General features: G+C 34.9%; 4 protein-coding genes, 1 long non-coding RNA gene and 1 pseudogene across 6 annotated transcripts; 3 read left to right on the top strand and 3 right to left on the bottom strand.

Moving 5' to 3' along the window:
• The first annotated feature begins 14,623 nt into the window (after positions 1-14,623).
• Positions 14,624-17,705, top strand: LOC145074339 (guanylate kinase 2-like). Its single transcript, XM_079020736.1, has 11 exons — positions 14,624-14,858; positions 15,315-15,346; positions 15,440-15,547; positions 15,750-15,820; positions 15,915-16,044; positions 16,133-16,495; positions 16,645-16,766; positions 16,845-16,980; positions 17,049-17,094; positions 17,186-17,273; positions 17,364-17,705. The coding sequence occupies exons 2-11, from the start codon at positions 15,344-15,346 to the stop codon at positions 17,443-17,445; spliced, it is 1,149 nt and encodes a 382-aa protein (XP_078876862.1). The 5' UTR covers positions 14,624-14,858; positions 15,315-15,343; the 3' UTR covers positions 17,446-17,705.
• Positions 17,706-24,722: 7,017 nt separating this feature from the next.
• LOC145075517 (guanylate kinase 1-like) lies at positions 24,723-26,075 on the top strand. The gene is made up of 7 exons (XM_079021736.1): positions 24,723-24,726; positions 24,837-24,865; positions 25,015-25,136; positions 25,215-25,350; positions 25,419-25,464; positions 25,556-25,643; positions 25,734-26,075. Exons 1-7 carry the CDS (start codon positions 24,723-24,725, stop codon positions 25,813-25,815), a joined length of 507 nt encoding a protein of 168 aa, XP_078877862.1. The 3' UTR covers positions 25,816-26,075.
• Positions 26,076-31,615: 5,540 nt separating this feature from the next.
• On the bottom strand, positions 31,616-32,464 carry LOC145072046 (uncharacterized). The gene is made up of 2 exons (XR_013690905.1): positions 32,128-32,464; positions 31,616-31,818 (listed from the first exon to the last, which is right to left on the bottom strand). It is a non-coding gene; the product is annotated as an uncharacterized LOC145072046 (long non-coding RNA).
• Positions 32,465-33,748: 1,284 nt separating this feature from the next.
• Positions 33,749-50,109, top strand: LOC145075515 (protein DETOXIFICATION 42-like; annotated as a pseudogene). The gene is made up of 16 exons (XR_013692451.1): positions 33,749-33,856; positions 33,983-34,051; positions 34,168-34,195; positions 46,867-46,942; positions 47,104-47,225; positions 47,385-47,570; positions 47,707-47,858; positions 48,140-48,275; positions 48,438-48,534; positions 48,620-48,720; positions 48,805-48,963; positions 49,093-49,169; positions 49,264-49,352; positions 49,510-49,605; positions 49,702-49,823; positions 49,921-50,109. The product of XR_013692451.1 is annotated as a protein DETOXIFICATION 42-like (transcript).
• A 2,994-nt stretch (positions 50,110-53,103) lies between these two features.
• On the bottom strand, positions 53,104-55,926 carry LOC145073114 (zinc finger CCCH domain-containing protein 30-like). The gene is made up of 2 exons (XM_079019675.1): positions 55,748-55,926; positions 53,104-55,059 (listed from the first exon to the last, which is right to left on the bottom strand). Exons 1-2 carry the CDS (start codon positions 55,767-55,769, stop codon positions 53,324-53,326), a joined length of 1,758 nt encoding a protein of 585 aa, XP_078875801.1. The 5' UTR covers positions 55,770-55,926; the 3' UTR covers positions 53,104-53,323.
• Positions 55,927-70,151: 14,225 nt separating this feature from the next.
• On the bottom strand, positions 70,152-72,050 carry MEF1 (mitochondrial RNAediting factor 1). The gene has a single exon (XM_079022704.1). The coding sequence runs from the start codon at positions 71,978-71,980 to the stop codon at positions 70,196-70,198; it is 1,785 nt and encodes a 594-aa protein (XP_078878830.1). The 5' UTR covers positions 71,981-72,050; the 3' UTR covers positions 70,152-70,195.
• Positions 72,051-72,089: the final 39 nt, after the last annotated feature.

Genomic DNA, 72,089 nt, shown 5'->3' with positions numbered 1-72,089 from the left:
AAACCCTAATTCTCGGGGTTGAGCCCTATATAAAGAACATAACATCCATTCCCCCAGCCTCCTTACTCATCCTCAAGTCCAGAAACCCTAACCCTCGTGTGTGAGTGGATCAAGTGCATTTGGAAGCTTGGAGAAGCAATTGTTGAGGAAATCTTGAAGGGTAAGAGGCTTGGAGCAAGGGGCTTTGCTTGGATTCGAGTTTCATTGCAGTTGGGGCGTTCCTTTGAGGTAATATCTCGTTTTTTAGTTGCTATTTCTTAGATGCATCATTTTCGGGGTGTTAGAGATCATATCTTGGGATGTATTGGAGTTTAGGGGTTAGATCTGAGGTTGCTACCTCAGATCTGGAAGGGAGAAGGTCTAGAGTGCATGAAAGTCCCTGTTTGTGAGTGGTTGATGGAGCCATCTTGTCCCAAACCTAAACCCTAGAGTGAAAACGCATAGATCTCTTTGGATTCACGTAAAGTTTGCCACTTTACGTGACGGATGGGTTGTAGGAGGCTAGATCTATGTTTTGGATCAATTGCATGGCCTGGAGTGCTTCTGAATGGATTCAGACCGGTGGTACTCGGCGAGTCACATGGGTGGACTCGACGAGTTGCTTGAAGATGAGCTACGACTCGACGAGTTGGAAGAACAACTCGGCGAGTTGGATGAAGATGGCCTGGAACTCGGCGAGTTGTATGAACAACTCGGCGAGTAGGTTGAAGATAGCCTTAGACTCGGCGAGTCTGTTCTTGTACTCGGCGAGTCTTGCCGAAGGGTCCCAATATTTTCTGGTTGAGTCGAGAATCGGCGAGTCAAAGGATGACTCGGTGAGTTGTGTGCGAGTGGACTCAGAGTTGTGGGACTCGGCGAGTTGAGTCGCGGATTGGGGAAGTTCTGAGCATGGGGCCTCGACGAGTCGACGGGTTGACTCGGCGAGCAGGGTCAACCAAGAGGGTTGACTTTGATTGAGGACTTTGACCTTGACCAAGAGTTGACCGTTGACTTTTAGGGTTTGGTCAGCGATGTGGCCTTTGGGCCAAGTGAGGGGTAAAATAGTCTTTTACCCTTAAGAGGGTGCCATGAGAGGGTTGATTCTAGTCTCGAGAGTTATATTCATGAGAGTATTTGCCTTACGTGTTAGGCGGTGGCGAGTTCGAGATTCAAGTGTGGAGATATCTGCTTTCTGCTTGCCAGGTGAGTCTTCTCACTATACTTTACCTTGAGTAGGTAACCAGAGTTATGTGACAAAGTATTTGTATGCTATGTATGTTATGTGTTGTACTGCATTATTTCTATGTGATTTATGATGTGCATGTTTACAGAGTTGGAACTGGAGGGTTCCCAGAGTTAGAACCGGAAGGTTCACAGAGTTAGAACCAGAGGGTTCACAGAGCAGGGTCCACGGACCCACAGAGTTATAGCCTCGAGTGGCTAATATGTGTTATGTGTGGTATTTTGGGGAACTCACTAAGCTTCGTGCTCACAGTGTTTTGTGTTATATTTGTTTTTCAGGTTTCTTTCAGTAGCACGGGACGGCACCGGCTTGATTGTACACACCTGAGAAAGAGTCATGTTTTTGGAGGATCCTGGTTTACTATGCAAGTGAAAATGGAGTTATGTTTTGTAATTCGATTATGAATGAGATTTTAAACAAGTGTTTCTAAGAATCAAACGATTATTTTAAATGAAAAATTGTTTTGAAATTTACGGTGTTACACAAGTTGGGGAAATAACTCGGTGAGTCGGGGAGAGTTAGGGGGACTGGAGTTCAAGGCGGAACTCGCCGAGTTGTTATTGAGACTCGGCGAGTTGAGTCGGGGTGGCCCCGCGATTCATGCCAGGTGTGACTCGTCGAGTAAGGGGAAGGACTCGACGTGCCAAGAGAGGGACTAAGAGAGTCAGTGGACACATGTAGACTCGCCGAGTCGCCCAAGTGCACTCGACGAGTCGGGTCAAAGTTTGACCGTTGACTTTTGTTGACTTTTAGGGTTTGGTCAACAGTGAGGCCTTTAAGCCATGAGAGGGGTAAAAATGGTCTTTTACCCTTCTGAGGGTCTTAAGAAAGGCTTGAGTATAGTTATATTTATGAGAGTATTTACTTTATGTGATTAGGCAGAGGCTAGATCACATTTCTACCGAGTCAAAGACTTACCGAGACACCTGAGGTGAGTCTTCTCACTATACGTTACCATGAGTGGTATTATGTGTTGACCAGAGGGTCTTATGTGTTATGTATAAGATTATGTGCTATGTGATATATGTATGTTGTATGATGTTATAGACCGGACCGGAGGGTCCAACGAGCTATGACCGGACCAGAGGGTCCAACGAGCTACGGGATTGGAGGGTCCCACTGAGACACATCGACCAGAGGGTCGTATAATAGCCTCGAGTGTCGTATGTGTTGTATGCGGTATTTTGGGGAACTCACTAAGCATTTATGCTTACAGTTGTTGTGTTATGTGTTTCAGGTACTAGCGAAGGCCGTGGGAAGGCGCCGGCGTGACTCGTACACACTAGAGAGAGAGTTTGATTTTATGATCTTGGGATATGTTATGTTTCAAAAACTAATATTGGAAATATTTGACAATGTTTTTATATGAACTTGGTTGATGAAAAATGAAAAATTTGTTTTGAAATTTACGTTGTTACACACTCTCTCTTTCTCCTTCCCCACTCTCTCTTCAAATCAGTTGAAGAATGGAAGCCTAGAACCTTACCGAAAATTTGGACCATTAAGACCACAACCCTTTCCAATGGTGAAACACCATCTTAAAACTCCGGCCACCTGTCATTCACCTTTTTGAGTGAACCACCATCAATGATGCTACTGAGAAAGAAAATACCATCACCACCTGCACATCACCATCTTTGCACCATCTCCATAATCTCCATCTACACAACGTCGTCTCTGCAGTCCCCCTCTAAAATCTATGAATGGTCGTTTCCACCGATCAAACATTGTTTATTATTCACACCTCCGTCAGATTTGTTACCCTTTCATATTCTCTAGTTTTTCTCTACCATAAATATACACCATTTTGTTTTTGTTCCGTGAATTAGTAGACATAATGTATTAATTAGGTTGTTATGGTAACCTTTTCATGGATGAAACATGTTGGGTTACGTTTAAATTTCTAGAGCTATTCCTCAAATTTCTACTTTAGTTTCGTTCTTAATTTGACTGTAATTTCAACTAGAAAATACCCCTTTTGTATCAATTTGTGCAAATTGAATAAGTTTTTGTCAAAATTTCAAGGTTCTTTTTGTAGGATTTGGGTTTGATTTGAGGTTAGGGTTTTATTGCATCCTTCTCTTTTATTTTAGAGGCAAATGGTGGTGTTTTTAAAGGTGACTGGTGGATGGAGGTGACTAGTGGCAAGAACCAATTTCATGTTTCTTTTCTATTTTGGTTTGGTAAGTGGTTAGAGTTGTAACCAACTCTAGGTTTTTTTTTGTAGCACCTGGTTCCTGGTACGTAAAACTTATTTGAGTATTCTCTTTCTTTTTGCCTTGGACTCGGCGAGTCATAGGTCAGACTCGTCGAGTCAGGACGGGACCCGGGACATGTTTAAGTTGGCGACTCGGCGAGTCCATATTCTGGACTCGGCGAGTCACCGCTGTTGGATGAAACCCTAAGTTTCAGGGGTTTGCACCCTATTTAAGCAGCCTATCCGCCCCAGGACAGCCCCCATTCACCCCCAAAGCTCCCAACCCTCGTTCTAAGCTTGTTCCTTGAGAGTTTGAGGCTATTGTGTGTGTTCTTGAAGGCTTTGAGGCAAGAAGGGGAAGTAGATCAAGAGGAAGGAAAGCCATCCAAGCATCATTGTGTTCTTTCAGCAGTTTCATTGAGGTATACCCCATTTTCCCCTTGTTTCTATGCTTAAGGTTTCATTTAAGACATTCTTGAGCCATTCCCCAAGCTAATATGTGCATAATGTTTCGTAATAGGTTGATTGGCCTCTAGATCTAGGCAAGATTGAGCTCCAGGAGCTCAGATCTGTTAGCTTTATGGACCCATGTGGCTTGTTCACCCTAGATCTACCCTTTTGGGGCATTTTGAACCCTAAAATCCATATTGGTGAATATCTACACGTAAAGTTGGAAACTTTACGTGTGATTCGTGTCCTAGAAGCCCAGATCTGTGAATGGCATGGACTGGAACCGAGCAAATCGGTGTATTTAGTGGGTGCATGGCAACGACTCGGCGAGTCGTTCATGTGACTCGGCGAGTCTGTTCGCGAGTCTCCGAGTTTGTCCCCTTTTCGTAGTGTCGAGTGAGCAGTGAGTCACGGGGTGTGACTCAGTAGGTCAGAAGCTGAACTCATCTATGGAGGAACTCGGCGAGTCAATGCCCTGACTCGGCGACTTCAAGGCAATCTCCTTAGATCAAGAACAGACTCGGCGAGCTGTTCATACGACTCGGCGAGTCTTAGCATAAGTGTTCATCAGATGAAGATGAACTCGATGAGTTGTTCATACAACTCGGCAAGTAGGATGAAGGACTTGAATATTAGGTTAGAAGGAGAACTCGTCGAGTCATCGCCTAACTCGACGAGTAGAATCGGAATTCAGGGCAACTATTTGGGTAGGGACTCGGCGAGTTGGAAAGCCAACTCGGCAAGTCGGGTCAACTGAAAGTTGACTCTGACTTTGACTTAGGGCATGATCAGGGGTAAAATGGTCATTTTACCCAAAGGACAGTTGACAGTGTTTGATTGTGTATGTTGTGGGAATTGCAGCCGGAGGATTTCCGGAGCAGCAGCAGCAGTAGACAGTCAATTCCCGATCAGATCAGCAGCTACTTCGAGGTGAGTTACCTTCCAGTAGCGGTGGGTCTACGGCCACAATGCCGGCCCATCAATAGGAGTTGTATGTAGATGATTGTCTCTGTGATATTCATCTAGGGATTACTACTACCTGTGTTGTGTTTATGTGCTAGTATGATATGATGCTATGTGCTAGTGACAGTAGGGGGAGATAGTCCCCGAGATATCCGGTCGGTATGGCTGAAGGGGTAGCCATACCCAGCCGTGTTAGATAGATACTGATATTGCGATGCATGTTATGTAGTAGTGGTGGAGGGGAGAAGTAGTTCTCCAGTATCCGGTCGAGATGACCGAAGGGGAGGCCAACACCCAGATATGCTAGGCAGTATCCGGTCGAGAGGACCGAAGGGGAGGCCAGCACCCAGATATGCTAGGCAATGTCCGGTCGACAGGGCCGAAGGGGTAGGTCGGGCACCCAGATATGCCTGACAATATGTGTATGTTATGTGATTATATGGTATGTGGTACAGTGGGGGAACTCACTAAGCTTCGTGCTTACGGTTTTCAGTTTTGGTTTCAGGTACCTCCTCAGTTAGGGGAAAGGAGCCGGCGCGGTAGCAGCAAGTCACACACACACTCTCTTGTTTCCGCAGTTACGAGTTTGTTTTGGGAATTGATACTCTGATATTTGATTGATCGAATGTTGTGATTTTCAACTTGGTTTTCGATGTGAAATGGTTTAATCAAATAATGTTTTAACTATTACTGCTTTTATGTAATGTTTATAACGAAATTTTTGGACGTGAAAATTGGGTCGTTTCACTTTGGTTTTTGGTTTAGTTTGGCCTGTACTATTACAGGTGTTCGCCAAAAGTAGAGGATGGTGGTTGTTGGAGATGTTTCCTACATGTTGGAGTGATGGGTGGTGGTGGTGGTGCCGAAAAATGTGTACAGTGAATAAAGGGTGGCCGGAAAATAAGAGGGGAATATATGAGGTGGTGGGACCCACCAAAAAAATCATATAATTCAATTTTTTTAATTTCTAAATAATAAACCAATATTAAAAAAATAAAACAGAAAAGATAAAGGGCAATGTAGTCATTTCAGGTCTATCAGGGACTAATTGTGCACCATTTAAATTATAACGGACGGTCCGAATTAATTTTTGAAAATAATGACTAAATGCATAATTTAACACTCATAGTGACAGTAATAGATCATGTAATTTATTCTAATTAATTTTTTCATAAGTTATTCTCTTCTAACTTATTATATTATAAACTAATAAGCAATACAATACTCCTATTAAAAACCCAGTTGATTTCAAATCCAAAATTTCACCAAAGTTTCAAATACAATATACCAAAAGCCACAATTTTAAGAAATCTAACATTTTCGAACACCACTGCTAAAAAATACATCGGTTTACGATACGGATAACACAACTATCCTTTAAAGTCAAGTTGACAATTTGACATCACAACCTCAACTTGTACGATTTGCTAAAAATTGTAAATACAATAATATTAGTTTATTTTACCCTCTTTTGATAAGATTTTTTCACTATTCCAAATTAAATTCTTACTATAAAGTGCCAATATTTTGTATGCCGATTTTTTTTACTATTAAAATATAGTGTTATTAAAGAAACTAAGTTGTAAAGTCAATCATAAAACAAGTTGGAAGATACGTGTAAAATGAGAACAACAAAAGAGAAATTGGATATCGTATTAGAATCACTTTCCCAAATAAATAAACTAAGTTATAAAATCAACCATATAAGTCTTCATTACATAAATTTTCATTTGGAAAATTAAAAATAACAGTCAAAGTTTTGGCAAACACCGAGTGAGTCACCAAGATGCTCTGTCTTTTTTCTTTAAGCGAGACCAAAACATTAATAATTTTTACCAAAACACTTATTTTCATCAGAAATTATTAATGTTTTTTCGCCAAAAAAAAATAAAAGACAAAATGGTGGTTGATTGTAGTTTGTCATCAAAGATGACAAAAGGGTTCAAGCATCCTATATCCTATAAAGGGTGCATATGTAGTCGTCATCACTCCAAATCTCCCAATAACATATTAATATTAAGGTGTTCTTTGTTATTTTGAAGCCAAAATGTCGGCAGTCTACGAATCACATCTGCAAGCTTTTACGGCAAAAGAGGTGGACCAAATGTTTGCAGTCTGCAATAAAGAGACTGTTTGTTTTTAACGTCTGCGGTTGTTGTAATAAATTGATTTTTCAAACTTAATTTCATGTTAAACATTAAAAATGCATTTTCAGCAAAAGAAGGAAATAAAGAAAAACTGCACGGTGGTCCATTTTTTTTTTGGTTTAGGTTAAAATGAGGTCTGAAGACCTTTGAAGACAGGGGCTCATGTCTGCGCCAGATATACCTTGCGTGGACGTTTTTTGATCTGCGCATTTCCAAAAAACAAACACTCTACGATGACATATGTATGTGCGTTGTCTGCGCAACACAAACAAAAGTGGTTGCACATATCTTCATAAAAAAACAAACAAACAAACAAACAAACAAATAGCCCATATTAAGTATTAACAATGCAACACATATTAAGTATTAACAATGTACAATGTGATATGTATATTTTAGAAAATATTATCGATCAATGTAAACTGAACCTAAATAATACAACACAAAACATTGCAGACATAACATAATTATACGATTAGAATCTAAGTCATATGTTGAGAGCATGTGGACTGAGGCTCGTGTAACACAAGTTTTTCTTAAAATATTTCAATATACTATTGGACAAGGGTATGAAGGCCTTGAAGTTAGAGATACCATGAGATGTTTGAGAGAAGAATATGAGGACGAGGAGTGGCATTGTCAACGATGAAGGTCGTGATGGAGAGAATTCAACGACATACGGGGAGGTGCAAATGGGAAGAAGGCACGAGTTTCTTTTAAAAATACTTTGGTTTTAGGAGAGAAGCTTTAATAACAAAAAAATGTATTTTCCCCATAATCAATGTATTCTCATTAAGTCGGGTTAAATACAAGATTACAAGAGAATAAATTTGTTATACAAAATATACATGCATGACCATACATCATTTTTTTTATACACTAACACCTTCCGCAATATCAAAATCTAAATCTCGCACTCAACTACTAATCATTTGATTTTGGAACTACCAAACTATCAAAACATGTTGTCTATTGAACATTTATAGATACCAAAACTTTTTGTTGCTAAACACTTATGATTACCAATCAACCACAGCCATCAAGTGAACTTTCAAATTATTCTAAACTAACCAACATAAACATGATAAGCAAAGATATATGCATATGATAAGTTATGTTTTCTTGTCGTTATAATTCAGGATTGTGAAGGAATATAATAGATGATTATAAGTCAGAGTTGTGAAGAAATCAATAAAGAATTTGAATACATAATTGTTATTGTTATAAATTCAGACTATTATAACACCCAATTTCCCAGTATGTATTTTATCCGCTTAAGTATTTGATTTTTGGATAATTGGGTTTTTGTGTTAGGGCACGGCGAGACATTGTTGAGCGTAGAGCGCTTGCCACGTCTCAAGCGATGTGCGCCTTAAGAAATATGTGTGGTGTGCCCTCCGTAAACATAAAACCCTAGGTCTTAAACCTTGAGTGCTATATAATAGCTCTAACTTCTAGGGTTTTTCCCTTTATCAGCCTCCACCCACTATAAGAGAAACCCCTAACTGTTTGTGTGTATTCTTGGTGCTTTCTTGAGTTCTAAGTGACTTTTAGTGAAGAGATGAGCCTTTGATGCATTTTGGAGTTCATCCCAAGGAAGATCTAGCCTTCTTCATCATTTTTGAACCATTGTAAGTCAGAAATACCTCTCATTTAGGTGTTTATTTCTTAGTTCTAGGTTTTGGGTGGAATTTTGGTCTCATTTGGTCCCTTTTCATGGTGTTATTGGAATTTGGAGAACTCCATAACCATATGAATGACTTGTGGTCTTGTTGAAGGTAGAAAATGGGTGTGCATGCATTGTCTTTGAGCCATGCATGAGCTTTTGATCAATTTTTAGCTTCTTGTGAGTTAGGGTTTGAGTTTTAGCTTGAGTGAGTCATCGAAATAGATTAATTTGGAAACTTTATCCATTAAGTCACTTAGAAGCTCGATATATGAGGTTATGAGTTTCTGACTTAAGAGATTAAGTGCTTAACAGGGAGGTTGTTAAGCCATAGAGCATGATACACCTTATAAAGATATGTCTAAATTAATTTGTCATGTGGTGGGGCGCAGAGTGCCTGGTCATGACCACGGTGCTCCTGTCATTGACTGTTGACTTTTTACCAGTTTGACTTTAGGTCAAACTTTGAGGAATTAAATTGTAGACCGAGGTTGGATCTCTGATTTTTTAGGTGGTTTGTAAGACCGTTTTTCACGATTATGCGAGTGTGTCTGCGATTCTTGAGCTTTTCAATTTCAGGTGAGTTTTCTTATTATACTTTGTATGATAATGGATATCCTTGCATGATATAATGTAGAAATTTTTAGTGTATACTTATACTTGTATACTAGATTAGTCTTTTGTATGTTTGTTGTTTACTTGATTATATGGTGCTTTTATTTATCATGTTTGAGGGTTAATGGCCGAAACGACGCTAGGCTGTGAATTAAATATACACAAAGTCGTTAACGAAATAACATTAGGTTGCGAGTCAACGGTCATGTCATCTCTGACGGTTAATGACAGAATGACACAAGGATGCGAGTCAAAGATACCCTGAGTTATTGACGAAACAACGCTAGGCTACACGTCAATTGTTAATGGAATAATGATGCTAGGTTGTGAGTCATTTGTTTGTATTCATTGTATGTATATTATTGTATGTGGTATTTTGGAGAACTCATTAAGCTTAATCTTATAATTGCAATTTAAATTTTTTTCAAGTAGTTCCCTTGATCGTGGGACGGGCCCAACTTGACTGTACCGCACACACATCGCTAATGATCTATGTTTTTCACTTTTGGTGTTTTTATGAAAATTTAAAAATTGGTTTGAACCAACTGGTTGGACTGGAAATCAGGGACGAATGCGGTTCAATAATGGTCGATTTCATGTCAATATGTAACCGAATCAAACCAGAAGGTTTCTTCAAAAACCGGGTTGAACCGATGTGATAGAAGTGGTAACAAACCGTTTGAACCGATTTATTGAATTTGTATAATTGGATTTCATTTAATCCACTAAAAAACAATGCATTTCCAAAAGAAATTGAATATTTTCGAAGTGTACACAACCTGAAGTCGACACGCGCCACCGCCATATGTTGGAAAATTCTTGATTGAATCAACGATAAAAGTAGTTAAACTTGGGTTAACCGGTTACTTGACCGGTTCAACTAAAAAAATAGGTTTTACATTATTGATAGTTATAACGCTTCTGATACACTTTTTATGATATGGTTTTATGATCGATGAAACAATTTAATATTTTTCATATTTTATTCAACACTTCTAATATACAACATTGAAGAGATGAATATACACGATTAAAAGCTTTTTGAACATTGGTTAAAAACACTTATAGTGTCTTTAAATAGCAAAATGCAATTATCGAGTTTTGTTAATCTATTATATTGAATATGAAATGACAAAGAATAATAATGTGAATAAGGAGATCGAATATGAAAGAGATTTCAAACAACTATTTTAGTAATTTTGTTATAATCTAATTTAAAGATACAATTTATATTTTTAAAAAATATTAAATATGATTAAATTAAGTATTTGAGTGTGTATATATATATATATATATATATATATATATATATATATATATATATATATGTGTGTGTGTGTGTGTGTGTAATTTTATAGGTTTTATAAGGATATATATACAATTTGACATTTTACAAGGATATATTTAAAAATTATAAATGTTTAGAAATGAAATTATCACTTTTAAATATACATCACAAAATTTAAAATATTTTTCATAGATGAGAAGAAACATTTTTCATATTTCTAAACGTTGTTATAATTTCAAATTATTATAAAAATTAATTCCTAAATCCATAAAATCCAACATTTTTACTTGTTATCAAAGAGGTAAAATTTTATTCATAGTCAACTTGTCGCTTTATATACATTAGGTATGAGCCTCGTGTATTACACGGGCTGATTTAAAAAAATATTAAACATTGAAGTGTAAACAAAAAATATTTTTTAATGTAAAACTTTAAAATAAGAAAGAAAGAAACGTATTTATTGTAATTTAATATCATATATATGATATTTAATACTTTACATATATAAATATATGATTTTAATTTTAAAAATTGAAACAAACCAAATTAACAAGTGGATAATATTTATTTCAAAAACACCACAAAATGACAAATATCAAAACTCATAAGAGATTATTAAGAAGGATTATCGTCATTTCATATTATACAATCAACAAACTAAAAAATAAGAAAAAAAACTTGACAGTCATTTAAAACATTAATATATATAATTAAATAGTAACATGTAACATTAAATGTGCGCAGAGTTGTTCTAAATATTCTAAATATATTTATAAAAAGAAATAATCGTCACATTTATGATGTATAAAAAATAAGTTCAGTTAAAATAAATTATTCATATTAATAAACGGTATATTTTAAAATCCAAAAATAAGTTAATAAACTTGTTGAAATATCAGTTAAAAAGTTAGTTTTAAGTTATTTTTAGTTTACTGTATATTAGTGTGTAAACTTTCCAAAAATAATATGACATGTTAAAAAAAATCATTAAACTGAAATAAATAAAAGAAATTAAATAATCTCTTATCTTTTCTTCTAATTTATCTTCTTACTTATGTAAAATAGTAATAATATGTAAAATAGTAATAAGTATTATATTTTAATAAAATTAATTATATTTTAGGACATTGTGATTATTTCAAATAGATAAAAAGATATTTAAGAAGAAAAATAAGATGATATTTAATTTCTAAATAAATAATATGACATCAAAAATAACTTTAAATGATAATTAAATTACATTGAACTCTATAAATAAAGAATATGACATATGATCCATAAATACTACTTGGGGTAGGTATTATGGTTTGGATTCTAAAGCCTTGTGGTATACATGCAACGAATGGACTCGTGGTCTAGTTGGCCACAAGAATGCATCGTGCACACCACCCCGACGTTCCGTGGTCGGGCGTGGTCGTGCTCCTTCGTGCTCCCGATGACGAAATCAAACAAAGAAGGTGATTGGTGGTTGGTTTTTTTGGCCGTTGAACAGCTATTTTGCCCGTTTCTTTTTTTTTTCTTTTCAAACTCAATTCACTTATAAATAAACCTTTTATTTTCATCAAAACTTACATCTCATTCTATTCTCTAAAACCACAAAACACATATACATGGATTTCACAAAACATATGGAATTTTTAAAAACTTTTGACTTGGATGACGACGTAGAATTCGTCAAGACATTCTTCAACGTTGTGCAACACATTCACGACGAAGAAAGTTCAAATGCACCTCGTACAAGGGCGGTCGTCAATCGTGATCGCCAAGCCGCACACGACTTATTGGTACGTGATTACTTTGCCGATAATTGTTTTTATAATGACGACTCGTTCGAACGTCGTTTCCGTCTGAATAAGGCCATATTTTTGCATATTAGTAGTGCTTTAGAATCTCGTTATGATTTTTTTAAACAAAAGTCCGACGCTAGAGGAAGAATGAGTTTTAGTAGTATACAAAAATGTGCGGTTGCTCTTAGGTATTTAGGATACGGTATAGCATTTGAAAGTATCCGAGAGGACCGCAGTTGAATGTGTAGATTGGTTTTCTGCATGTGTTTATGAGGTGTTTCACGAAGAATATTTGCGCAGACCTACTCAACATGATATTGAGATATTATATTCGGCTCATGAAGAGTGACATGGATTTTCGGTTATGCTTGGCAGTCTAGATTGTACGCATGTGGCTTGGGAAAAATGTCCAAATGCATGGCGTGGTCAGTTCACCATAGGAGATATAGGTGAACCAACTATCATCCTAGAAGCTGTTGCATCTCAAGCTTTGTGGATATGACATACCTTTTTTGGAGTAACGGGGTCTAACAACGACCTTAATGTTCTCGGCCAGTCTCCACTTTTCAACTATATTTGGACTGGCAAAACACCTGATATGACGTTCACGGTGAACAGGCACGCGTACAAATACGGTTACTACCTTAGTGATGAGATATACCTGGATTATTCTACATTGATGAAGGCATACTCGGTTCCTCAAAGTGAAAAAGGCAAAGTTGTTTACAAAAAAACAGGAATCGGCAAGAAAGGATATCGAGAGGGCATTTGGAGTCCTTAAGCAGACATGACATGTAGTGAAATATGCTACATGACTCTGGGATAAAGAAAGAATTAAACGAATGGTTCTAACATGTATTATAATGCATAATATGATTACTGAAGATGAAGGTCGAGCGATTTGCACGTATGATCCGAACGACGTTGTCGTTCCAATTGAGGAGTTCGTACCCGGAACGAACGCGTTTTTAGAGCGAGTTGTTGAAATTTATAACAGTTAAACGTGTTTCATCTTCAAGAAGATGTCGCGGAACATTTGTACCAACGTAGCATGAACGATGATTAGATTTTTTATATGTATGTTTGTTTTTTTAATTAGTGTAATGTTTTTTTTTTTCTAGATTAACTAAGTAATGTAGTTTGAAGTTGTAATTTTATTTTATAATTAATGAAAAACTAGTTTAAAAAAAATAAATGCTTTTTAATTATAAAAAATGTAATTTTATTGTATTTTTGAATTAAAAAAATAAAAATAATGATGTGAGTGGTGTGTTAATGGTAGTTATCTCATGTTAGTGGTAGGAGAATATGGTGGTGATGTAACACCCACCACATATGTGGTATGTGGTGGGTATAACGGATGACCTAAGAAAACCAAAAACCAAGTCAAATAGAACCCATTTCGAACCAATCCAATTTTAAAATTTAGTTTACGGTTTGGTTTCACACCAAACAAAATCATAAATTTGGTTTACCGTTTGAGTTAAGGTCCAGTGGAATTCGGACACAAACAAACCAAATCACCAAAAATTGTGTTTGGTTTGAAACTTCATATTTTATGTTTGAAACTTTGGTTTTTTATTTTGAAAGTTTAATTTTAGATTTTATTTTTAACTTTAAAACTTTTTTTCCTAGATTTGTAAACCAAATTTAATCGGTTTTTGTTTTGATCCGGACGGCCTTGAATTTGGTATTAAATTTACAAAACTATAAGTCGAACCGATTCTTATTTGAACTTACCCTAAATAACAAACTGCATCTAAAATAAGAGAAAATTAATGAAATGACCAAATTATAATTGATTCAAGAAAGATAATGATACTCAAAATCTTTAAAAAAAATAACAAAAAAATAACAAAAAACAAAAAAAAAACCAATTTTTTTATAAAAACGCAACAAGCTGTAACAACAATCTGTCTTCGATCGTTCGATGGTTCGTGTTTTGGCCTTCATTCCGCAGCAATGTCCCCCCAAATGGCCTAAATCGTTCGCACTTCCGCAGCCAAGCAAGTAGGAACCATATTTTTTTTTTGTGATTTTATAATATTACCCTTGTCACCTCAATTCCTCGATAATATCATTCTTGAGAAGTTTAAGGCTTCTGTAGAGATCCAAGTTGTGATCAAAACATAATTTTTCATGGTTAAAATCTTCAAACACCCCCTCTCATACGATCATTTCATAAATTTTATACTAAAATAAATCAAGAATGAATAACAAAACAAAAAACAAAGTAAATAGAAAAAGAGAAAAGAATAAAGAGGGGGGACTGCAAACGACCCAAGAGGCCAAGATCCGCCTCCTTCCCAATCCTCTCTCTCTCTCTCTCTCTCTCTCTCTCTCTCTCTCCATAAATATGGCGGTCTACGTTTCTTCTTTCATCATCTTTTTCCTCAACCATCTTGACTTTTCCAATCCCAAGTTACTTCCGCGTTCATATTTAACCTCCACAAGTGATCTCGCATTCTCAAATTCATCCCCACATTCTTTTTCCAGATTATATCAAATTTTGCCCTTTCTCAGGTAATTCTTCTTCAAATGAATCAAATCTGTGGTATGATCCTTTAATTCAAAACATTGGTGGGTATTTTAGCAAAAAAGTATTTTTTTAGTTGATTTTTTTTTTCAGATTTCAAACGAAAGCAGAGCAATTGTTCTTCGCTTGTTTCAGCACTGTCGTAAAATAACCTGTTCAATGGTCATTTATGATGATTTATTTTATTGGTTAATCGGATTTTTAGGGTCTAATATTGTTTGGGTTTTGGGGTTTTAATGGTGATATTATTATTTTTATTCTTCAGTTTCTAGTTTTGCTATTCAATTCAATAATAGTGGCTTTTGTCTGTTATATGGATTTAGTATCTTTCCAATTTCCACCGCCTGGAAATTTGTCTTTTTGTTTACTTTTTGTAAGATCTTGAAACCGAGATAAGTTTCATTTGCTTTAATAATTGATTTTTGATAATTCTCTTTGCTCAGGTCTTAAATCTGTTGAAAACCTTGCTCTAATGGTGAGCAAAACCTCCAATTATTAACGCATTGATAAGATGCAGTAGGAATTTTGATCAATCCTTTTAACCTTTTCCTTTTCTTTTGGTAATTAGGGTGAAGCTCCAGCTTTCATTGCCGATGATCTGCATACCAGTTTTTCAAACGGGCTTCATTTGAAACTAAATGAGTTTGAAACAGCTACTGTTATTGGGAATAAGACAGTATGTAGTTGAACTAATTCTATTTCATTTGATATATAAATATTTCAATTTTCAAGCTTGGTGTAGGCTTCTTTCAATACAAAGTAAAAAAATTTCATTTTTTGCTATCTCTCCTCTATGCAAAAAGACGTGATTGCCCTTCTCATCTCATCATCACTTGTCCATTCCCTTTTTCTGAATCATATCTTTTCGTTTTAATCAGTATGTCATTGGTGGGATTAATGATCCGACATCAACTGGAGTTCGTATTTTCAATAAATCAACTGGTAACTGGTGAGTTTTAATCTTTTCCCTTGTAAATTTTTTACTTAGATTTTTTGTTTTTGACAGTTTTGATTTATTAAAGATTCATTTTTGGTATGTAAAGGGTGATTCCAACCATTCTAGGAACAAAACCAAAGGCATTCAAGGGCCATTCTACAATACTCTTGAATAAAGATAGAATCTTGATTATCAAAACCAATTCCAAATCCAACGACAGTATTTGGTTTCTTGAGGTTGGTATTCCAAAAAATTCCACAAGTTATATGAAAATATGGTAATGATCTTCACTGATCTTTAAGTAATTTCATGATCCCATTCTAGGTGGACACTCAGTTTGTTGAAGATCAGAAGAAGAAATTTGAAACCGAAGTAGTTGCTTGGAGTAAGGGAGTTATAGGTGATGCTGAAAGACCAATAGTAATTAGTGGGCCTTCTGGAGTGGGTAAGGGCACACTAATCAATATGCTAATGAAAGAGTTTCCTTCAATGTTTGGGTTCTCTGTTAGTCACACTACGCGGGCCCCACGGGAGAAAGAGGAGAATGGTGTTCATTATCATTTTACAAACCGAAGTGTCATGGAGGAAGAGATTAAAGCGGGAAAGTTTCTTGAATTTGCTGCAGTTCATGGAAATCTTTATGGGACTAGTGTAGAAGCTGTTGAGGTTGTTGCTGATGCTGGAAAGGTATTACTTTTATCTTTATAGGAAACTGTTGTTTGTCCATTAAGTCAAAAAGAAAGTTATAATTATCTTGCATAAAAGATTATTTACTAGAATGAGGTTGTGAAGTAGTTAAGAATTAAGATATAGTGAGTGGTGATTTGATTATGTAGAGATGCATCCTTGACATTGATGTTCAAGGAGCAAGGTCTGTTCGGGCTAGTTCTCTTGAGGCTATTTTCGTCTTTATTTGCCCTCCCTCATTTGAGGAGCTTGAGAAGCGCCTTCGTGAAAGGTTTGAGTTTTTTGTTTGTTTGTGTTGTTGTTGTTATTCTTTAAGTTGACCAAATAAGTCATCAATTTGGTCAAACAGAGGGACAGAGACTGAAGAACAGATCCAGAAAAGGCTTAGAAATGCCAAGGCTGAGCTTGAACAAGGAAAATCTTCCGGCCTTTTTGATCATGTTTTGGTGAATGATGATCTTGAGGCTTGTTATGAACGGCTTAAGGTGAAATTACTTTTTTGGCCATTGTTAGATCCGAGTTTTTGGTTAAACCTGATTTATTTTGTTTGTAGAAAATCTTGGGTCTTGATGGAAGCTCTGATGCTACCCTAAAAACGCGTACGTTTGTCAACTTTTTTTGAGCTTTTAATTTTATGTAATTTAATCTCTTAGAAAAGTTCTCATGGAGCTTTTGAATTGTTGAATACAGAAACTGAGGTGTTTGATTTGCCAATGGATTTCTCATTATCCAAAATCAACGAAAAGATCCTGATAAACAGTGGGATTGATGAGCGAAGGTATATATGAAACTCAAATTCCGACATTTTTTTTTAATTGAAGTTAAAATTAAAATTAAAATTGTAGACTTATTGTGAAATTGTTTGCAGGATTGTGCTGGACTTATCTTCCATGAAAGGTGGGGCCCCTGGGAGGACAAGAGGGCTATGTATGTACACAACTGGCAACTGATGGTGTCAGCCTTTTTCGATACTAACTTTAGTAATGAATTTCTATTTGATTTATAATTTTAAGGAAAACCCAAAAGGATTAACTTCAGGAAAGGAGAATAGTGATAGTTTTTTGATAATTATTTTCCTAGATTTCGGTCATATTGATGATTTAGAAGTAGAAAAATGAAGTAGCTTTTGCCATATTGCATTGTATTTGACCAAAACTGATTTGATTCTTTAAACATATGGAAACAGAAAAGGAATTTTACTCTTGTACAATGTTTAGAAAGGAACTGGAATTTGTCAAATGAAATTCAATTTTTGAAGGAGTTAGAATATAAAAGAGTTTGAGTTTTGTCACTGTGTTTGGTTGACAAAAAAAATGAAACAAAGTTTTTGTATCACTACTCATATAGGTCTGTATAGAGGGCGGGACCACACAAGCTATTAGTTTAGCTATATATAGGGTTGTTTTCAATAATTCTGGTGAACATCTTTTTCTATAAAAATTATTGGAAAAAAAAATCAAAGGATAAGTGATTAAAGGAGATTGGAATGGAGAAATAATGAATTGGAAATAGTTCAAAAAGAAAATATATAGTTAATAAATAGGAAAACTTTATAAAAACCCAACATATTTTCATCAAAGTTTTAAAAAAACCACTATATTATTTATTTGTACGTTAAAACCCTTATATTTTTCAAAATGTATCATTTAAAGCATCGAACTCGGTATATCTTAGATAGCCGAAAATGCTAGGTAATTGAATCTCAACATTTTGATTGTTACAATTCATTAGATAAAAAAAATTTAAAATATAAGGGTTTAAATATATTAGGTTTTTCTGAAGTCATAAAACCTTAATGGTTTTTTTAATCCTCTCATGAAAATATATTAGGTTTTTCTGACGTCATAAAATCTTAAATAAGAATTTCTAAAAATGTAAGGGTTTTAGCACACTAAAAAATAATATAGTGGTTTTTTTAATCATTTGATGAAAATACGTTGAGTTTTTTTTTTTCTAACGTTTTCCTAATAAATAAGAATAGTAGATGAACTTTATAAGAAAGATATGTTTTAAGAGCATCTACGGCAGCATTACAGATGATGAGTTGAGTTTTTTTTTTTTCTAACGTTTTCCTAATAAATAAGAATAGTAGATGAACTTTATAAGAAAGATATGTTTTAAGAGCATCTACGGCAGCATTGCAGATGATGGGTTAGTTTTTTTTTTCCTACCGTTTTCCTAATAAATAAGAATAGTAGATGAACTTTATAAGAAAGATATGTTTTAAGAGCATCTACGACAGCATTGCAGATGATGAAGTTGCGAACCTATATAAGGGTGACATGAGAAATCCAACTAAATCCAACCCAAAAAGTTCTTGCAGATATACAAAGGCTTTCAAATGCTACAAAGGCTTTCAAATGCTGCAGTAGGTCTCTCCTTTCATCAACTTGCTATATAAAATTATATTATAATGTTATTCGATTAATTAATTAAATTAATTTAAGTACCATCATGATTTTAATTTACTAATTTACTAATTAATATGTTACACAACTTTGTAAATTTATATTTTTTCCGTAATCTCTGGACAGTTAAAATATTACTATTAGATTATATATTTTGTAATTATTTTATTAACTAAAAATAATAAATTTAAATTTAAATGGGTGTTTTAAATTTCTAAATGATTATAAATAGGTATGATGTAGTTATAGATGTGTTGGTGGGACAACCTTTGAAAGAATATTGATATTGTATTGATATTGAGTGTAATTGGAGAAAAAACCGTGACATTGCAAATAGAAAATTGATATTGCACTAATATGAGTGGTCTTAAAAACATCCCAACCCAACATTAAACACAACATAAAAATCATCTCTACATTAAATATAACACTAAACCTTAGATTAAGTTCTCCCTAATAAATAAAGAACTTTTTGTCATATGTCCTCTTCTCCTTCATTTGGATGCATGTCATTCTCTAGAATTTTTTAATTTTTTATTTTTCACTTGTCATTTTATTGTATTTTTCATTTTATTAAATTAAAATTTCTCATTTAATATGTAAGGTAATATATATATATATATATATATATATATATATATATATATATATATATATATATATAAGGTATTTATTAAAAAAGGTTTACATGTGTAATGTATTCAATACATTAAAACCTCATTAATTTTAATAATTCAAAAATTCTCATTTTTCTTATAAATTCAAACTTTTCAAATTGTTAAAATTTTATATTTAATTTTTTCTAAATAAACTCATATAATACATGGGTGTCACATAGGGGTGTAAGTGAGACAAGTCAACTCGCGAGAAACTCGAGACCGACTCGGAAAATACTCGAAATCGACTTGACCTTAATCGAGCCGAGCTCGAGTACAAAAATACTCAGCTCGTAAGGCTCGCGAGCTTAGTCGAGCTTAGTGTAATTTACATATATATCATTTCTTTATAATTGTTCATTTATAACATATATGTCATTTCTATATAATTATTCATTTATGACATATATGGTTGATGTTATATTGATATTAGGTGATTAATAGTGGTTTTTTTTTTTTTTTTTTTTGTAGTTTGGACATTTACATTTGAAATGCTTAATATTTCTTACTCAATTTAATGATTTTGATTTTTTTGAGGTATTAGTCGAGCCGAGCTCGAGACTGTCGAGTATTTCACGAGCCCGAGCTTGAGCTTAAAATCAAAGCTCGAGTCGAGTTCGAGCCGAGTTTCGAGCTCGAGTATTTTAGTCGAGCTGAGCTTCGAGCTTGGTAGTATTTTACTCGACTCGGCTCGTTTACACCCCTAAACTGTCACACATAGTATATAATATAACACCATATAATGTAATATTGTTCATTATATATATATATATATATATATATATATATATATATATATATATATATATATATATATATATATATATATATATATTAAAGTTATCGTTCCTTAGCTACAGTAAATGTGCTAAGGAATTGACATAAATGGTCCCCTGTTTATGTCTTTAGTTACAGTTCTGGTCATTTCTGTTATATTTTGATTTATTTAATTTCTCAGTTTTGGGTTTATTCCACCATCGCCAACCTTCACGATACGTGGCTTCTGTATTTCCTCACCGCCTCACCTGCCACTCCTCTTATGCCATCTTCATGATCCACCGCCTACTTCTCTCCATGTTTTACGTCTTTTCTCCCAAAGAGGGTTGCTTTACCGGGGTTAAGGTACCGCTTCTATCATCTTAGTAGACAACCTTCCCAATCCATATCCACTGCTTCTTTCTTCCACAGTAAAGTTCCATCCACCGACTCCACTGCCTGCTTTCATCTGCATTTCTTTCGTCACGATCCCTTCCCTATCTGCTATTCGACTCTTCAATTCCGCCATAGCTGACGCCGACGAGTATGCGTACACCACAGACGTCTCCGACGAGTCTTCCCCCACCATTGTAGAAGCCGGCGAGCCCTAATTTCGTGTACCTTTACTTCAACTCCGGCCACATCCACACCCGACGAGTCATGCTTCGATTCCGGATACATTCAATGTCGGGTCTCCCTGTGCGATTCATTGTTAATAGACTTTGTGTGAGATTAAAGTCACCTCTTTTCTCCCCTCTTTTCTTCTTATGATGGTACTGGAATTCAATGTTATTGCTCAAATGAAAATCAACAGGTACAACACAACTAATTTTGAGTTTCTTACTTCCCACTAACTTTATAAATGTTAAAATGTCTTCATGACTTGTTTCATTTTTATAAATGTTAAAATGTCTTCATGACTTGTTTCATTTTGTTGAGCTAGTCACTTTTAGCTTTACTGACATTATTATACTCTAGTTTTTAGTTTTTAGGCATGTGGTGCAAATTACACCACAGCTTATTTATTATGTTTAAAAATGTAGTTGATTTTTTATGTTTAAAAATGAATGTAAAAATAGAATTACGTGTGTTACTAGAAAAAATGCTAACACCCATGCTTGCTTCATTTTCAAAATCATTGCAATTTTTATCCCTGTATTTTCTGTTAACCATATGTTTTCATGTTAAGCTAATTTTTATTTAAACTATTTTTACGTTCAAAGATAGAAACTTATTTCAGGTTCCAGTTTCATCGTTCAAGTTCCTATGGGGTTTCACTTTCGTAATCAACATCAATTTTGACAGGATCAATCTCAGATTTCCAATTACAGCAATTTTAAGCATTTTCTATTTTCAAAGTTCAATTAGGGTTCTTGTAAAACTTCTCCAAATTGGCGAATCTTTCAACAATAGTTTGAACATTCAGTGTATTATCATCTCCCAAACCAACAGCAGGAATGAAGAACTGGGCAGCTGATAAAAATCCAAACCAGTAATCAAATAAGGGATATTTATTTTGATTTATGTTAAATATAAGTTTGTTTTATTAAATAAACAAGTTGTTTCAATAATACGATAAATAGTTCTATACGAATAATTAATTTTGGTTATAAACTTTTAATAATTTAATTGAACTAATGAAAAAATATCTCAATATGGTTGTAACTTGTAATAGCAGTTAAACCATGAAAAAAAAACCTTGACCCATGAAAGGGACTATCTCAAACCCATGACAGAGGATATCTCAATACGGTTGTGGTTGCTGTAGCGGGATAACCCGAAAAGGGACTATCGTAAACCTAATAAGGAATATCTCTAGTTGAAATAGGGTGTTTGGATCTATCAATCAATCTCATCACAAGTAAATGCATATAATGGCATTTTAAAACGCATATAAAAACAAAGCATAAGCTTTTCTTCAAAATAAAATAAACTTTACAAAAATAGTTTTCATAAATGTAAGGAAATACATATAGTAAACTATAGAACCAAATATATATCCTATTAAAACCAAATCCAAAACATATCATTACATAAGTACTTATACTTCTGATAAATTTACCTTGAAGTTCTTTTGTAGCTTTTAATACTTCTCTTCTATTTCAAGAATGGTTGAGAGTTCAAATGTCACCTAAAAGCATCATAAGATGTGACAAAATCCTATTAATTTCCCCATCATGTCACTTATTAAGATCTTAATTCTAGAAATGAAATTTTATTGATTCAAAGCCTTTTTTATGGTAAAACATGAATGTAGGAGAAAACGATAAGTGATGGACAAAAATTTTATGATGTTTCCAAGTTGTCACTATTCATAGGCCTTATGCGGGTAAAATAAAATTCTATGCGGGCCGCGTGAGCAGATAGTGTCTATTTGGGTGAAAAAAATATTCATTACACACGAGTCATATAGAATTTTGTATGGGTCACATATATCTAAAGGGTTTTTTGTCCGAATCATCCTCACTTATTCCTAATTTTATCAAGGATGATTCCATTTACATAACCTTAACTTAAACATCAAAAGGTATCATAACTTTAAATGGAATCGGGAATAAGTGGAAGTGATTTGTAGCTTGAAACCTCATTAGTAACTTCATATTTTGGCAAAAACTTGAATATCTGAAATGTGACAGATTTGAGTTTACTAACCCTTGCTGGAAATGGAACAAGGAAATGTTGAGAATGGAATGAAATCTTGAATTCCATCACTTAATAAAAAAATAATAAAAATAAAATGGAATGATGGATTACACCACTTAATGGAAAACTTGTCAATGTATAATATAACGAAGAATGGAATGGAATCATCATCTAATGAAAGAAAAAGGAAATCACAACTTTTATGCTACATATCGGAGTGTATAATAGATGTCTATTGAGGGTATTATTAGCCATAGTCAATAAGATAAACCCTTACATGTATGGTCTCGTTGGGTAAAGAGGTAGATATACATCCCAAAAGTTGTTGTCAAACGACATTTTACAGCTAAAATATAGTATAACGAACTCCTAAATGTGCATAGTAGGGTCAATTAAGGGGTTAAATGGGTGAAGATATGGAAAGGTTGTTGAGTTTTTGAATGTTAAGCATGGCTTTGTAGACAGTTTGACCATAGAAAAGATACAAAGAAAGTGCAATCAATTTGAAGCTTATTCCATACCTTTGCTTTGTTACCCTTATTATGAACGAAGTTTGAGATGATTGAAATGATAATGATAAGATTAAACATGAAACTTTAGTGATAAGTACTCAAGTGGAGTTCTAGAGTCTCAAATCCCCTTTAATGACACAAGATGTGTCCAAAGGCATATGAGGCAAGGTATCTTTAACTATATTAACGACACATGATGAATTTAAAGACATATGATGAGCAATTAACTATTATCAAGACTCAAGTAGTGTCTAAGGTACATATGGTGTCTTTAGTCATATTTAAAGGCACTTGTGGTATTCTTGATCCTTTTAAAGGCACAACAGGTGTTTTCAAATGGTATAAACGAAGTCTTTAGTTTGAAATTTGTGATAAACGGACTTATATATGGATTAAAGTGGACTGGAGAACTACAACGATACACACTTTATAAATGTTAAAATGTCTTCATGACTTGTTTCATTTTGTTGAGCATAGTTACTTTTGCCTTTACTAGTGACATTATTATACTCTAGTTTTTAGGCATGTGGTGCATATTACACCACAGTTAATTTTTTATGTTTAAAAATGAAAGTAAAAATAGGATTACGTGCGTTACTAGAAAAAATGCTAACACCCATGTTAGCTTCATTTTCAAAATCATTACTATTTTTAACCCATTTATTTTATGTTAACCATGTTTTTTCACTTTAAGCTCATTTATATTTTAACCAGTGTATTTTTCCACCATGTCTAGGGAATGAGTATATGATTTATGACTTATGAGAAGAAAAAAAAGAAATTCTTAAAATTCTGTTAAGTTAGAGGCAATTCCGTTCACTCCGTTGGCTTTCCGGGCTAAGAGTTTACAGATGTATTAAAGCAATACTAGAAGGATGATTTTTGATTAAACAATACTAGAACGATGCTTTTTGTAATTCTTGAAAAGAAAGAGTACAGGTGAGGGCTAGGGTTTCAGCAAATATAGCCTAAGGTTGCCGCCGTCCACCTCTATAAATCTCCACAAACTTCCACAAAAGACTTCAATGTCTGGTACGGTATCGTCGTCTCTAAAACTGAGAAAAACATCGTGCACATCATCCGTGAAACGATGGTTTCTCAGTTTTAGAATCTGCTATACTCGTAATCTGTGTTACACACCCTAATCGGTTGAAGATTCTCGTTCATTCTAATGCAATGTCATCACCTCTGAAACTCAAGAACACGTCGTCTTCGAAGTCGAATCTCTGATTCTTTCTTTGTTCAGTAAACGATGTGTTCTTGTGTTTCGAGGTTATGACGTTGGTTAACAATCATAACTTATTTCGATATGTCTATGTTGATTCAGGTAAAGTCTTATCCTTAAGTGATTTTTATTTTGTATAAGCTGTTGAGGTTGTTGCTGATGCTGGAAAGGTATTACTTTTATCTTTATAGGAAACTGTTGTTTGTCCATTAAGTCAAAAAGAAAGTTATAATTATCTTGCATAAAAGATTATTTACTAGAATGAGGTTGTGAAGTAGTTAAGAATTAAGATATAGTGAGTGGTGATTTGATTATGTAGAGATGCATCCTTGACATTGATGTTCAAGGAGCAAGGTCTGTTCGGGCTAGTTCTCTTGAGGCTATTTTCGTCTTTATTTGCCCTCCCTCATTTGAGGAGCTTGAGAAGCGCCTTCGTGAAAGGTTTGAGTTTTTTGTTTGTTTGTGTTGTTGTTGTTATTCTTTAAGTTGACCAAATAAGTCATCAATTTGGTCAAACAGAGGGACAGAGACTGAAGAACAGATCCAGAAAAGGCTTAGAAATGCCAAGGCTGAGCTTGAACAAGGAAAATCTTCCGGCCTTTTTGATCATGTTTTGGTGAATGATGATCTTGAGGCTTGTTATGAACGGCTTAAGGTGAAATTACTTTTTTGGCCATTGTTAGATCCGAGTTTTTGGTTAAACCTGATTTATTTTGTTTGTAGAAAATCTTGGGTCTTGATGGAAGCTCTGATGCTACCCTAAAAACGCGTACGTTTGTCAACTTTTTTTGAGCTTTTAATTTTATGTAATTTAATCTCTTAGAAAAGTTCTCATGGAGCTTTTGAATTGTTGAATACAGAAACTGAGGTGTTTGATTTGCCAATGGATTTCTCATTATCCAAAATCAACGAAAAGATCCTGATAAACAGTGGGATTGATGAGCGAAGGTATATATGAAACTCAAATTCCGACATTTTTTTTTAATTGAAGTTAAAATTAAAATTAAAATTGTAGACTTATTGTGAAATTGTTTGCAGGATTGTGCTGGACTTATCTTCCATGAAAGGTGGGGCCCCTGGGAGGACAAGAGGGCTATGTATGTACACAACTGGCAACTGATGGTGTCAGCCTTTTTCGATACTAACTTTAGTAATGAATTTCTATTTGATTTATAATTTTAAGGAAAACCCAAAAGGATTAACTTCAGGAAAGGAGAATAGTGATAGTTTTTTGATAATTATTTTCCTAGATTTCGGTCATATTGATGATTTAGAAGTAGAAAAATGAAGTAGCTTTTGCCATATTGCATTGTATTTGACCAAAACTGATTTGATTCTTTAAACATATGGAAACAGAAAAGGAATTTTACTCTTGTACAATGTTTAGAAAGGAACTGGAATTTGTCACATGAAATTCAATTTTTGAAGGAGTTAGAATATAAAAGAGTTTTGAGTTTTCTCACTGTGTTTGGTTGACAAAAAAAATGAAACAAAGTTTTTGTGCAGGGCAGGCCCAAGGGGAGGGCCTCTGCACAGGGCATCAATTGGTTAGGGGGCATCAAATTTACAGTCGGTCTTATTGGTATGTATACTTCAAGGCGTCAATTGAAAGAATGAACGACGAATGAAATAAGTGCATAATCAAGAGAATGTATCAAGCATAAATTGAAGTAATCGGCAGTAAATTGTTTGGTAACACCAGAAGTCGCATTACAATTCACACAATCACACACCTAAATCGACAAGCACACACCTAAATCGAGGAGTCGCTCGGGATAAATAAGGGATTAATCACCATTATCGATTTACTTTTTCACTGATTTTTCAATTCTCCTTTGCTTTCTCTAGTTCCCCCAAATCATAAAATATAATCGAGTAGGGTTTATACCATGGCCCATTTCTTTGATTGTAATTCTTATTCTCGGTATTGTGAGTGAAAAAACGATTCACTCTCCAGGCTTTTTGATTGTAATCGAGTCATTGATTCTCCAAACTTTTTGAGTGAAGTTTCTCATAAATCAAAATTGTAATTCTTTATTCTCTGCTATGAATCTGATTTAATGGGTTCAAGACTTGTAAGTATAAATCAAAATATATGATTCTGATTTAGATATGTTTTCTTGATTTCAAAATTTTCATCTTTACTTTTTCTTGAATTAATCTTTATGTTTTGAAGATTTCATCTCCTGTTTGTGTTTTTGATATATTTCTTAGTGTTGTAATGATTCGATGCTCCTTGTGAATTAAATCATTGTTGAAGTCTTTGAAAAGATATGTTGTTTTTATTTTTCCTCATTGCTAATAATTAAAGGATAAAGGTATCCCATGACACTAATTTCTCTCTTGAAAACTTATAATACAAGCTAAGTGTGTTTGCATATGCTTCTCAATTTAAGGACCTGTTAACTTTGTTTGAAATATTAATATGTACTCTAAATGGTATATTAAATAAGAAGATATATGTTTTATCTGTTTGATTGAAGGGTATTATCGAAAGGGAAAATTGTCAAATCTACATAATAGATTGAGTCTGATTGACTTACCGTTTTTTGTATTGCCCTATTTAATTTTATGAGTGATATGTAGTAAGAAAAGAACACAAATTTTGCAACGGTTTAGTTATGAATTGCAAAATTGGTGTACGAAATAATCCAAGTGCATATTTTTTTGTTGATATTTGCTATTAAAATGCTTTGTAATTTTAAGTATTAAAAGTCAACTTTTAGCAAACATTAACTACAATAGGATAATTGATGTTTTTCTTCAAAAAGCCTTATAAAAACATCATTTTAGAAGATGTTTGCAAGTTTTAATTTGCATAGCTGGTTTTTTCAAATAAAAAATACGTCGCATCTTCGTTCAATAAATGTATGGTATATATGGGTTCGGTATAAATAAAAGGGCATCATCAAGTGTCTTTGCTCGGGGCACAAAATATTTATGGACCGGCCCTGTTTTTGTGGCACTAAGCTATTAGTTTAGCTATATATAGGATTGTTTTCAATAATTATGGTGAGCATATTTTTCTATAAAAATTATTGGAAAAGAAAATCAAAGGGTAAAGTGATTACAGGAGACTGGAATGGAGAAATAATGAATTGGAAATAGTACAAAAAGAAATTATATAGTTAATAAATAAGAATAGTAGATAAACTTCGTATATAAGAAATATATGTTTTAAGAACATCCACAGCAGCATTGCAGATGATGAAGTTGCAAACCTAAATGAAGGTGACATGACAAATCCGACTCAAAAAGTCCTTGCAGATATACAAAAGGCTTTCAAATGCAACAGTAGGTCTCTCCTTTCATCAACTTGCTATATAAAGTTATATTACAGTGTTATTCAATTAATTAAATAAATTATTTGTTGAATTAATTTACGTACCATCATGATTTTAATTTACTAATTTACTAATTAATATGTTAAACAACTTTGAAAATTTATATTGTTTCATAATCTCTGGACAATTAAAATAATATTAGTAGATTATATATTTTGTAATTATTTTATTAACTAAATAATAAATTTAAATTTAAATTAGTGTTCTAAATTTCTAAACGATTATAAATATGTATGATGTAATTATATAGATGTGTTGGTGGGACAATCTTTGAAAGAATATTGATATTGATTTTATTTGTAGAAAAAACGTGACACTGCAAATAGAAAATTGTTATTGCACTAATAAGATTGGTCTTAAAAACATCCCAACCCAACATTAAACACAACATAAAAATCATCTTTACATTAAATCTAACACTAAACCTTAGATTAAGTATATAATATAACACCATATAATGTAAATACTGTTCATTAATATTATATTTAATGTTAAAGTTTCGGTAATACATATTAGTCCTTGAACGTTAAATTTATATAAATGTATATATTTTTTAGAGCGACGGTATAAATAAAACTTGCAAACGCAAGAACAAAAGTAACGTTAAATGATAGTTTGTATTTAATATTATTACACAACACGACAAAAGCACATGACGCAAAACGAAATTGTGATGAAACTAAAATTTGAATTCGTGTTTGCGTCAAGTGCAAAAAACATAATATCGTGTTTGTGCTCAAAATTCAACACACAATTTACACGATTTAGCATTTGTTTTTGATGTTTTTCATGTTTGTCATATTATGTAAACTTAAGTATTAATTAAATTAACTAATTTTATTTTATGTTATATTTGTAGTCCTGTATTTATCGTTTTTTTAATTGGTTTGTTTCCGTATTAGTTAAAAAACATAACATTGTGTCATTTCATGTTCGTCTTATATAAAATCTTGTCAGTGTCATGTCATGTTCTATCTTTTATATATATATATATATATATATATATATATATATATATATATATATTCAAAATGCAATACACAATTAGTAGTACCAAAAAAAAAGGTGGCATGTTTAAATGTATGTATTATAATATTTTCAAAATACATGTATAATATTTATTTTGATTTATGTTAAATATAAGTTTGTTTTATTAAATAAACAAGTTGTTTCAATAATACGATAAATAGTTCTATACGAATAATTAATTTTGGTTATAAACTTTTAATAATTTAATTGAACTAATGAAAAAATATCTCAATATGGTTGTAACTTGTAATAGCAGTTAAACCATGAAAAAAAAACCTTGACCCATGAAAGGGACTATCTCAAACCCATGACAGAGGATATCTCAATACGGTTGTGGTTGCTGTAGCGGGATAACCCGAAAAGGGACTATCGTAAACCTAATAAGGAATATCTCTAGTTGAAATAGGGTGTTTGGATCTATCAATCAATCTCATCACAAGTAAATGCATATAATGGCATTTTAAAACGCATATAAAAACAAAGCATAAGCTTTTCTTCAAAATAAAATAAACTTTACAAAAATAGTTTTCATAAATGTAAGGAAATACATATAGTAAACTATAGAACCAAATATATATCCTATTAAAACCAAATCCAAAACATATCATTACATAAGTACTTATACTTCTGATAAATTTACCTTGAAGTTCTTTTGTAGCTTTTAATACTTCTCTTCTATTTCAAGAATGATTGAGAGTTCAAATGTCACCTAAAAGCATCATAAGATGTGTCAAAATCCTATTAATTTCCCCATCATGTCACTTATTAAGATCTTAATTCTAGAAATGAAATTTTATTGATTCAAAGCCTTTTTTATGGTAAAACATGAATGTAGGAGAAAACGATAAGTGATGGACAAAAATTTTATGATGTTTCCAAGTTGTCACTATTCATAGGCCTTATGCGGGTAAAATAAAATTCTATGCGGGCCGCGTAGCAGATAGTGTCTATTTGGGTGAAAAAAATATTCATTACACACGAGCCATATAGAATTTTGTATGGGTCACATATATCTAAAGGGTTTTTTGTCCGAATCATCCTCACTTATTCCTAATTTTATCAAGGATGATTCCATTTACATAACCTTAACTTAAACATCAAAAGGTATCATAACTTTAAATGGAATCGGGAATAAGTGGAAGTGATTTGTAGCTTGAAACCTCATTAGTAACTTCATATTTTGGCAAAAACTTGAATATCTGAAATGTGACAGATTTGAGTTTACTAACCCTTGCTGGAAATGGAACAAGGAAATGTTGAGAATGGAATGAAATCTTGAATTCCATCACTTAATAAAAAAATAATAAAAATAAAATGGAATGATGGATTACACCACTTAATGGAAAACTTGTCAATGTATAATATAACGAAGAATGGAATGGAATCATCATCTAATGAAAGAAAAAGGAAATCACAACTTTTATGCTACATATCGGAGTGTATAATAGATGTCTATTGAGGGTATTATTAGCCATAGTCAATAAGATAAACCCTTACATGTATGGTCTCGTTGGGTAAAGAGGTAGATATACATCCCAAAAGTTGTTGTCAAACGACATTTTACAGCTAAAATATAGTATAACGAACTCCTAAATGTGCATAGTAGGGTCAATTAAGGGGTTAAATGGGTGAAGATATGGAAAGGTTGTTGAGTTTTTGAATGTTAAGCATGACTTTGTAGACAGTTTGACCATAGAAAAGATACAAAGAAAGTGCAATCAATTTGAAGCTTATTCCATACCTTTGTTTTGTTACCCTTATTATGAACGAAGTTTGAGATGATTGAAATGATAATGATAAAGATTAAACATGAAACTTTAGTGATAAGTACTCAAGTGGAGTTCTAGAGTCTCAAATCCCCTTTAATGACACAAGATGTGTCCAAAGGCATATGAGGCAAGGTATCTTTAACTATATTAACGACACATGATGAATCTAAAGACATATGATGAGCAATTAACTATTATCAAGACTCAAATAGTGTCTAAGGTACATATGGTGTCTTTAGTCATATTTAAAGGCACTTGTGGTATTCTTGATCCTTTTAAAGGCACAGCAGGTGTTTTCAAATGGTATAAACGAAGTCTTTAGTTTGAAATTTGTGATAAACGGACTTATATATGGATTAAAGTGGACTGAAAAACTACAGCGATGCATACTTTATAAATGTTAAAATGTCCTCATGACTGTTTCATTTTGTTGAGCATAGTCACTTTTGCCTTTACTAGTGACATTATTATCCTCTAGTTTTTAGGCATGTGGTGCATATTACACCACAGTTAATTTTTTATGTTTAAAAATGAAAGTAAAAATAGGATTACATGCGTTACTAAAAAGAATGCTATCACCCATGTTAGCTTCATTTTCAAAATCATTGCTATTTTTAACCCATTTATTTTCTGTTAACCATGTTTTTTCACTTTAAGCTCATTTATATTTTAACCAGTGTATTTCAAGTTCAAAGGTGGGATCAACAAGAAACTTCTTCCAGGTTCCAGGTTCATCGTTCAAATTCCTATGGGGTTTCACTTTCGTAATCAACATCAATTTTGACAAGATTGATATCAGATTTCAAATTAAATTACAGAATTTTATGCATTTTTCATTTTCAAAGTTAAATTAGGGTTCTTGTAAAACTGTTCCGAATTGGCGAATCTATCAAGAATAGATTGAACATTCAGTGCATTATATCTCGCAAGCGCTCCCTTTGCTCGATATATTAAGAACAGCAGGAATGAAGAACTGAGCAGCTGCGAAAAATCCAAACCAGTAATCAGATAAGCGAAAACAAGCTTGACGTGGCACATTGTCAATCTATTGAGAACAAATATCAAGGTTAGAGAGTAAAAGAAAACGAGCAATTTATGCATTCCTCAATTTCCTATCTATCCCTCATTCTGTAAATGAAACAGAAAGTTTACATGATAAAATCAATTTCAGAACAGGTTCTTCTTAAAATTAATAAGAATCCAAAAAGCTACGAAAAGTATTCATAAGAACAAGCGCAGATCCAGTTAGACAAAACACAGAGCACTAATGAAAACGTCATGCACTCAAACCTCGATTTGACTGAGGGATTATATACGATCAGGATGCAGCGACATCTAAGATCTCGGCTAACAATTATCGTCAACGAGTAACATTGCCTCAAAACTTAAGAACACGTTGTAACCCAAAAAACGACGGAAGCCGTCTGAAAACAACGTCTTCTTAAGTTTTAGAGGCGATGACACTTCGATTGGATAGTAGTCGATTATTGGAAGAACGTTGAAGATACGAAACAGTTTTAGGTAGTGCGAAGTGGGAAGTTCCTTCAGCCTTCACATCCACCCAAAACCCTAATCTCCATTATCGCACCCGACTTCTATTTATACTCATTAGAAAATTAGGGTAACATAGAAGACTCTAGATCACCGGTCCAGCACGATCTGTCAATGAACGGTGGAGATCGGTATTCTTTTTTTTTTCTTTTAATAACTATTATGTGCAAAATTGATAAAGCAAATATCACCAAGAAAACAAAAATCACCGAATAATCATTTTTAACAAGGGGAAAAAAACAAAATTAAAACTATTTTAAAAAACAAAAAATATATATATAGAAAATCAAGGACTTTTTCGACACTATGCACTTTGTTGGCACACAGTACACTGGTAAAATGCTCGAAACAATATCGTTTTGAGCATGTTTCACGGTATGTTTATTCAATGTTTCAAAATAAACATTTTTTTTGAAAAGAAACTGCTATAAAAAACTAAAAAGATTATAATAAAAATTATTAATTTTATCATCTACTATTACTATTAGACCTAAGGATATACAAGACACACTCATGGCTTAGGTGAAGGTGTACCAATTCCCTTTTTTCCTCTCTCTTCATTTCATTTATTCTTTATTGCAATCCTCTTCCTCTTCATTGGGAGTACATTTCTTCGTTAGGAGTACATTGGCCACCACAATGGTAGTTTGAGCTGGTGTCAATTGTTGACCTGGAAGATCTCCACGTTCCTTGGCATGGGTTATAACCTTTAGCCTTAAAATTTTTGGATCATTTCTCATTATTCTTAAATCTCTTAAATCATGTAGTCAGTTTTGTGATTATCCATATCATTCATTTTGTAAAGAATATTCTTGTGAATTAACAAAATTAATCGTTCTAAACAAAAAAAGGTTTGGTTGTTTTTTCTTTCTTTTCAAATTCATTAAATAATTTGTGTTAATGCATTCAAATCGTTTTCATTTTGGTATCGTGAATTGCTCGGGAAATTTAAAAATCTTCATGGACTTGACATTATAAGTTGAACCCCTATCTAATAAAATTTCACAACCGGTATGCATATGTTTTGCTATAATTGGTTCAAAAATTGTATCTTTGTCGACATCTCTAGTCCGACCTTCAAGACTTATTTTTGAGTTTTTACGACATCAAATTTTTGTGAGTTTTTATTATTGTGGTCAGCTGACCCGACCCCAGTACATGGGCGAGTTGGGCTTAGGCCCGGGGCATAAAAAAAAAAAATAGGGCATATGTGTCCAATAAGTAATACTATATATATATATATATATATATATATATATATATATATATATATATATATATATATTGGCCCAAAAGTTAGCTGCTCCAGTCCAAGAAGGAAAGCGTCCTGCGTCCGGATAGGAAAGCGTCCTGCGTCCGGATGCAGGAGTGGAAGGCGGAAGGTGTGAGCGCCAAAGAATCGATAGCTCTTGAGAACTTCAATCGTCAAATCGGTTATGCCAACCTTGAAAATCGTGGAAAGCGGGCTGTAAATCGGCTGAAACTAAACTATATCAGTTCTCTTGGTCCGATTAATATTCCTTAATCCTTATTCTCAATTTCTTATTCTAAATCTCTCTCGTATTCTCATCTGCTATAAATCGCTTGTGCTTGATTGGTTCTTTTTTTTTTTTTGATTTTTTATGGGTTTCTCTTCAGCGGGACAACTGATCTGGGTCATCAGGTGAGTTCTTTTTTTTTTTCTTAGTGTGCTTCTAATTCCTTTCTAAACATGCTAAAATCAGTTATCACCTCTTCAATCTTCATTGTATTTGAATCTGATTAAGTGATTCGTTTCAGGAGGTTGATTCAGTTTTGAAGTATTTGGGTGAGTTCTCTATTTCTCTTCTTCCGATTTCAATTTTTATTGGTTGATTTCGATTTATGTGTATCATTGCATGCTATTAAGTAATTCAATTTATTGTAAAAAAAGAGTTTCTCCTTTCTTCGAGCTGGGATAAGCTCGAAATCTGCTTCCATCAATCTTTCTCCTTTATTTGTGTGGTTTGCTTCAGGTAAAATTTTGTCTATTGTGGTTTGCTTATTTCTGATATCTGATTCATTGATTTATTTTCTGATTAGTTTTTTTCATTCATTTTTATTAGACAGTAGTTTTCAAAAATGTGTTTTTATTTTTTATTCTTTGATTCATTTTTCAGATTTATTGACATCTTGAATATGAAATAAAAAATGAAAATATTGTTTAGGTTGTATCTTTGTTTGCTTAGCTTTTAACACCAGATTTGTTTTTTTATCAATAGATTTGTTGTCTTGTTGAGTTTAAAATATGCTTCCCTAAAAACAACCATGCTCAAAAACGAATAAAGGTTAACAAATGTACTACAAACAAAGCTTTGATTTAATTTAAATGTTGTTCTTAAAAACCCAATGCTCCCTAAAAATACAACATAACGAAAATGAAAATATCTGAATCTTTTTGTAATATACTCTAAATGTAGAATATAACATTATGGTCAAATATAAAAACAACCATTTTCTATTTACCGACGTATTTTATTGAAATGGTAAATACAATGACACGCCGCGTACATCTGTCCATCATTTTTGCATTGTTCAAAATATTCCATCTCTCACCTCTATGATCTCTTTATGCCTCTCATTTCCCCAATAGATTTTGATTTACATTTTTTAATATGACTTTTATAGATGTATGTAATAGAGTTTATCAATCAAACAAAACTGTAATTTAGAAGTAGAAGATCGTGAAATCAGAAGAGCTTATAAACTAATACGCATTAGGATCTACTTTCACACATCATAGATCTGAGTATCTATCAAGTCAAATTCTGACAAATTAAGCTCAACGTTTTCATATCAACTACAAAAGCACATAAACACCGAAAATTAAATGTGACATCCCTAAAATCTCGGCCATAAAAAGCCGATTTTGATTTATGCTTTTAAAATAATTTAAGAGTAAATCCTTTTGATTTGAAAGAGTTGCGGAAATTGTTCCCAAAAACAAAACGTGATAAAACAATGTTTACCAAAGCATTTTAATAAAAGAAATGTATTTTCATTATATAATCAAAACTCGGGATGTCATTTTCCGATACAGACCATAAAGCATAAGCGATAACATTACAAATCATTCAACAAATATATACATATACAGACTTGTAAACAAAACAACTTGATGGTTAATCCATCTTATGCCCTTGTGTCACTTCCTGTAATACAAATAAAACTGAGTGAGTCAGACTTGATAGTCTGATGAGCATATAGGGTTTTCAACCCACAATAAATAATTATATTGAATTCCACCAACCAACAATAACCCAATTACCCATTCCCGTTATTCTCACTTTATGGCCCTAAAATAACTAACACAAGGGACCTACTCTAAGAATATTTCATCGGGGCGACAACACATGCTTCGGGGGTTCCTCAGCAATATAAGTCAAATAAGGCAACCATGAGGGGGATGGAGTACAGCGAATGAACACCCAAGTTCATTAACACCTACAGGTGGCGAACCTGCTAGCGTTCCATAGGACTGTCTAGAAAAGTCTGTGGTCGTCATCTAAACTCCGCTAGATGACTGAATCAAAACAACAACGAGGTCTCTCATATGTTTATTACACACCAATTATTTACCTATGTTCTACCCAACATATTAGTAGATAAGAATATACATTTTTATACATAGTTTAAAAAAAACTGTACATCATGCTTTAATCAATACATATTCCACATAACAGATGAGGCACACACACATACCTCGTATTTCATAGAAAAAAAATCAGATCTATGAGATAGAAGAGGGTGAATATACATTCACACATATAACACAAAATATACACATAACATGTATTTCGTATAAAATACTTTATAATTATGCGTTAGAAAGAAGTAACCACACACTCACGCATATAAACAACAATATACTTAATACACTCAAACCATACTTGTATTATTATCGTGTTTATGAAAGGTAGTATACACTCACTTGATCAGAAGATGATCAGACTGCACTACCGCTTATAGAAGTAGTATTCTTCGGTGGATCTGGAAGATCTCCACAAAAAACCGGACTCCTCGCGGGCAGAGCTTCGGCTCGGGAATCGCACTTCTCGGGATCTTCGGGACCTCGAGACTTGCTTCGGGGATCAGGAATGATACTGGGGCTTTGGGGTACTTCTGGCACGCAAAACGATGCAAAACGGGAGAGAGACAAGAGAAAAAGAGCAAATGAGTCGGCTGCCCTCGCATCCTATTTATAGGAGGCTGGAGCCTCGGAGTACGCTGGGCGTACAACAGTACGCGAGGCGTAGGCGTCCGAATCATCATGGCATGCGTCATCCGAATAACTCGAGTGCGAGGTGCGTCATGCTTCGCGGTACGCTGGGCGTACTTCGGATCAGATCGGTGACTCCTTCGGATATACATCCGAATTAAAGATTAAATTTAAATACAAATTATTTAATAAACTTTGGAAATTCATATCTTCTTCATACGAACCCCGTTTTCGACGTTCTTTATATCCACGCGTAGGTGAGACTACGCTCTACAACTTTCGTTTAGACTCCGTCGGCTAATTTTGACTTTATTTTTATTAATTATTTTTAGTAGGCCGGGACAGAAAAACTTCGTTAAAAATTCATAACTTCTTCGTTTGACGTCCGTTCTCGCCTAACTTTTCATCGCTTCGATACCAACAACGAGATCTTCGATTCTCGTTTAGATTGATTCGATTAAAAACCGCTCGATCTCAAAACGAGTATTTCGGGCTGCATACCGCTAAGTCGAAACTTTAGAAAATCATAACTTCCTCATACGAAGTCAGATTTGGCGTTTTTTATATATTCGGAAATCTCGTTTCAACTAGTACAACATTATCCAAAGATATCAAGTTTATTTTACACTTAAATTTTGACGCTCATTTTATTCTTAATTAATCAAATCACATAATTAAACAATTAAGCACAAAACACATAATACTCAAATAATATACTTTTATTATTTCAAAACGGGTTACAAAGGTTAACCTAGACTATTACATCAATAAAAATGCTTAGCCTGGAAACGCGGGCGTTACATTAAATCAATTCCATGCCGTAAAAAAACCGAAACATAATTTATACAAAATATAAATCACTTAAGGATAAGACTTCACCTGAATCAACATAGACATATCGAAATAAGTTATGATTGTTAACCAACGTCATAACCTCGAAACACAAGAGCACATCGTTTACTGAACAAAGAAAGAATCAGAGATTCGACTTCGAAGACGACGTGTTCTTGAGTTTCAGAGGTGATGACATTGCATTAGAATGAACGAGAATCTTCAACCGATTAGGGTGTGTAACACGGATTACGAGTATAGCATATTCTAAAACTGAAAAACCATCGTTTCACGGATGATGTGCACGATGTTTTTCTCAGTTTTAGAGACGACGATACCGTACCAGACATTGAAGTCTTTGGTGGAAGTTTGTGGAGATTTATAGAGGTGGACGACGGCAACCTTAGGCTATATTTGCTGAAACCCTAGCCCTCACCTGTACTCTTTCTTTTCAAGAATTACAAAAAGCATCCTTCTAGTATTGTTTAATCAAAAATCATCCTTCTAGTATTGCTTTAATACATCTGTAAACTCTTAGTCCGGAAAGCCAACGGGGTGAACGGAATTGCCTCTCACTTAACAGAATTTTAAGAATTTACTTTTTTTTTTCTTCTCATAAGTCATAAGTCGTATACTCATTCCCTAGACGTGGTGGAAAAATACACTGGTTAAAATATAAATGAGCTTAAAGTGAAAAAACATGGTTAACAGAAAATAAATGGGTTAAAAATAACAATGATTTTGAAAATGAAGCTAACATGGGTGTTAGCATTTTTTCTAGTAACGCACGTAATCCTATTTTTACTTTCATTTTTAAACATAAAAAATTAAATGTGGTGTAATATGCACCACATGCCTAAAAACTAGAGTATAATAATGTCACTAGTAAAGGCAAAAGTGACTATGCTCAACAAAATGAAACAAGTCATGAAGACATTTTAACATTTATAAAGTGTGTATCGCTGTAGTTCTCCAGTCCACTTTAATCCATATATAAGTCCGTTTATCACAAATTTCAAACTAAAGACTTCGTTTATACCATTTGAAAACACCTGTTGTGCCTTTAAAAGGATCAAGAATACCACAAGTGCCTTTAAAAGGATCAAGAATACCATTTGAAAACACCACGTCTAGGGAACTTTCACCGGTCAATCCTTTATGTTATGTTTTAGGTCCAAAACTAGTTTTGGTGTTTGGATGTGCTTTTTAATGTCAAACACTGTTTTTTTAGAAAAGTGTTTATTGATTTATAGTTTTTTTAAGTAAATTTAAAAAAAGAAACTATTTGGATTAGCTTTTATGATAGTAAAAATAATAAGTCAATAAGTTTTTTTTTAAATGTTTCATTTAACTTTTACATATAAAATGATCAAAAAGAACATGACAATCCACATTCTTTTCTTTTAGGGGATATTTTAAAAGAACAATGTAAGTTGAAATCCAAAAAACCAAATTTCATTTAAGAATCAAACTATCATTTACTTTTCATTTTAATCTTTTTAACATTTTACAAAAAAGGTCATTTAAAAAGTATTTGCAAACATTTTTCTTAACTTAAAGTTAATAAGTCAGTAAGTCACTTCAAGAAGCACATCTAAACACTCTCTTGGTTTCATCTTATTTAATTTATAGAAACTAACACTGAAACACTATAATGTTTTCGAAATTGATCTAATAAGTCCTTAAACTTATTTTCTACTTTTACAAGGGTATAAAGTGGATGTTGACCCGCTTTTTGGTCACTCATATGTTTTTTGGTCACTCATAGCTAATATAACCAGTTTCATATGCATGTAAGCATTTTAAAATGCCTTTTTATCCCCAATAAAATATAACTTAAAGAAAATCATCCCCATGACTAAGGTTGATTTGGCTTCCATGGCTATGACTTTCTGCTTGTGTGTTCCAATACATTTTTGTTGACCATATAAAAGTCACACCCCATTAAAAATTAATTAGACCAATACATCACTTCCCCATCAAAAATTGTACTCCATTGAAAACCCATTCAATTAAAACAACACGTCATCAAAATCCAGCTTTGATCCTTCCCTAACGAATCAATCGAATCAACAACCAGACACTGGCCTCAACAATATCGAAACATCTAAAATTCAAAGCAACATCAAAACGAAACCATCTTCCGTCTATCTTCTTCTCATCGAATCGAAACACCATCATGACGAAAACAACTTTCGCTCATTTATCACCTTATTTCGATCAATTTCAAATCGAAGTCAAAACAAAAATGAAATATCATCCATCAAAACTGAATCCTTCAAAACCTTTAAACTGAAATAATTGTAAGCATTGAAACCATATTCGTGAACCGTTGAAGACCTACTAAAAAAATCCTTCACCATCTTTGATTCAACCCAATCACACGCAAATTTCTTAGTGATCAAGACAGATCTGCTTTTAACCAGGATAATCCAATAATCGATTCAATTATAGGACTCGTCAAGAGATTACACCGGTTAACTAGTTCTTGGCTAATGAAAGGAATCTTATGGACCCATGGTCGAAGAGTTGGTTGGATATGGACCCATAAAACCCGTTTTTACTAAAATTGAAGCTTATATTAGGGTTTTGTATTACATGATAAGGTGGTATTGTGAGTTGTATGTGTGTTTGAAGGCGTAGATTACAAAGCTTAGGTAGGTGGGGAGAAGATATCGATGCTTTTCGGGGTTTGCTTTGAATCAAATGGGGCTATTGAAGGAGAAATCGTTCAAGGAAGTGAGTAAAGAGAATTGTTTGTGTGGCAAGGGGTGGCCGGTTTACCCCTACAAAATTTCCAAAACACTATTCAAACTCGACAAAAGTCACTTTTTATGCCCCTATAAAGCAAATAAATAAATTTAGGGACTAATTATACACATTTCGAAAATATTATAGGCCTACAATGTCATTTTCGCTTTAACTTATTATAGAATAAGAGTTTTTTATATTAGGGATCTTTGGGATTCTTTATTCTTTATTTAATTTAATGAATATTTTTTATAAAGGTGAGAAAAAAAGTTTTTTAAAAAGTGTTCAGTACCAAAGGGCCCTTGGCCAGCGGTTTCAGGAATTGATGGATAAGTCTCCCTCAGTCAAATGTTAAAGGTTCAAGTCCTGATGTGGATAAAATATGTAAATTTAGGATTAGTGTAATGTGTGCGTATGTAAGCTGCTAAACAAAAAGATTAGCTTATATGGTAAAAAGAAGTTATAAGTTTATAAATCTTAAAAAAAATTAGTGTCGGGTAAACAAACTTATATCATTTTATGGTCATTTTAGACGAAGAAGCATAAATAGTTTTAGTGGCGTATAAACAAACTTATATCATTTTATGGTCATTTTAGGTGAAAAAGTATAAACAGTTTTTAAAAGTCATGAATGCGTGAATTTTTTTTATGATAGTAAAAATTGTTTTCAAAAACACTCTTCTGTTTCTCAAAAAAAAAAATTAAGTTTATTTTCTTTTTAAAAACTAATAAATTAATAAGCATTTTTCGAACTCAATATTAAACATCCCATTAAAGTATGTTCCCACAAATAACTGATGTAATTACCAACATTACTTAAATTTACTAAATCATGTTATAAAAACATATAAACAATAGGTTGTCGTCACAACTAACATTAGTTATTTTTACTGCATCAAACAAAATAAGAAATATAGACGAGTCTTGTAATGTGTTATAGGATGAAACGGAATCAAGAAATTAGAGGTTTAGGGGACATGACTAATGAACCTTATGAACGAGTTATACATGGAGGTGCAAATTTGGGTCGATCCTAATTAGTCTATGATTTTTATGTATAGACCGGACTAGTCGTAAACCATGTAGTCCTTAAGCGGTCCACACCGACAATCCGGGTTAGGTCCTCAAATTCAACAACTTGTTGATACTTTCCTAGTCCCAAACCGGTTCGGCCAAAACTTGTCATGACGTGAACCAGTTCTATTTTGGAGTGCAAGATGGTTCAAAATAGTCATAATTGAAGAAAATAATTGGTCCTGACCGAGTCCCGATGATGTCAGTGGCTAAATTGCTTAGAAGGGGGACTCAACGACTTTTTTGTTGAATTATTATTTTTTTTTTTCTTTTTTATTGTCCTCCCAGAAATTTGAACTAAAAATAACTCAAAAACTAAAAATGAAGTTGATTTGTATGTGTGTGTGTTTTCGTTTCTAGAAATCAATATGTGTGTTCATCCTTAGAAATCGATTTTTGTGTGTCTGAGTTCATTTATGAAATAGATGTGTATGTGTGTTTGTTTATTCCCGTAAATCGATTTGTGTTTGTGTGAATTTCAAATCGATTTTTGTTTTAGGAACTAAGAACATGCCCATATTTTTTTGGGACGATGTGTGCTCACAGATGTGTTTGTGTTCATGAGTGTACGTGTATGTGTCCTTGACTGCTTTGTATATGTGTTCTTGACTTTGTGTTATGTGTGTGTTCTTGAGTTTTGAAGAACAAAACCAAGTATAGTCGGGCGCTTATGACCTTCCGTGGGCGGATTTGGGTGCCTTATACAGGCGGGGCTCAACATATATTGATGGAGGAGGCACGTTGATCGAGATTTTCGATCCATCCAGGGGCCACTAAGATGTATTTGGATATGAAGAGAGATTAATGGTGGCCTTGTATGAAGAGGGATATGACATGGGTAGTTGAGAGGTGCTTGACATGTCGCCAGGTTAAGGCGGAGCACCAACGTCCACATGGCCCGTTGCAGCCTATGGAGATTCCCCAGTGGAAGTGGGAACATATTTCCATGGATTTTATCACCAAGTTAACTAGGATTGCGCGTGGGGTTGACGCAATATGGGTGATTATGGACCGATTGACGAAGAGTGGTTACTTTTTGGCTATTAGTGAGAGCTCTTCTGCAAAGAATTTGGCCGAGGTTTATGTGAGAGAGGTGGCAGCATGGCATGGAGTGCCAACATCGATAGTGTTAGATCGAGATGTGCGCTTTATTTCCAGATTTTGGAAGAACTTTCATGAGGGGTTGGGTACCCGATTTTACTTCAGTACCGCATTCCACCCACAGATAGACGGGCAGAGTGAGCGGACGATTCAAACACTCGAGGACATGCTCCGTGAATGTGTTATGAACTTCGGTGGAAGTTAGGACACTTACTTGCCCTTGGCTGAGTTTTCATACAACAACAACCATCATTCCAATATCGGTATGCCTCCCTTCGAGCTCCTATACGGGAGGAGATATTGGACTCCTATTTGTTGGGGGTGAGGTAGGGCAGAGAGTGATGGGGAGCACTGAGATAGTGTTCAAGACAACTGAGCAGATTCAGCAGGTCAGATAGAGGTTACTGACGACCCAGAGTCGCCAGAAGAGTTACACAGACCGGCAACGATCCGAGCTAGACTTCCAGGTCGGAGATTTTGTCCTCCAAAAGGTATCCCCATGGAAAGGGTGATATGATTCAGGCAACGAGACAAGCTGGACCCTAGATATATTGTCCCTTTCAGGATGATCGCCCGAGTAGGTAAGGTAGTTTACCAGTTGGATCTACCTGCAAAGTTGAGCCAGATTCATAACACCTTCCATGTGTCTCAGCTGAGGAAGTGTGTAGCCGATGAAATGGCAGTAGTACGTTTAGAGGACATTCAGGTTGATGCAAGCCTGAACTATATTGAGAGACCGATAGCGATTTTGGATAGAAATGTTAAGACCCTGAGGAACAGGGAGGTGCGACTAGTTAAGGTGAAGTGGGAGCACAACAGAGGATCAGAGTGGACTTGGGAGCCGGAGTTCGAGATGCGGGAGAAGTACTTAGAGTTGTTTTCGGAGCATGACTTCGAGGGTGAAGTCTGATTCTAGTGGGGGAGAATTGTAACATCCCGACTCCCAGGTATAAATATTTATATAATTTTCATGATTATGATTGAGCAACTCGACGAGTTGGAGGCCCCAACTCGTCGAGTAGAAAAGGGTTTTGGTCGCGTGGGTTTTACGACCAACGACGAGTTGGAGGGACCAACTCTACAAGTTGGGGTTGTGAGAGGAAACCTTAATTTTTTGGGTTTGTGTCCTATTTAAAGGACCTTAAACCCTCATTTCAGCCACCCTTGTCACCTTGGAGCTCTGTGAGAAACCTTAGACCAGTTCCACTTGTTGTGTGAGGGAGAGAGGGGGAGGGAGAGAGAGAGAGAGAGAGAGAGAGAGAGGCTAAATTGAGTGTTCTTGTGCATCTTTGGAAGGTGATTTGGAGAGAATTGCATATTAGATCGAGGAAGGGCTGTGGATCCAGTGTTCTTCAGTGATTAGCTTCAATGTGGAGGTAAAAAGCTGCTATCTTGATCATTTCTTTATGAGATCTTAGTTTACGGGGTTTTTAGGGTTCTCTCCCATCCATCGTTTGTTAATGAGTCACTTGAGCATATCATGAGGTTGAAACCTCAGATCTGGATCGTAGGAGGTCTTGTGAGCCCAAAGATCCGAGCTTTATTGAGCTAGAGGCAAGCTTTTTTGCATCTAACCCAAAATGGAGCTTCTTTTGGCATTTTAAGCCCTAAGTGTCATGCATGGACGTAAAGCTTACAACTTTACGTGGTATCTCAACATTGGGATGGTAGATCTAGAGTTTGGGGTTGTAACTTTGCCTTAAAACATCTGAATGAGAAAATAGACTTAAGGGACTCGACAAGTTGATGAGCCAACTCGACGATTCGGCTAGGGTTTTCCCCGACGAGTCTGGACATATGTAGCTCGGTGAGTTGATGAGACAACTCGACGAGTTAAGTTGGATTTTTGCGACATTGCTGAAGAAACGAGGGAACTCGTCGAGTCGCATAGATGTACTCGACGATTTGGGTCAACATGGACTATTGACTCGAGTGTTGACTTCGATTGACTTTAGGGTTTGGTCAAGACATGGATTATGGAGACCATGAAGGGGTAAAATGGAGTTTTACCCATCCCAATAAATTAAGAGAGAAAATAGCTTGGTTTATTTAGAGTTGTGAATTAAGTGTTAATTAGAGTTAATTATCGTATGTGTTAGGCGGAGGCTAGATCGGTGATTCGTGTATGAGGTTTATTTGCTTGCTTACGAGGTGAGTCTTCTCACTATACTTACCTTGAGTGGTAACTTTGTATGACCGGAGTGTCTTGTGTGTTTATATTGAGTATTGTGATATCATGCATTATGTCTTTGTGATTTATGTTGTGTGTTATGCTGAGCTTTACTGAGTTAGGACCGGAGGGTCTACCCGAGTTGTGGGACCGGAGGGTTCCATTGAGACACATCGACCAGAGGGTCTTATTTGAGAAATAGCCATAAGAGGCTAATGAGTTATGTGTGGTATTTTAGGGAACTCACTGAGCTTTGTGCTTACCGTGTTATGTGATATGTGTTTTAGGTACTTCTTAGGATCGCGGGAAGGCGCCGACTTGATTGTACACATGAGATGGAGTTATGTTTTTGAGGATCCTAGATTTTATTCAAACAATTATTAATATGTTGTTTTTATAATTTGACATTTTGGGGATTTTGTGAAACGTATTGATGAGATTTATGTGGTTTTAAAAATGAAAATTTTGTTTGAAAATTTACGGTGTTACAAGATTCAATCTTTATACCTCTAGAAGAAAAATCAAGGTGAACAAAGTATGGATCTACAAGCTCTAATGCAACCAACACTTCTCCAATGAGCTTCTTTTTCTCCATGATGCACTAAGAACACTCTAAAGCACTCAAAAACACTTTTTTTTTGCTCACAAGGCTCAAACTAGTGTTAGGTTTTCAAGGGAGGGTGTTAGAGAGGTGGATGCCAAGAATGGAATGAGTTTGGGGAAGTTAAGAAGCTTAAATAAGGCTCAAACCACAAAAATAGGGTTTGAGTTCTGATAACATACCCCCAACGTACTCCTGGTACTCCCATCGTACCAGGGATACCTAGTACGCAAATGTACATCATGTATGCCCATCGTACTAGACTAAGCCCAAAACCTTCATACTTCTAACTGTCATAACTTCTTCGTTCCAACTCCGTTTTCGACGATCTTTATATCTACGAAAATGCATTAAAGAGCCCCACAATTTTATCTAGACATATTGGGCTAAAAACTTTCCGAAAAAAATCCATATTTCATTTAAAAAGTCTTAAACATCACTTTTCCCGTTTTACCCCTTTGACTCCAACACAAACCAAGGGCTTGGATCGCATAACCACTATTATCAACATCCGATAGGGTCTAAACCTTATTCCCTTGAAACTCAAGAAATTTACTTGATCCATTTATTGTCCACAATCCCGAAATAAGAAATTTCCCGAAACAGGACGTTGCAATTGGATATTGCATAACAATGTAGTTTTGATATATCGCTTCTTTACATGGTTGTTAATACTATGATTGCTTTTGACCCCAAACAATCCTAGAGACAAAAACACCCTTTTAAAGTAAAATATTATTTGGTTAACAGGTAAGACACATATACTATGTACAAGAGGTCTTGACTTGGAGCCTCTTTCACACCATTCTTTTTGTTTCTTTCCACACCAACAAAAAGATACAAAACCAAACCAACGGGAACCAAAAAAAAAGATACAGTTCAAGTTGCATAAAATTACGAGGTACATTGAAAAAAATGTTTATTATAAAACCGTAATTTTTTTATAACTAATACTATTTTAAAGTAACTTGGAACTTGTTACCACAAAATAAGTAAGAACAATAAATTAAGTGAAAATTATTAGATAAAATCAGGAAAAAAATGTTAAAAGACTACAAATGAGGTTTTTGTTATCTTGATCATAGGCGTGTGTGACAAAACTAATTGATAGCGGAAAGTTGTAGTTTTCATTTGTTATATAAGGGTTTGACAAAAATAACTGAAAACATTTAATACATATAAATTATTAAAAAAGCTAAATATATAAATAAATTTTTAGGGCAATTATGAAAACTTATTCAAAGGCTTAAGAACTTTTTCTTAAGCGTTATATCATATAACTTTTAGATTTAATCATCTAAAACGTTGTATTTAAACTAAAAACTAAAAACTCTGTCTTTTCGACAAAGATTTTTGTTAAGATTTAGCGTTTTGTCACCTCCTCTCCAACAACAACACCAATGCCACTTCCTCACAAAGTGGAAGTTGAAACGCGCCCAAAAGCAATAATAAAAAACAGACCCCCTATATTTTTAAAACAATAAAAATAAGAAGATTCAGGGGAGGTTTGGGTTTATGTGATTATGTCGTCTCTCTCTTTCTTCGGGGTTTGGGTTACTTCTGTGTTTATAACTAGATTCAAACCTAACGCTCTTACTAAAACTCACGAAATATTTATTGAAAACACGTTCTTTACTGTTATTTTCTTCCAATTTGTGCTCAAAATTTGAAAGTTCTTAGTGTAATTCTGTGTGTATTTGTTTCCTGCAATAGTGGCAACAGATGCTGTAGTGTATCTGCATAGGAAAATAAAAAACATGCCCTCGTGGGTCTTGTTCCAAGACACCAGGTATTTTAACAAATATTAAGAAGTTTTTGAAAATTGGGTTGATTTCAACTTCCGTTGGCTTTCAATTATGCTGATACTGATGATCGAATGAGAATCTTGAAATAGTATTTCTTGTTTTTTGTTGATTAAATATGTGTTTAGTAGAATCTGATGTGTTTCAGGAGTATTTTTAGCAAGGATGAGCTGAATTTAGAAATCACAAAGATCGCAGTCCCTGCAGCCTTGGGTTTAATGGCAGACCCCATTGCTTCTTTGATTGACACAGCCTTCATAGGCCATTTAGGTTAATTTGATAATTTCTAACTTATATATATATATATATATATATATATATATATATATATATATATATATATATATATATATATATATATATATATATATATATATATATATATTTATTTGGGTAATTCAAAACATGGAAGTTTTACAAATAATATAGGATCTGTGGAGCTTGCTGGTGTTGGGGTTGCCATAGCTATTTTCAATCAAGCTTCAAAGATCGCAATATTCCCACTTGTAAGCATCACAACTTCTTTTGTGGCTGAAGAAGATAGCGCTACAAGCTCAAGTTCCAATCTTGATCGTGATATTGAATTACAAAATCCGATGCTACCAAAATTACCTCGTATGATTTTTATTATATAAAATTACATTTGTTTTCTTCGAGTGATTGACTTTTTGAACAATATTATTCTGTCTTTCCACTTGTAAATTTTTGTGGTAATTAATTAATTATTAACATGGTTTTGGGATTTGAGCAGAGGATATGAACATGATGCCGAATAACACTGGGAGAAGACATATCTCATCAGCTTCATCGGCTTTATTGATAGGTGGCATGCTTGGTCTCATCCAAGCTCTTTTGCTCATTGTCTCTGCAAAACCAATATTAAGTTATATGGGTATAAAATCAGTAAGTTTTAGGTTGTGGATTGGTGCAACTTATATCATTTTTTAACAAAAAAGAATATTCTAAATATATTACTATTTTATAACTCATTTGAAGAAGCTTTACACCATCTGTCCATTTATTTACACAAAAAATGATGTTAACACTTAACATCTTGAAACTGGTATTGGGGTTGTTGGTTGAATTATCATATTTAGGATATTATAAATATAACTGTTCAACAATATTCTCCAATGGTTGTTAAATTAACTTTATTTATGGTGTTATTTTATATAACCATTCAGGATTCTCCAATGCTAAGCCCAGCGTACAAATATTTAACGCTGAGGTCCCTTGGTGCACCTGCTGTTCTTCTATCTCTTGCCATGCAAGGAGTGTTTCGAGGGTTTAAAGATACAAAAACTCCATTATATGCCATTGGTAAGTTTCCGATCCTTCATTATCCCATGAAAAGTGCAACATATGATTTCACACATAGTTTAAGGAAACTACTTTGCTATTTATGAAGTATCTAAAACACCCTTAAAATTTGGTATATTGTGTTAAATGAAGTAATACTAATTAACACCATGTTGTATTTAGTGGTGGGAGCTATAGTGAATATTGTTTTGGACCCAATACTAATATTCGTATTCAAGATGAGGGTTATTGGTGCAGCCATTGCTCATGTTTTCTCTCAGTAAGTTGTACGTTTTTTTCATTAATTATATAAGATTTTGAATTATTGGCTTTGTCTTATATATATAAGCGTATTATATGTGAAGGTACTTGATCTCATTGATCCTCCTATGGAAATTGATGAAGCCAGTTGACCTTTTACCTCCACACATTAAAGCTTTGCAACTCGGTCGGTTTTTAAAAAATGGTAAAAAATGTCAATCTGTCATGTCATATCAATGTATAAATAACTAAATGATGTGTATAATTACCTTTTCTTTATTTGTTACAGGGTTTCTTTTATTGATGAGAGTGATTGCAGCAACATTCTGTGTAACCCTAGCAGCATCCATGTCAACCAGGCTAGGATCAACAGAAATGGCTGCCTTTCAGATTTGCTTGCAGGTTTGGGTGGCAGCCTCGTTGCTTGCTGATGGTTTGGCTGTTGCTTGCTGATGGTTTGGCTGTCGCTGGCCAGGTAGATATATAGTCTTCTTGAAAATTAAAGTCAAAGAAAGGTCAAAGTCCAATAGAAGTCGCAACATTTAATGCTTATGATTTTGCGTCATGTCATGTATAATCCAGGTGATTCTTGCAGGAGCTTTCGCAAGACAAGATTACACGAGAGCAACAGCAACAGCTGCCCGTGTACTCCAAGTGAGTTTGACCTTTGACCATTGACCATTGACCATTTCTTGTTTTAACGATTTTTATATATAATACATGTTTAATCTCTTTTCACTTTGTCCAGTTAGCTTTGGCTATGGGACTTGTTCTCTCATTAATTGTTGGTGCAACACAGATGCCAAAGTTCTACGACTCTTGAGTTTAGGCATCCCGGTATATATAATACATGCATGCATCCATTTTTTGTCTAATCTTTTTGGATGGGAGAAATAATTGCAAATTTTTTGTTTTATTGACATCGGTGCATGGCAAATACAATACAATCTTGGAAAACAATGCGCTAATACATTTCATTTGGCTTGTTAATTAGTTTGTTGCGGCAACTCAACCCATAAATACAATTGCATTTGTATTTGATGGGATCAACTATGGCTCATCAGATTTTTGTTACTCCGCCTTCTCAATGGTAAGTTCATTTTCTCTTCTGTCTATTTAAAATAATCCCATATCATTTCTTGTTTCTAATGTATCAATAAGTCTGGATGTTTTTTCTGCTCTTCAGGTTTTGGTAGCCTTAGCAAGTGTTGTATGCTTGTGGTTACTATCCTCACATTACGGGTTTGTGGGCATATGGGTCGCATTATCCATCTTTATGGGTTTACGAGTAATAGCTGGCCTAGGGAGGTAAATTCTTGAATAAAAAAGAGGCCAATTCCATTATTCATCACTAGCTTCTTGCAAGTTCATTGTTTTCATAACTTATAACTTTATGATTTTGAAGGATTGGAACCGCTAGTGGACCATGGAGTTTTCTCAACAAGTATTAGGGGTTTCCTCTTTTGGTCTTCGATAGCACTAAATGAATATGTATACATGTGTATATGAACAAATAGTGGCTTGTTTGTTCTTTGTATAAACAAAAGATTCAGTATGAATGAGAAGGATGAATGTTTGGTTTAATGAAATGAAATTATGAAGGAATGGAATAGATCATTTAGGGAAGCAAGGTAAAAAAAATGAGTTAATATGTCACGAAATGTTTTGGTCTTTGGGAGGAAATGAATTTTTATATGAATATTTGTATTATCTAATAATTAACGGGTTCATTTATTTTCACAAAACCCCTAGTTGAAGCTCATCAAAGTCCAAACGAAATTATAATACAAACACATTTTAAGTTATTTTAAGAAAATAATATATATAGTTTTATTTAAAATGTATATAAGTTTCAAAGATGTGTAACTAAAATTTACATAAAAAAAATATAAGTATTGTACTTTTTCATTCCAAAATGATGGGATGAAAAAAATATGCATCAAGTAAGACTATCCATTAAATTATAGTTTTGGCCTATTCTTGAAACCAATCCAATTTAAGTCTTTTTTTTCCTCAAATTGATGTGGCTTATCCTATGGTTTCCAAAAATTGCTAGCATGATCCTAAAGACTAACTCCAATTCTCATCCGCTAAATACTTGTAAATCGACCACTATACCCATGGGCGATTCCACTATGGTGTCCATAGTGGCACGCAACCCCTAGACGCAAGGTAAAAGTTTTTGAATTTTTCATTTTTTCTACTGTTGTACCATTACGTAAAAAAAAAGTGTCACCGGCAACACCTACTACGAAATTTTACGTCCGCCCCTGATTTTTCGACGACAAGTGGATGTTGGGTGATGTGGTGATGATGGTACTGGTAATAGTGGTAGTGTTTCGTGGTTGTGATTGGTGGCGGTGATGATCAGGATTAGCAGGGTAATGGTGATGGTGGTTGTGATTGGTGATATAGTGGTGGTGGTAGTCATTGGTGGTGTAGTCATGGTGGTGGTGATCATTGGCGGTGGTGATTGTTGGTGTTCTTGTAGTATTGGATGGGATACGCATTTTTATTTAATAATTAAAAAAATAAAAGAATTCAAAAAAAAAACTAGGATAGTCTCGTTTTTTTCTGAAATGATCAAAGTTACTTTTAATATTCATATTCTGATATCATATTTCTAACAAAGTTCAATAATAAACTATAATTACTTTTGATATTCTGATATCATATATTTCGAACAAAGTTCAATAATAAACTATAATTAAATACTTTGAAGTACGTGACCATGCAGGAAAAAAATGTAGGCATGTAGCTGTGTCCCAACAATTTTCTTCTTCAACTCACATGAGCCCATGACGGAGGTTGTGATGCCAATTGTAAGGTTAAGATTTTATTTCAAGGGTAGCTAAGGAATTTCAACGATATTAGCCTATTAAGTAGAGCAAACACATAGCAAAGAGCTGAAACAGTGGAAACACAATATAATATCTATAATAAATCTCCTTGTAAGTAGGTCAGAAAAAATTAGACTTATTATAAAAAAGATATTTATTAAACAATCACAATAAGAGGGTAGTTAACAAAAATGACAATATTCCGATGTAATAAAGTATGTTTCGGACTGTTACAAAGTTGGTGAGATTTGATGTAAAAGATAGTATGAAATTTGATATGTCTGAAGGTAGATTTGCTCCGGACCAATGAGACATGACATAAAGCTCGTGAAATGATATAAACTTATTCGAGACTTATTTAATGTTGATTTCATTTTCATTACAATACCATCCCCTCTCAAGAAAATTATGGTAAGCTTACTTTAGATATGTTTGGATTCATGGTATATTCGTCGATAGCATATAATGGTCTTATATCGTAATTTACTTCGTTATTGGTAAGTTTTTTGAGTTTTGTCTATATGAGCTTGAAACAAAACATCCAAGACATCATTCTAGAATAGTTTGTCGTATACAGGACTGATTTGTCATGTTAGGACCGGAATATGTGTTCCAAATTTGTTGTGAATGTCTAAAAGACATTTTTTTTTCTAAGTACCATACTCGAAATTAACATATATTTGTAGTTTTTTGTGTTAAAACATGTTAGGAATACTCAAAGAAGAAATCTAAAATAGTCGCCCTTTAACGAGAAAGAATCTAAAGAAGTCGTCATGTCAAAGGGTTGCTTTTACCTAATTTCATGTACATTTAGATGGTTTAGGGTGCCCAATACACCTACCACGCTTGCATATTGAGAAGTCTAAACATCAAAAGGAATAGGTACCCAATATTTTGGCATCAAGTAATTAAATACATGTTGACCAAGTGCACATAAGTTTCATATGGGTTTGATATACTTTTATCTTCAACGAATGGTTCGTTAGATATTGTATTTAACTAAGGTTTTTGTTTTAGTTTTTGAGGATTGATATACTTTTATCTTCAACGAATGGTTCGTTAGATATTGTATTTAACTAAGGTTTTTGTTTTAGTTTTTGAGGATGTTAGGTATGTATTGTATTTCGTTATGGTTTAAAGTTTATGTTGCATATTTTAATATATTTGGTTATATGTATAAGAAAAGATTCCTTTTTTATTTATGATGTTATATACGTTTCCTAAAACGATTAAAAAATAGTGTTGGAAGCATAGACTTGGATTTACCACAATCACAAAAAAATGGTTATCTTACTCATGCTTTTAGCAACAGTCTCTCAAGTCTCAACTATATACCCACCATTCAAATACACAACTTCATTAAGGCATGGAGCGAGCCCTATGAATTAAGACATTCGTAAAGGATACATGCTACTCCCAGGTGCTCATCAACAATCTCACTTCCAACATAAGAAGGATAAATGATAAGCCTCTAAAATAATGTGATTTATGGATTTGAACTAAGAACCTTATTTATGAATTCTTTTATACTTTATCGTAATACATTCTTTAGTTTAAAGTAATACTTAGTGTACTAAAGAGGTTCAAATCTTGATGGATAAGTTCTTCGAAGATAAATGCGACATAATCATTGATTCCAAATCATTGCCACCTTGTAACCTTTTCCTTTTCCACTGAACAAGTGGAAGAAAAAGAAAACCACTTACTCATATGATTACATGAACCATGATGCCCATACACAAGTGATCATAATTAAACCAATATCCCACAAGGTGTTATATGAACAATAATATATTTTGTTCAAAAACAAAGATAAACAATAAAGTTCGGTGTTAAACAAATAATATTCTTGTAACTTTGAGAAAAATTGGACTAGAGTTTATAACTTACTGCTATATTAATAACAAATAAAAAATAATCAGATTTTCCCCATTTTTTTTGCCATGTATTGTTATTTACCTCCAATTCCTAGCTTAACTTCTTTAGAGCCACAAGTTGATCAAGCTGCATTTGCTCAATCCATGCTGAAAGAACCGATTCATCCATTTGCTCAATTTCACTTTCGTTCACTTCATGTGTCTGAGGCTGTTCATTCTGAACCCATGACACGTCAGCATCCTCCCTAAACGAAGACGACCTTCTAACTTTCCCAAAATCATCCGCATTAACCGCCCAGTCAGCTTTCCCACTACCCGAAGAATCCCACTTTGACCACGGGTCAACAGAAGAACCCGTGTTTGACTTTGACCCAAGTTCCCGTGAGCTCAAACTTCGAAACGGTTGTTGATGTTGATTTTGATTCTCTCGGGCCAACTTTGAAACCCGTGAACTCATCGGTGAAATCGCTTCCATACTCCGAGGTGACATCGACTGACCCGTATAATTCGTGTTTATAGGAGCCAACATTCCTTGTTGTTGTTGAAACGCGTTAAAAACCGACGAATTGTTCCTAGGAGAAAACATCGATGATTGATCCGAAAAACGAGGAGACAAGGTTTCGTTTGCAAATAAATCCTCTAACACCGTTTGATTATGACTCGATCTTTGTAAAAACATACTCAAATCTTGATCTCTTGCATTTAATGATGACCTTAATCGACTCGATTGAAGATTACTTCCCGGTAAAAGCAAAGACGGGACATTCGGGACACTTGATTGTTGCCAATTTGACATCGCGTTTGCTGACGGGGACATGGGCGGTGTAAATGACGAAGGTGACCCTGGAATCAAGCTCATGGCGGCTGCAAATTCCAATGATGACATGGCCCGAGGCGAGGGGTATAATGGTCGAAGCTCGTCTTGTGTGTGAGCAAAGAAACAAACCCGGCGGTTACAACTTGTCCCGTCTTTACATAACCGGGTCCGGTATTGAGCCGGGTGGAGCCAACACTCGAATACCCCGTGTGCGTATTCGCACATATCGCCTCTTCTACACGCGCCTTTTCTAAAATCGGGACACGGGACACAGCTGTAATGGAACTTCCGTGGGTCCCGCCTACGCGCGTTTTCGCCCGGGTGGACAAATGGGCATTCGGTCCAATCATGTGAGTAAGCACGCGAACATGGCTGGATCTTAAACGAATATATTCTAAACTCGTCTGTTGAATAGATCCCGTTTTTTATATCGGGTAAAGAAGGGTCAACCGGGTACTCCCGTTTACCGTCGTTCAGTGATATTTTCGGGGACGAGGGTAAATCCGTAAATTCGGTTTCATTTGTTGCAAGAAGTTCTTTGAGGGTATTTTTGGTATTTGGAAACTTTGGAGAGACGACAATCATATCCACGGGTCGTAACCCATTAACATCGATTAAATATGGGTCGGCGCCTTCTGATAAGAGAAGTTTGATGACATCGGCGGCATTGGGTGATCCACTGGCGGCAGCACAGTGAAGGGCGGTGGTTTTATCAGCACCAGTTGAACGATTCACATTGGATTTAGATAAAGAAAGAATCAATTTCAAAACATCGATGCTTCCATACATTGAAGCCACCATTAATGGAGTTCTGTGTTCAAGAACCATTTGTTTTGAGCACTTTTGACGTTCGTACCATAATCCAACCTCGTCAATGGTGGAGGGGTCTTGCTCGATTAGTTTTGTAAAACCGTTGATATCATTATTGGCTGCATGTTCAAGCAATGTAGCAAAAGTGTCGTTGGTCTCCACAGTCAACTGGTTCATCGTTGAGTCGGATAGCTTTCTATCTGCAAGAAATCACAGATAACACAAATCATGAATCGAAATCCAAGATCATTTTCAACTCCAAACGCAATTGTATAGCAAGATGATGTTCAGAAAAACCCAAATCGATTGATATAAATTGGTGTATGTAACTAATCTTCCGTAAAAGGATTGATAATCGATTAACTATGATGTTTTGAATCCGCTGTTTCCTACAGATTCGTTTTAAGTAGAAGTCAAAGTCAAAATCCCCAATTTTGAATACCTACCAACAATGAGTAGTTCTGAAAGAAACCCCTAAAAACCCCACAACGAAAGAAGGAAAGAAACCCTAGATTATATGAATCACACAGATGTTGTACTAAACGCTTTAAAGATTGTACTCTTGCTTTACCAACTATGAACAAGCTTCATCAATACCATTTCTTGTGGAATTAGACACAACAATCGCATTCCTTAACTGATCCAAAGAAGAAGAAAGAAAAACAAATAATAAACGCATATACACACACAGCAAAAAGGCGTTTCAAGAAGATAGAAAAAGTATCATACATATCACTACAACTGCACACAGTGAGTGTGTACGTACACACAGCTATAGATAGATACACATACACTTACAAGAGAAACATATTATAAATGGGTATTCAGAAAGCTTAAGATCGGAAAGTATGAAGAAGCTTTTCTCCCCTGCGAGAAGCATAAACTTACAGTAGTTTTTGAAGCAGAACATATATATCGTTTGTTGAGTTCATGATGAAGGATTTTGGGGTTTACAGATCTAAAATGCGAAAGCTGTGAAGGAAAAATGCAAAGACGAGTGCTTCTTCACCATTCACCATTTCCTATGCTCTTTCTCTCTCAACACCAATTGATTATTACTGGGAATAAAGTTTTAAAGAAGGTCGACAAGTTTTTTTTGGCTAAATGTTACGTTTTGGCCCTTAAGGCTTTAAAAATAATCAAATTACAAACACCTCTTTTTTTTGATAAATCTAAAGGGTGTTTGCCTTTGGTGTTTATTTATTTTTTATTTTTTTGAAATTATAAATATTCGGTGCGGAAGTCTCATCATAATATTTTAACGGTGACCTTGAGTTTCAACTTCTTTAGAAGACAAACTCACCCAAGGGGATTTCTAAGAAAAACTTCTCACACATGGAGCATAATTGTTAGAGACCAATTTAATAGGTTCAAAGATTTGAACTCCAGACCTCAAACCTATGTAGGTATCAAACCCGGTGCATCAATCCAGCTAGTGTAACATCTTAAAAATCCTAAAAATTTAAAATTTTCAAAACCAACATATTTCATCCATAAAGTATTTACAAAACCATTGTTTCAAATGTATTATTCCAAATCAGAGTACCTCACGATCTGATATCATAAAAACTAGAAGATGTGTATGATCACACATTCACCTTGCCATGGTCATTTGAAGTACTTGAAACAATAAATTAAAAATGTAAGACAAATCTTAGTGAGTTCCCCCAAAGTACCAACACGCAACATATAACAACATTTATTTGGTCCACAGCTAAGAGATTGGATTACCCATGAGCCTACAGTATGAGTATGGCTTGCCCTTCATGCCCACGGCTCATATCTGGCTTGCTCCCGAGCCCACAACATAAGTCTAGCTTGCCTTACAGGCCCACAACTTATGTCTGGCTTGCTCTCGAGTTTATTAGCTACCACACAAAGCAATACTACCTTAACCCAACCATACCATGTCAACATATACATAACATATAACATATATTCAATAACATATAAACATATAACCAGTCATCAAACAAACAGGCAAGTCTATATATCACTATCGCATACAACATCCTCTATACCAGGATACATAATCTAGTGGGACGACATTGGTGCCTTCGACCCACAAGTACAGTGAGGAAAACTCACCTCTCAGTCCGAACAAAAGCTGAAATAATCCCTACTTCGAATATCGGCTCTACTCTTCACCTATTATTCAAATCATTGCCCAACTTAAAATTGAAATCAAAATACCGTTTGGTCAAAATTGGTCAAATCTTGGTCAAAGTCAACAACTAGCCGAGTCAACCCAACCGAGTACGGGCGTTCCCAGCTGAACGCGGGGCGTACTCGGTCGTTGACCAGGTGCAAGGGTTTGACTATGTATGGGTAGCGTACCGCTTGGTATGTCACACCCCCGAACCAGACGGCGGAAACGTCCGAGGGCTGTTGTGACTCAATTGAATACCATCACAGTGAATATACATGAAACATAACATCATTCATCACCATGCATTGAAATATTACAACTGGTAGTGTTTACATTTAGTACATTGTTTCAAAACATTACATTCCCAAAAAGTAAATTGTTCGATACTAGTTAAACAAACAACAAGACATCACTGAGTACATTTTTCCTTCGATTTACCTGTTACCTGAGAATACAAGTATTTTGAAAAACGTCAACATATGAAATGTTGGTGAGTTCATAAGTAATGTTTGAAACATGATGTTTGTATTATTTTGAAAAACCACCAGAAAATCCGATATTTTCTGAAAAGATTGTTGTAAGTAAGAAAAAGTGTGAAGATCCGTAAGTATGTTTGTTTATTTCTATAAGTGTGAAAAGTTGTTATACTCGGTATGCATCACGTAGGTGTAAGTGTTGAAATCCCTAGGAAAACCCGGTGTTTACCTAATACTTTAAATTACGCGTTTATATATTATTATACCATTGCAACGTGTGTATTCGATGATTCCAGGTGACATCGGATTAGTTCTAGGTAGTGAGTTGTTATAATCACGCATTAAAGAAAATGACTAGGTTACAACTATACAAACGATCCCTTGGGCGTCGTCTGTACTACTCACCTAATCCAACCACCCTGACTTCCCATAGCCCCACGACCTAAGAAGAAAAGAGGGTGCGAAGCCCCCGTTAATTCCATGTGTCGTTCAAGGCTATCGTGAATGCGAAAGGCCCTTGGCCCGACTCGCATTTGACTTCTCGACTTTACTAGCAGTGCCAAAGGACCCTTGGGGCACAACAGCACATGAGCTATTGAAAGTCCTTTTACACGGTATTATGTCGTATAAGACCCAATATCATGTAAGCGCGTTTCCTTCGGGCCTAAAGATCATGTCATTGGGCTAGCTAGGCCCAACAAACACGATTTGAAACTTTCTGGCCCAAAGATGGTGTATCGACGTCTGGTGAATTCTCACGTGTATATTGACTTCCCGTAATTTCCGTGTGTGTATTGAAGTATCGTCGTGTATTGATTTTTGATTCGTTATTGATTCGAGACCGAATCAATTCGTAACGGTTTTGGTATTGTAGGTGTATTAAATTTCGTCGGTAGTCGTGGTACTAGTATTTTGTCATAAAGGATTTATTATTTAAACATTAGAATTTTTCTTTTTGAAGCCCCTTCTTGGATAAATTTACACTTTTAACCCTTTATATAAAAGAATTCCCATTTTAGTCCTTAAACTATTTTTCTTGATACTTTAGTATCAAAACTTGTTGAAAAGGTATTTTTCAGCTCAAATTTACTTAAAAAACAGTTTTAGTCCTTCAAAATGAAGTTTTCTCGGTTGAAACCTCTATTTTGGCAATTTTTACAATTTTGACCCAAAATGGAAAAATTTTGCATCTTTGGTCCCTTTTAAATTTGAAAAGTATTTTTAACCCTTGAAATGGACTTGGTACACTAGTAGTCCCCTGTTTTACAAAAAAGTGCAGTTTCAGCCCCTCTAAATTAAAAATCTTGCAATTTGGGCTTTATTGGGCCGAAAAGTTCATTTTTGGCCCATTATGTTTAAAAATTCCCATTTTAATCCTTCAAAAGAGTAAATTTTCAGAAAATACGTTTTTGAAACTGTTTTGACTCATCTCAACCTTCAGAATTTGTATTTTGTCGTTTTGGGCCCTTTAGTTTTATATTTTTAGCATTTTGAGCCCAAAATGGGTTTTAAGCCCATAGATGTTCATTTTAACCAACTTGGTTATTTTTTTTTTGAATTGATTTGTGTGAAATAACATAAGCTATACTTATTTCATTCAACACATTGTAGATCTCGGTTTTTAAGCTCTTTTTGACTAGAACCAACACCATAATCACATAAAAACATATATATAAGCATAGAAATCACACAAAGCATACATATACTCATAGATCTACACATATGCTTGTATTCTCCCCCCACAAAATAAAAACCGAAAAATAGGGGGTATGAAGCTCGCCTTGAGTTGTGGTTTTGATTTGAAGGAGAAAAGGAAGAAAATGTGGTGATTTTCGGCCCTAGCAACACCTTGATGAAGATCTCGAATTTGAGGTGGTTCTAAGATGCAAGATCATGATTTCATATGAGTTAAGAAGAGATTTTTGTATAGAACAAGGAGTCTAGAGTGTGGATTCAAGCATCAACTTACCTAGATGATGATTTTTGTGAAGAATCCTCCTTGCAAAGTCCTTGAATCTCGAAAATATGGAGGAGGTATGGGAGAGTTTTCTTGAGAGAAGAATGAGTGAAATGTGTGTGTGTGCTTGAACTCGGCCGAGAGCAAGAGAGAGAGGAAGAGATAGATCTTGAAGTGATATGTGCATGGAAATATGAGATAAGGTGCATGGAAAACCATCATGTAAAAATGAGGTGGCCATGAAAGTCAACTCTCCCTTTTTACATGGGCTTGGGCCGGGAATTTGAGAGGAAGAGAAAAGAATTTGGGCCTTGTAAGCTTAAGCCTTTTTCATGATTATGTTAAGTGGTGTTTGGTCCAAATAACCATAAATATGATTCTTATGACCTATTAGGGCTACATTAGGTTAAATATGGCCCAAAATGGTTCATATAATTAATTTATTTCATTCTAGGCCCAATATGGCCCAAAATATTAAAATAAATGAAAGTGGGTCCAATTAGAGCCCATTTAAGAGTTCTAAGCCCAAGATAGTCAAATTGGAAGCTTATTGGTCCATTGGGCCCAATAAGGAAGTCCTAGTCCAAAATGGACCTAAACAAGAACTTCTAGGGTTTCCAATTGCTTGTTGACTATTTGTAATGCTTGTATGGTGTATTGGATTGCAATTTTGTTGTCATAGAATAAGTATCATACATGCCCTTATGTTTTTGGATTCATAATTTGACTTAAGTATTGTAGTTACAAGGCACAAAAATTCCTGATTGTGACATGGTACGCCCTGCGTACGCAACTTGACTCCTTCCCAACTCATTAAGTGTTTAATACTTAATCCCTTACGTCCAAATTGTAGATCCACGATCCAAATGTTGTCCTTGACCATAAAGTTTCCAACTTTATGGTCTTGCATGTCCATTAAGTGCTAATACTAAAAACCTCAACATCTTAAGCCATTAAGACAACCAAAGTCATGCATGGGGAGGAACTAAGAGCTAAGATCATATTTTTATGCTTCTAGACCCCTCAAAACATCAAAAAGGACAGCCTAAATGGATTGGAGTATCTCATACTCAAAATACCAAACTAATGGGACTAAAATAGTACAAACTTCATTACTAAACTAGATCTAAGCATAACTTCATCAAGTTTATAGTTCTTTACCTTCAAAGAGTGTCCAAATGTGATGCGATTTTGGATCCAAGGAGCTCCACACTTCTAAGGTGATCTCCTCCTCTTCTTTCCTCTTTCAAGATCACCAAAGCACAAACACCAAGTTTAAAATGGCCTCAAAGGGACTAGGTGTTGGGTTTTAGTTCAAAAATAGTTTCATAAACTTGAAAAATATGGCAACGGAATACTTTAATTTTGAAGTAACATAAACATTTTATACCTACCAAGGATCTTCTTTCAAGTTATAGAAATATTAAAACACCAACCAAAGAAGATGTGAAGAAATAACAACCTTTGTAGTTCTTTGGGTCCTCTCAGGAGGCTTGGAAGTTGATGAAGAATGTGGAACCTGTAACAGCCCGAAATCTCAGGTATTATTAAATTACGTTTTTGGGTGGTTTAAGAGGGGACTCGGCGAGTTGGAGCCTAGACTCGCCGAGTAGGATCGCAGACTTGGTCGCGGGATCGCGACTGGACTCGACGAGTCCAGGTATGGACTCGGCGAGTCGACGCTGTTTAGCGGAAACCCTAACCGTTCAGGTTTGGGACGTATAAAAGGGACTCATTGGCCGTCATTGTTCGTTTTAGCCTTCTGAGAAGAACCCTAGATCGATTGGGTGCAGCTGGAGCAAGGATCTTAGGCCATTGTTGGTTATAGAAGAGTGGTTGTGCAAGGAAGAGAAAGGATTGGCTAAAGGAGCAGCAGGGGGTCACATTCTGAGGATTGGGAATACAGAGAATACATCATCCAGGTAAGAATTCGTGTGTGCTCTGCTATATTGATGTATTTATGAAATTAGGGTTTATAGAACCCATTTAGTGATTAGATGAAGTAGTGCCCTGTTACCCAACGACTATAATCTTGTAGTAGGACCTTTAGAGGTCCAGAAGGTCCCATGCATGTGTAATTCGGGACGAGACCTATCTCAGGAAGCAGTTACTCGTCTGCATGGCATGGACTCGCCGAGTTGTTCTTCAGACTCGGCGAGTAGCTTGAAGATTTACTGGGACTCGCCGAGTTGTTCTTCAGACTCGGCGAGTGGAGTCGGGGTGGCCCCGCGATTCTTCCAGGAGTAACTCGTCGGGTCGAGGAGGGTACTCGACGAGTAGATAAGGAATCTCAGAAAGTTGGAAGACGTCCAGACTCGCCGAGTCGTCATGGTACTCGCCGAGTCCGGTCGAGTTGACAGTTGACCGTTGACCAGAGTTGACCTAAGTCTGACTTCTTAGGGATAGTCACACTTAGAAGATATAAGTATTAATGAGATATGTAATGCTATAGGGAGGTTGTAGCTCGTCGGTTGTGCACGAGTCATTTCGGGGTTTGCTAGCGTTCAACTTCTACGAGGTGAGTCTTCTCACTATACTGTACCCGGAAGGGTTTGACTGTGTGACCGGAAGGTCGGATATGTTATGTGATATGTATGCTATATGTGGTGAGTTATTTGTTATATGTGCTATGTATGTTATGTGGGCCGGAAGGCAATATGTTATGGGCCGGAAGGCGATTATGTTATGGGCCGGAAGGCGTTGTAATGAGGACCGAAAGGTCAGGGCCTGGAAAGGCGTATGTGCGTAAGTGTATATTGGGGAACTCACTAAGCATTTATGCTTACAGTTGTTGTGCATGTATTTCAGGTACTAGCGAGGACCGTGGGAAGGCGCCGGCATGATCGATACACACTGAAGATTGTCTTTATGATCTTGGGATTTTGAATAATTGTACTTGACAGAATAATTAAACTATTTATGCCTTGTTTAAAATAGAAACAATTATGTTTTTAAAAAAAAAAAGGGAAAAAATTGTTTGAAAAAAATTTGAGTTGTTACAGAACCTTTGAGGCACCAACAATGACTCAACTTGATGTAGAATGCTAGTTCTTTGTATAAAACTCTTAAGCTTTGAACCAGTTCAAACCCAAGTATGGTTCAAAGAGAACAAAATGCAAGCATCAAATCTTTAAAGTGCAATACTAGAGACGATATGGAGGGGGGGGGGGGGAACTCTCGGCCATGGCAAAAGAGAATGGGGCAAGAAATTCAAGAGTGGAAGCCTCATATTTATAGTGCCTAAAAGTGAAGTTATTAACCATTGGTTCTTTCAACTTTAGACAAACTTGTCTCCATGTCATAAGTATGTCTCCCATGCCTTTAAAGCATGATTATACTAGTCATACACTTCTTCTTTTTATGCATATCTCGAAAATTGCATAAAGAAGAAGAAAGAAAGTCAAACTTTTATAAAAATCTTTTATAAATATAAACCTTCTCTTTTAGGAAAAAGATAAAAGGAATCAACTAGTCCAAAAGTTTGTACATGACTTATAAATCATATCATACGATATATATTAAGTTACTTGCTAATGGAATTTATTATTTCCATGGAATAAATATTTTTCAATTTAATTATAAGAGTTTTATTGAATATTTATTAAAATCAATTTCTAATAAATAATCAATTGTATCAAGTTGTTGTTAGTGTGACCCATTAGTGTAATATGTTATTTAGCAATATCACTTTAATATGACTCTTGAGCATACTGGAACTTTCACTAGGGTTTGCTAGAGGGTCGAAATGGGGCTGGAGGCTGATGAAGAGAAGATGCTTGGGGCCATAAAGATGCTTAAGTAGGGTCCAAACCCTAAAAATTAGGGTTTGGGATCACACCACGTACGCCTAACGTACGTGCCTCGTCCCATAAATTACAAAAATGTCATTATGGGCCATTTTGCAACATTTCACATAAAAGGGCTAAAATGCAATAATCTTCATACTTAGGGTTAAAATTTGGAATTACCTCAAAATCGGGACAATACAATTCTCCCTCACTTAAACTAGATTTCATCCTCGAAGTTAGTTGTTGTGAACAAATCAGGGTAATGTTCCCGCATCTCGAACTCGGGTTTCCACGTCCATTGGGAACCATTCCGATGCCGCCACTGAACCTTGACCAAAGTCACCACCATGTTGCGCATAGCCTTCGTCTGCTGATCCGAGATCGTCATTGGTCTCTCAATGTAATTCAAGAGATCATCGACTTGGACATCATCCAAAGAAACAATTGTTGACTTATCATCCACACACTTTTGAAGCTGAGACACATGGAAAGTGTTGTGGATCTGGCTAAGCTCCTCAGGAAAATCCAATATGTACGCTACCTTGCCAATCCCGACTACCACTCAAAATGGCCCAATATATCGGGGCCCCAACTTGCCCCTCTTCCTGAAGCGTATTACACCCTTCCAAGGTGATACCTTCATCAAAACCATGTACCCGACCTAGAACTCTGACTCAGATCGACGCTTGTCGACATAACCCTTCTACAGAATATGAGTTGTCCGAAGTCTCTGCCTAATATGTTGAATGAGCTCTTCCTAAAGCGTATCACACCCTTCCAAGGTGATACCTTCATCAAAACCATGTCCCCGACCTAGAACTCTGACTCGGATCGACGCTTGTCGGCATAACTCTTCTATCGAATATGAGTTGTCTGAAGTCTCTGCCTAATATGTTGAATGAGATATGTTGTTTGAAGGACTACCTCAGTCCTTCCCATCAACCTATTGTTGGATTTGGTGTCTAAGCCCACAACTATAACTGGGATATACTTGACCCGATTGTAGCATGGTCCTTTTGGGTTGCCTTCACCAGTGCAATTGATAGGATGGACTTTTAAGAATAAGGTTATTTATGATTTATTAATATATTATAAGTATAATATATTAATATGAAATCATATTTTTTTAGTATTGATCAAGAATTAATTTGGAATTAATTTCGTGGTCAAAAGAGACTAATTAAATATATAGGGATTGATTTGTGTAAATCAATGATTCTTATAGTGTGGGCTAATGACCCATGGTTATTTAGGATGGGCTAAACCAGTGAGATAATACATGGAGGTTAACCCATGGAGCTTAGTAATATGAAAGTTCATTAAGGTTTACAAGGTGTAACCCTAGCCTTTGCTACACTATAAAAGCACACCCTTAGAACCAAAATTGGTTACACCATCATTCTAAGAAGTTTGATATTGATTATGTGCTAAATAACTTATTCTATCAAGCCTTCACTTGAATATCGGTGTTTGTGAACCATTAGAGGCATCACACTTGAGGTGCTCAAGCTTTCAAAGGTCAATAACTACAAGTCCTTCCAAGAGGTAAGTCATATAACTAGTTGTATTGTTCATTTGACATTTTGTATGCTAGTTAGGATATATGCTTTTGAAATTTGAAAATATGCATGTATAATTAGAGAAAACATAGATCCAAATCATTTAGGGTTGCATGTGCACCATAGGAGGGTTATAGTGCTCAAAACCCAACACCTATGTCCCACCTCTCCTTAGCATAATGGGGTACGACACTTCCTCCCATAAAGAAGATCGAATGGCGGCGCACCAATGTTGGAGTGATAAATGTTGTTGTAAGAAAACTCAGCTAAGGGAAGGTAGGAGTCCCAACTCCCACTGAAGTCTATGACATAGGATCTCAACATATCCTCAAGTGTCGGAATGGTCCGCTCACTCTGACTATCAGTCTGCAGATGATAAGCCTATGTCCCACCTCTCCTCAGAATAATGGGGTATGACACGACCTCAATCTTGGTCGGATCAACCAAAACCCCATCTTGGTTAATGAGATGCCCAAGAACGAGACCTCTCGTAACCAAAACTCACATTTTGAGAACTTAGCATACAACCGTTATCGCCTCAAAACTCCCACAAGCTCTCGAAGGTGCTCCTCGTGCTACTCCTTCGTCTTGGAATACACCAAGATATCATCGATGAACACAATGACTGATCGATCGAGCATCGACTGACAAAACCGATTTATCAAATCCATAAATGTTGCAGGCGCATTGGTAAGCCCAAATGGCATCATCATGAACTCGTAATGACCATAACAAGTCTAAAATGCGATTTTCTCCACGTCCTCCTCTCTAACCCTCATATGATGATACCCTGACCTAAAATTGATCTTGGAGAAATAAGATGAACCCTACAATTGATCGAAGAGGTCATCAATCCGTGGAAGGGGATAACGGTTCTTCACCATCAACTTGGTTAACTCCCGGTAATCAATGCACATCCAATGTGAACTATCCTTCTTCTTAACGAACAAAATCGATGCTCCCCACGACGAATTGATCGGTCTAATAAACTGCTTGCCCAACAGCTCATGAAGCTGAGATCACAACTCCTGCATCTAAATATGCTCAACCAATCCATCCCCACTATCACGCACACATCCTCCATCAGAATAAGAATCAAATCAATCTGATAAGGCACCCCAAAAATCTCCATAATACAACCTTGGTAAATATTCGATGCAACTATCCCGTGCTTGCTGGTGATAGAAACCCGCAACGGACACCCTAACTCTCCAAGAGTCATATGAAAGCCCCTACTAAAAGACTGAGATACAAATAACCGACTCACACCCAAGTCAAAAAGCACAAGAGCAGGCAAGGTCTACAAGCTAGATTATTACAGGGAATAAAGTTTTAAAGAAGGTTTACATTTTTTTTTTTTGCTAAATGTTACATTTTGGCCCTTAGTCTTTTAAATTAATCAAATTACAAACACCTTTTTTCGAGATATCTGTAGGGTGTTTGCCTTTGAGTGCTTATTTAATTTTTTTGGACACGACGGATGATTCGGTGAAGCCTTATTATAATATTTTAATGGTGACCTTAAGTTCGAGCTTTTTTACAGAACAAACTAATCTAATGAGATTTTTAGACACATAGGACAAAATTGCAAGAATCAAATTTAAATTGTTTAAAGATTTAAACTCCTAACCTTAAACCCACGTGAGTATCAAACTCGGTGCATCAATCCGGTTAGATTGGACATCACTTTCAAGTGGTTATTTAATTAACAATATTTTTTAAGTTATAATGGTATAAAATTGAAGTATTTTTTAAATGTTTGGATTAATATATATGATGTCAAAATGTTATAAGTTAATAAACATTTTGTAGTGTTTGACAAAATTACTAAAAAATAGTTTCTAAAGGTACGAGACAACTATATATACATAGTTTTTCAAAAGTTATGATAAATAACTTATCAAAAACGACTTGTCAGAAATATAAAATATGAGTCAACTATAAGTTATTTTTAAATTATATATATCAAATATTTTTTTAGCTTATACCAGTGTAGAACTAACAATAAACTTCAAAATTTATCTTTTAAGCTTTCTCAAATACCTCTTACAAACTACACATAACATTGCCTAGAATAAGAAATTTTGACTAACTTTTTATCCCTTATTCAGAATAATAAACATTTAGTCCAAAACATAATTTTCAAGATTATGGAGAAATGTGTTTTTCATTGCTTCGTCAACTCTAAAAAATTGCTCTTGACCTCTATTTGGTAGCAAATCAAGAAAAAATTTCAATATGAGTGCAATATAAATAAAAATAAACTAAAATCAGTATTTGTAATGCTTTTTTAGTAGACAAAACTGCCAAATTGGTCCTTGTGGTTTGCAAAAAACTTTGGATGGGGTCCAAAAAGTTTTCAACTTGCATGGAAGGTCCAAAATCAAGAATTTTCTTTGGTTTTGGTCCTTGAAATTTTGAAATGACTATTTTGCCCTTATTATTTATTTTTCACATTTTCTTTATTTGTTTTCATTGTTTTGTAATTAAAAAAAAAGCAAAAGAAAAGAAAATTCAGAGGACGACCCTACCCTCTCTCCCTTTCCCTCTCCCCCCTCCCTCCCTCCCCCCCCCTCTCTCTCTCTCTCAAGCCATTCTCACGGCACCACCACCTGTTTTTGATTTAGGTACTTTAACAAGTGCTTCAAGAAATTTAAATACCCAATTGTGGCTTAAACATAAATTTGTGAAGCAAAATTACTGAAAATCAATGAACATAACTAAGAACTACAAGTTGCAGTAGGGAAAGATCATTCAGACAAAAGATCAAACACTTAGTGGGCATCCACCATACTTTATGTTCATGGGTTGCAGCTTTAGTGAGTAATCTTTCACATTATTTTCTTCTTATATCATTCAATTCCCCATTCTTTCAACTTTAAATCTAAACCATTTCCATGAATGGTTTAAGGGTATAAAAAGATGCAACAAGAACGATCTTTACAGATGAGAAAGAAGATAATAACAATGCCTATTTTTCTTTTTGCAATGTAAGATTTGTTCGGAGATCGCCACCATCGGTTTTTATATGTGTTCTACCTACATGAATTGAACTCAATCTGGTCTTCAAATGGTCCCATTCCGTCTTCTTCCCCACCTAGTCTTCTTCACCATTTCTAGACCAGAAAACCTGTAACAAAGATACAAATCCACCACTTCCACCATAAGCATCCATCAGACCCGTCAAATAATTGAATCGAGATGAAAAGAGATTAGATACAAAAAAATTAACAGAGAAGAGGGATGCATTAGTCGAAAAGGGGTTTAACTAGAAGGGGTAGGGAAGATGGTTTTGATCGGACCCTGTGGGAGTTTGATTCCTTAACGATCTCCATTCGCCTTCTGTATAATGTTCTATCATTATATCGGGTTTCCCGATCCATTCTCTATCTACAAAATCATATTTCACAGTTGTCCGACCCATCATTCTAGCGATATCTTCTGGTGAAAGCCTTGGAACATCATTTAGGTTCATTGCGACAGTTCATGGTGAATCTGAATAGAGAAGGTTGAGAAGGAGACCGGAGACACCAATCGCGATTTGTGTTTCTATACACTAAGTTTGGGTTTATATCATGGTTGATAGGGTTTTAAAGAATATGAACTTAGAGATCTGTGAGAAAGGCTTCCAGAGAGAGAGAGAGAGAGAGAGAGAGAGAGAGAGAGAGAGAGAGAGAGAGAGAGAGAGAGAGAGAGAAGAGAGAGAGAGAGAGAGGTCGTCCTCCGATTTTTCTTTATCTTTTTCTTTTTTATTTTAATTACAAAACACTTAAAACAAATAAAGAAAATGTAAAAAATAAATAATAAGGGCAAAATAGTCCTTTCAAAATTTCAAGGACCAAAACAAAAGAAAATTCTTGATTTTGGACCTTCCATGCAAGTTGAAAACTTTTTGGACCCCATCCAAAGGTTTTTGCAAACCACAAGGACCAATTTGGCAGTTTTGTCTTTTTAGTACCTAACTCATTTTAAATACTCAGTTTAAAGTCAACTTTTTTGATCTCTTGGTCTCTATTCTAAGTAAGGTCTAGAATAAAAGTTATATATTTTTACTTCAATTTTTATATAAATTTTGCCTACCCCTTGGAACATGGTAGATCTTCTATTTCCCTTACTACAATGATATTTAGATTCATCGTGATTTTTCCAAAATGAAACCATGTTATGCTTTTATATTATTAGTAGTTCGTCACTTGTAAGTTTTTTGAAATATGGTAATGCTACTTTTTATTTCTAAAGTTTCAACATCATAGTTTCATCTTTTTTGATTATGTATTTGTTATATTGTATTGGATTTTAAGAATAAATCTCTATTTAGTAGTATAATCCCGAAATGTATCATTTAGTACAACTTTTCAAATTTATTCATCGGAATCCGGATATGTTCATTAGTCGAGTATATTCGTCGGATTCCAAATATGGTATTCGTATTTCGAATTGAATGTGGGAGTTCAAAATACATCTTTTCAAATATAAATAATCATTTCAATGGTAAATAAATGCAATACATTGTTGTCATAACTTGGTAAGGTATGTGGAAAATATGGTGGATAACCTATTGACTAATGTTTAAATCCTGACATTATTCATCCCTATGACCGTAGATGTTTGTTTGCAGTGACTTTAAGGCAAGAAACAAAACTTCATGTTTGCAGCGGAGGATTTGTCGATGCATAAAAGCTCACCCCAGAACTTTTGTTAAGGAAGTTTCATTTTCCAAAAAAAATATTGGATGACCTAATCCTATAATTTGTATAGTATGTAAGTGCCTTGTCTTCACATGCATATATTATTCAAATCAACAATCCACCTTTGTAATTAAGATTAGACCCGGATAAAAAAGTAACAACCCTCGGTGACCCCACTTTAGCCAACAAAATTGTTTGTCTACAAACTCATTAGATGTATTGGTTCCATGTTCCTTATGCTTTGACCTCGGTAGTAAAGCAACAACCTACTTCAAAAGAATTATCATATTAAGAAAATTAAAACATGTGAATTTATATTCTATCTACCATTATATATATATATATATATATATATATATATATATATATATATATATATATATATATATATATAAATATGTTGCTATTATAAGTACAAAGATATAAGTCGCCTCCTCCTCAAGAGTTTAGAACTTTTAAATCAATAGAGCAAATCCTATAGACCTATAATTGAACTTTTTCTACGGATATTTAAATCGAATAATTGAACTTTTCTTTTTTTGGTGAAAGAAAATTAATAACACTTGTCTCTATCACAATCTTGCAAAAGATGCAAAAACATATGTACTTACTTATACGCCATGATAATACTTCATCATCGATAGAGATTAGAGAGCAAAATACAACACAAATGTAAAAAAAGAAGAAAGAAAGCGATGCATCCATGTCTAACAATATAATCACCAATAATCACTACACGAACATTTCCCATCTTCAAACCGATGAAATCTATTATTATCCCTAACAATAATCACTCTACCACAACATTTTGACATAAACTTTATTGCAGTGTGACAATCACCACAAATCCTCAAATTCTTCATAACCCTAATAGGTCTTTTGTCCTTAAATGTAATTAAAGCAAATGCAATTGCTAATCTTTCACTATGATATCTAATCGCCATACTTTTCTCTTCACCACCAACTTCTCTCAACACATAACTCGTATCAGCAACATAACCAGCTTCCACCATCTCATCTTCTAAATCCTCCAACTTTTCATAAATCTCTTTTGATCTTAAATGTCGCCTGTCCCCTGCAGCAAAAGTATGGACCATATTACCCTCCTCAACCCAGCTTAAACCAGTTTCCTTTTTTACCCCTGTGTCCCTTAACATCTTTCTGGCTCTTGCAGCCTCTTCATATCTTCCAACAGAAGCATAAGCATTAGATAATAAAACATGCATGCCTGAACTAACAGGACCTAATTCAAACACTTTGTCAGCAGCATAAGCTGCTAATTCTGTATTTCCATGGAGTCTACATCCGGTCAATAATGCCCCCCATACACATTCTGTGGGTTTGATTGGCATTTCTTTTATAATCGAGAGTGCTTCATCTAGTTTATTAGCTCTTCCAAATATGTCCACCATTGAAGCATAATGCTGATCAGTTGGCTCAATCTTGTAGTGTTTCATTAGGTTGAAATAATACTTGCCCTTTTCCACTAGTCCTGAATGGCTACATGCATAGAGTGTACAAAGAAAAGTTATGAAATTTGGTTTCATGCCACTTGTTTCCATTTCTTGGAATAATTCAAAGGCTTTATTTGTATGTGAATGTTGAGCACATGCTATGAGCATTGCGTTCCACATTCCTAAGTTCTTGACGGGTGTTTCTTGGAAAATCTGATAAGCTGGTTTGATGATTCCACATTTTGAATACATAGAGATTAGAGCACTTCCTATGAAGCTTGATGAATCGAAGCTCAATTTCAAAGATAGCCCATGTAGCTGCTGACCTAGTCCGAGTAGTGTTGTGTTGCCACAAACTCGAATGACACTTGTGAATGTGAAATCGTTAACCTCCAATTTCTCAAATAAAGCTTGCTTGAAAAGCCATAGAGCTTCTTCATGTTCGCCCAACTGCGCATACCCATAAATCATCCCACTCCAAGAAACTACATTTCTCATAGGCATTTCGTCGAACATGTTACGTGCGTCTTCAATCTTCCCACATTTCGCATACATGTCCACCACCGAACTGGCGACGAACACATCAAAACCATACCCAGTTTTCAAGGCAAGACAGTGCACTGACCTCCCGACGTTATAGTTTGAAAGAATAGCAGAGGCTTTCGTGGCACTCGGGAAAATATGGTCATCTGGTCGAACACCATAATCGACCATCTTCTTAAAATACTCAAGTGCAAGAATAGGGAGCTCATTCTGGGCGAAAGAAGAGATAATGGAACTCCAAGTGGTTGATGATTTGATATGGGTTTCGTTGAAAACTCGCTGGGAGTCGATTGGGAGCTGGGTTTTTGAGTAGAAATTAATTAAATAGTGAGAAACGAGTGGGATTATTTGAAAGCCTAATTTGATAATATGACCATGGAGTTGTAGTCCTTTAGGGAGTGTTCTTGATCGGGTTACAGAAAGAAGGAGGTCACATACGTTTCTGTAATTTTGTTCAAATCTCAACTGGATTCCTTCTTGCAGACATCGTTGGGGAATATGAAGCATATTTTAGAGCAGATATTTAAGCGCCACCCAAAAGTTATGCAACATATACAGTTATACACCGACGAAAGATAGTAAAGGATGATTTTACTTTTAATTTGAACAAGAAGGG

The sequence above is a fragment of the Lactuca serriola genome, chromosome 9, assembly GCF_051521515.1.
Source record: "Lactuca serriola cultivar US96UC23 chromosome 9, Lser_US96UC23_V15, whole genome shotgun sequence".
Taxonomy (NCBI): Eukaryota; Viridiplantae; Streptophyta; class Magnoliopsida; order Asterales; family Asteraceae; genus Lactuca; species Lactuca serriola.
Note: the sequence above shows the minus strand (reverse complement) of the source record. Positions and strands in the feature narration are given on the sequence as shown.

Coding starts and splice junctions, on each gene's coding strand:
- LOC145074339 (XM_079020736.1), top strand. Junction 16,767..16,844: donor GAGAAGCGCCTTCGTGAAAG/GTTTGAGTTTTT, acceptor TTGGTCAAACAG/AGGGACAGAGACTGAAGAAC. Junction 17,095..17,185: donor TGATGCTACCCTAAAAACGC/GTACGTTTGTCA, acceptor TGTTGAATACAG/AAACTGAGGTGTTTGATTTG.
- LOC145075517 (XM_079021736.1), top strand. Junction 25,465..25,555: donor TGATGCTACCCTAAAAACGC/GTACGTTTGTCA, acceptor TGTTGAATACAG/AAACTGAGGTGTTTGATTTG. Junction 25,644..25,733: donor AGTGGGATTGATGAGCGAAG/GTATATATGAAA, acceptor AATTGTTTGCAG/GATTGTGCTGGACTTATCTT.
- LOC145073114 (XM_079019675.1), bottom strand. CDS start 55,769: ATGTTCTGCTTCAAAAACTACT. Junction 55,060..55,747: donor GTTCTGCTTCAAAAACTACT/GTAAGTTTATGC, acceptor GATTTCTTGCAG/ATAGAAAGCTATCCGACTCA.
- MEF1 (XM_079022704.1), bottom strand. CDS start 71,980: ATGCTTCATATTCCCCAACGATGTCTGCAAGAAGGAATCCAGTTGAGA.